General features: G+C 38.4%; 1 pseudogene; it reads right to left on the bottom strand.

Annotated features, from left to right (window-relative positions):
• Window positions 1-22,684: 22,684 nt before the first annotated feature.
• Window positions 22,685-70,727, bottom strand: LOC127491534 (hydroxyacylglutathione hydrolase, mitochondrial pseudogene; annotated as a pseudogene).
• Window positions 70,728-72,089: the final 1,362 nt, after the last annotated feature.

Below are 72,089 nucleotides of genomic sequence, written 5' to 3'. Positions count from 1 at the left end.
TTAGGAGATGATTAGACTCTGCCTCACATATGGGATTGCTCCCTCACTGTACTTGTAGCCTTCTGCCATGCACGGACACAGCATTTGTCCCTTCTGGGAGGCAGATGTGCTAAGTAGGCTCCGTCTTGGAAGTAGTCACCTGAGACAACCTTATGGCGTCTTGATCTTGGACTTTCAAGCCTCAAGAACAGTGAGAAACAAACTGTGCTTAGTCTCAGGTATTTTGCTATAGCAAAGAAAATGGACTAAGATAGGGTCTCTGTTTACTACAAATGTGTAGAGCTGATTATTCTTCTGCCAGATGAAGTAGTCACTGAAAAGTTTTGATTTAGATTTTGAATGAGAAATTTTAAATTGTCTGATTTAATTTTTAATTGTTTATAATTTTTGTGTCTCAGCTAGCTGAAATGCATGGAAAGTCAAATATCATTTAGCTGCCCCTCTTCTCTTGCCTGGTTATTCCTGTGACCTGTACAGACTCCTTTTTAGAGCATCCTTTTAACTTCTTAAAAACTTTTTAAAAAGATTTACTTATTTATTTGAAATACAGAGCTACAGAGAGGCAGAGGCAGGGGGAGAGAGAGAGAGAGAAAGTCTTCCATCTGCTGGTTCATTTCCCAGATGCCCAATGGCCGGAGCTGTGCTGATCTGAAGCCAGGAACCAGGAGTTTCTTCCGGGGCTCCCATGCAGGTGCAGGGGCCCAAGGACTTGGGCTATCTTTTACTGTTTTCCCAGGCCATAGCACAGAGCTTGATCAGAAGTGGAGCAGCGGGGTCTTGAACCAGTGACCATATGGAATGCCAGCAACTGAAGGCAGCGGCTTTACCCACTACGCCACAGTGCCAGCCCCTAGAGTATCCTTTTAATGTAGTTGTTTCCTTGTCATTTTTGGGTTGTGTCTTTTAACATTGGAGGGGGGAAAATAACCTGTAGCATTTGCTGTTCTTTTATTCCTTGTATATAATTTTAAAGAAGTTAAAATGTGAGGTCACTATGAATGCAGGGTATTAGAAAACTGGGGGAAAACTCACTCGAGTGTTTGCATTATCATTCCCTGAAATGCATCCTTGAGTATGAGATCATTAGTGAAAAATAATAGAAGCAGATCAATTTATAAGGAAATATTTATTGACAGAACCAACAAAGATAGTATTGCTTCTCTTGTGATGAACACATAAGTTCAGAAAAGTTTAAAGAAATTATGTTAGACCATTTGCAATTAGGTTAAAATCTGTAGTTCAAATCTAAAGCATGTTCATTTGTAGGACATTCTTGATAAGTTAAATTAAATCAAATGACTATTTACCAGACTTTTGAAAGAAAGCATCTGCTTTAAAATAAACAGTCTGAATGTCCATATGGAAACTGAAGACAAGATCATCAGGTAGTGTCATGGACACAGTGCCCGGTGTTGGCAGGTGTACATTTATTACTCAGCGCTAAATTTGTCTCAGGCATGGCATGCTGATCATGGACTGACGGTGCTGTGAATGCGGAACATGAACAAGAAGTTTTTTTTCATATTTCCCTGACCATCATGTAACCAGTGCTCTTGTATGAGAAGGGATTCTTGCTGTTTTAGTTAAATATATCAAGTCACATACAATGTTGGAAAAGCTAAGCTTGCAAGACTAGTGGGTCACAATTCCTTTTGGAATTCACAGGGATTCACTTCTGGGTTTGGGGTTGCTGCCCAAAATTTTATTTAAAACACAGAAAGTGTGGGGGGGGGCATTTGGCACACCAGTTGTTACTTCTACTTGGGACTGCTGCATCCCATTTCAGAGTGCTCACCTTTGAGTCTTTGTTCCTGAATCCAGCTTCCTACTAATGTGGCTCTTGGGAGGCGACAGGGCTTCCTTCCCCACCACCCACCTGGAAGCAGAGAAGATGCTGACTGAGCTCTGTATTCCTGGCTTTGGTTTGGCCCAGGCCCAACTGTTGCAGGCATTTGGACAGTCAACCAGAGATGGGAGATCTTTGTCTCTGTGTCTTTCTTCCTTTCAAATAAAATGAAAATAAACCAATGTAAAACAAGTGAAAAACAGAATGATGCCTTTACTTGGGTTGTAACTGAGGAAAGCAACTCTTCTACTGCCAATGTGACAGCATGAGAGAGAGAGATACAGAGAGAGATACAGAGAGAGAGAGAGAGAGTGAGAGAGAGATATCTGCCACTCACAGGGTCATTCTCCATGTGGCTGCAATGGCTAGGGCTGGACAGGCTGAAACCAGGAACCAGGAGTTTCTTCCAGGTTTCCCAGTTGGGTGGTAGGGGCGCAAACATTTGGGCTGTCTTCTGCTGCTTTTTCCAGGTCATTATCAGGGAGCAAGATTGGGAGTGTAGCAGTTGGGGAACAAAACCAGCTTCTATATGGGATGCCAGCATTGCAGGTGGAAGCTTTACCTGCTACATCACAACACTGGCCCATCTATTGCCAATGTTATTACCAGCTCTGGTAGAACTGTGTGTTCTAAACTAAGTGGAGAAATACTTTCAGATTTGTGATGAATGTGGCAGTTGACTTAAATGGGCTGGAAGGGAAGCTTTTGTCAGGTGTTAGTGAAATTCGAGGAGAGATTTCTTGGGAATTAGGCAGAACCTAATTCAGAACTATGGTTTCTGAGTACCAGTCAATAGATTTAAACTGATCTGTGGTGACATTTTCACTGGATCAAAGAGAAATGAGGTATTCAAAAATTTTTTAAAATATATTCATTTTATAGAATTATTTTTATGGATAGATTCTATGCTTTCTACTTTTTGGGTGTTTATAGATATAATGATAACAGTGGATTTCATTTTGTTACACTCCCCCTTTCAATGTCTGCCCTCGGCAAAATTAACAATTAATGGAAGCTTTGTTTTACTATCTGATGGTTTTGGGGATATTTTAGTGGTTTGCAAAATCTCAAATCTAGGTGGTCCAAGATTAAGAGAATGTTAGCTTGGTATCTAACAGGTACTTGGTTATTATTCTTGTTTAGATTTTACTGTGATCATCAAAATTGGTACGTCTGGAGTGATTTTATTTGAGATTAGAAAGCAGATACAGGGGATGTTTTCAAGGTATTTAACATTAACCAAAGCTTAAGAAGTTTTCGTTGCTGTTGTTGGTAGTGTAGAATTTGGCCAATACAATTATGGCCTAAATATTGTTAACAGAGGGCCACTGTCAGATTCTGGAAGTGTCTCATAAACAAATATTACATTTTATATTGGCACAGTTTATTTGTTTGTACATTATTTATGCTTGACTCTGACAAGTGATAGAAACAAAATAGATTCTGCACCTTTAGAGAACATGTTTCCCAGTTTACAAGAGAATTTTTGGTAGCTTATATGCCAGAGCTAATCTGGGTTTCCATACCTTGCATGCATATCTGCAAAGACTGAACCTTTCTTTATTTTAGTAGCTGTCCATCACACAGCAAGACTCAGCTTGTACTTTACTTGTAAAATAGACTTATTTATGAAAGTATTAAATATTTAAATGAGAAAGACTTTTGAGTTCCTCTAATCAGCACTACTCAAACTTACTTGTATTTCAGATTGATAACTATCTAAATTTGTACAATATACCCCAGACATAGGATGGAAGAGAAAAAAAGAGGATGTGGGTGGAAGAAAGTAAACGGAATAAAAATTTTCCATCATCTTTCTGGCCTAAGCTCCATCTGCTCACCAAGACCTTGTTATTTTTCTAGGAGGCTCATTTCATTATTAAGCATTCAAAAATCTACATTTTAATAAATGTATATTATAAAAAACTAAATTCTGGCCTTGAATTTTAATATTATAGTAAATTTTTGGCAATGATATTATTAAAAATAAAAATTGTTTAGAATAATTTCCTTTCATTAAGAAATGATAAGTGTGCAACAATAATTGTTGTCCGAATGTTTATTACACATAACTGTGGTTGCACCTTCCTATTGGCTGGGGAACTTTAAACCATACTGATGCCTGGGCCCACCCTCAGAGGTTCCAGCTTAATTGACCTGGTTTGGGCCTGAACCTGATAGTTTGCCTTTGATTTTAATAGCTTTAGAAAAAATATATGCTCTATCCTAAAGCAGGTTCAGGTTTTCTTATGGATTATTTATTTTTATAAAATTTAGTTCCAAAGAACAAATTTAAGGTCCATTTCTAATGAGTGAATTTTCAGTTAAAGAAAAACGGGCAAGAAGAGAACTTTGAAAGAAATCTCGGTACGTGGTTTCTTGCACATCTTTATAATTTCATCTCCATACATCATTTCTTTATTTCCTTCCTTCTGTTTCTCCTCATGCTCATTACCAACTCCTACCACTGTTAACCCTCACGCAAGAATGAGCTCATGCCTTTACCATTCTGCGTGGGCCTTAGCATCCTTGCATATGTTCAATGCTTAAAAACCTGTTGAAATAAAAGACCAGGCGACAGAGGAAAGATGCTAGGACAGAGTATGGTAAATGCAGGGGGATCATTCTCAACAAGGAAGTATCTCAGGGTCAGCCTATATACAAGAAGCCTTCAAAATGTTCATGGAAAATGGAATGAAAAGCTAAGTTTATTTTGGTACAGAAATTTTTAAATTTCTGTATGTAAGAGATCTTCAGAAAGTCCATGGAGATTCATATTGGAAAAAATTATGCATGGATTTAAAGGCATTTTGGCACCAAAACAAACATTTTTATTCCATTTTCTTTGAAACATCCTCAAATATTTATATTTACTTATTTACTTGTATATTACATATGTGTCTATGTATTTATGTGTATGGCATGTGTATGTACCATACATGTCATATTGTATTCCAGGAATATGGGAAAGTGTATTGTGATATATCTTTCTTTCATTGCACTGTGTGCTGTTTAAGATCGAGATATCGATTTGCTATGTTGTATCCTCATCCTTATACAATGACCAGCATATTGGTGCTTGGAAATGTTTGTCCACATTGAAAAGAAGGAAAGGGAAAAGCATGAAAAAAGGAAGAAAGGAGCTTGAGGAGATATTCAACACGACAAGTCAGAGAGTAAGCGGTTGAGGGACTCGCTGCTGTGCTGTTAAGTACCGCCTGCACAGGCAGGAAGCGTGCGAGAGCGCATCAGTGAGGTAGGGGAGGAGGCTCTTCCCCGGGATGGTCCTTGAGGCTGACTCAGGAAGACTGACTCTAGGCAAACCACGACTGAATCTCTCAGGCCTCCAAAGCAGCCTCATCCACCCACAGGGGAGAGGAGGGGGGCTGAGCAATGGAAGGGGACGAGGAATCTAGATCTGAAACAGCTTCGCTGGATTTGGAAACAGCTTTTAAGTATCTCTCATCCCCCTCCGACTAGGGAATGATACCGCTAGATGATATCTAGACTGTCGAGAAAGCAGGCTGGAAAATAGCGGTTTTAAGAACAAGTCTCTGTCTCATTAGTGGCCCAGAGAAAAAGTTAGATTTAGGAGATCCTTGGATTCCTGTTTCTAGGAATCAAGAAATTTCCGGGGGGAAGAAAACAGAAACAAACAAAAAGGATCATGCTTCAGTTTCTTTTTACTCTTGGTCGTCTATCTTTTCCTGTTGTACTTTCTCTTTTTCTCATCATGCTCTGACTGTTCTTATATGCTATGATATCTTAACTGGATAGATTATTTTTCCTAATTATGGAGAAAGTGAGACTACTTGCAGAGTTGTGAAATTGTTTTTTTTACATATTATAGCTTATTTATAATTCATATATGTTAATATTTTTTCATTTTATAATTTGACTTCTGTTTTTATTTTGGAAATAATTCAATATATGTATATACATATACACATACACATTTTTTAAAATACCAGAGTATGGGTTGGGTATTTGCCATAATGGTCGCGATACTGTTCGGGCCTGGGTATGGGTCTCAACTTCACTGCTGATTTCAGCTTCCTGCTAATAGGCACCCTCAAAGACACTAGATGATGCCTCAAGTACTTAGATCGCTGTCATCCATGTGAGAGCACAGGGTTGAGTTCCAGGCTCTTGGCTTAGACCTGGCCCAGCCTTGGCTGCTATGGGTGTTTGGAGACACGAACCAGTGAATGGACATCTATCTGTCTCTCAAATCAATCAGTAAAAATTTAAAATAAGTAGGACCAAAAGTAATCTTAAAAATACAGATAAAAATCTGAATGCTGTCAAATGTTCTTTCTGAAAAAGACACTGTTTTTCTCAATAAGGTCATTGACATTACGGGGCCAGAGCTGCATGCAGCAGGCTAAGCTGCTGCTTGCGGCACAGACATCCCATATCACAGTGCCAGTTTGAGCCCCAGCTGCTCCATTTCTGATCCAAGCTCCCTGTTAAGTAGCCTGGGAAGGCAGTGGAAAAAGGCCCACATGGGAGATTGGATGGGATTCCTGGGTCCTGGCTTCAGCCTAGCCCAGCCTCGGCTTTTGTGGACATTTGGGGAGTTAATCAGCAGATGGAGGACCTCTTTCTGACTCTCTCTTTCTTTTGTTCTGCCTTTTAAATAACTGAATCTTAAAAAAAAAAAAATCCTTGACTTTTTGTATGATATTAAGAAGTGTTAGAAATCACGTGTGTGGTTGTCTCATGATTGTTCCTCCAATCGCCTTTGTGTTCTGCAAACTGATGCTCAGGGCTGTGCTCTGACTTTTGATTGGTCTCCATCAAAGATTGACAAGAGGTGGAGCAGGAGTGGGTGGAGAGTGGAGTCAAGGTGTCTGTCTCCCAGCTCAGTCTCTGGTGAGTGGCTGTGAGAGGCCCTTTGTGCTCACCAGTCTCTGGAAGCAGGTGCCCCATACGCCCTTGACCCTTCAGGCCTCAGGTGCACCAGCTCTCTGCTACCACTTGCTCAGGGGCCTTCCATCTTTGCACGTTTTCTCTGCCCCTATCTTTGTACTGAATTTAGTTTCCAAGCTTGAGTGTGTCCTCTTCAGAGACTGTAATTCTGCCTGCTGCACCACCTCTAGGCATTCATCCCAGACCCGAAATCCATGGTCAAGTAACAGATGACTAAATGCCATTTTTCATCCTTGATATATATTGTATATCTCTTGCTTTTGGTCCTTTTACTCTTTGTTTTTCCACAGGGAGGATTTTACACGGTTAGTTCAAAATTCCCCAACAGAGAGTGCTGTCATTTAAATATCATGGGCACAGAAGAGTCAATAGATTTTATATATGGAGAAATAGATGCATTCTCAGAACATAGTATTCTGGTGTGTGCAACATGGAATTTTAGGAAGCATGAATTGAGATCTGAGGGTGCAAAGGTCTATTTTGAAAGCAAATGGATGTAAATTTATAAATCTGACAAGTAATTCTGCTGTGTATATTCTGAAATCATAAAGGTATCTGGAATTTGGAGAATAAACACTGATTTTATCACTTCATGGAAAATAGTGTCTTACTATTTATTAAATGTTGCCTCAAAATAAACATTTTACCATTTTCACCTCTCAAACTTGGTATGTCTATCACTTGTGTTTCATCTATTGCTTTGAATATGTTTGCATGCCTATATATCACCCTTGTAAAAAGTTTTATTTTATTATGTGATCAGCATTTAGATTGCCTTTATCAATATTTTTAAAAATGTACACTTAATAAATAAAACTATCTCTAAATTCTAATATATCTCTTTAGTGGAAATGAAATGTTTCACTCTTTGTATATTCTTTTTTGCAATACAAAATTATCTGCAGAGAAATCATAGGAATTAATGTTACTTTTTAATATATTATGAAAGATAAGTAACACATCAACAGATGAAAAAAAGTAGGTACTATTTTATAGACCTCCAATCATCACATATGTGACATGTTTGAGTCAATCAATTTAAGAGGTTACCGGTCCACTGATGAAACCATTTGAAGAAAATGTGCTGTTTGATGTCACAGAAGCTGAAAGCTGAATAAATGTGTCATCTGTTTTTCATTTTAATTCACTATTTCAGAAGTATTTACTGTGTATTAAAAAATCATTTTACCCTTTCAAATTTTTCGGACAACCTAGAAAAATTCAAAACAGTTTAACATATATCTATAAAAAGCACATTGTCAGCTGAGTTATCTTGTTCAGATGTGATGATATTAATAATACATATGAGCTTTGTAATCTGAAGAAGAAAATGTCATTTGGCTGCTTTTTAAATTAAGAAAAAAATTAACAGACACATGAAATCTGTAGGAGGGTATTTAGAGCAGTGATTGACAGCAGTGGGAGGCTCACTTACTGTCTTGGAATACCTGGGTTCAAATTCTGACTCCATTTTTCTTTCCATCGTTCTGACAATGAATACCGTGGAACACGGCAGGTGATGGCTCAAGTACTTGGGTACCTGCCATCCATGTGGGAGACTCAGACTGAGTTTTGGGCTTTTTGCTTTGGCCTGGCCTAAACACAGCTGCTGTGGACATTTTGGGGAGTGAACCAGCAGATGGAAAATTTCTTTCGGACTGTCTCTGTCTTCCTTCCTGTCTCTCTGCTTTTCACATAAAATGAAAATGAATAAAATTTCAAGATTGTTGGATACTGTGTGGTGTTTCAATACATTTAACATTTCATTTCACAACTTAAATAGCTGTTGATATTTAGATAGATTCTGCAATATATACACATATATGTATGTAAACAAATATATAGCGAAAATTTTTTATTTCAGAAGAAAAATTAGTTAAAGTAAGGGTTTTAAAAATAATGCAGTATAAATCTGACAAGTATTTCTTTGTTGGGACAAAAATATCTGGAGGTATGACACCTTTACAAAAACACAACCATTTTGAAAGGACAATCTCTCTGCTAAGAAACTAGATTATTTCATATTGTGGCCTTTGAGGAAATGTTGTTGGGCTGAGCAATTTTCCTAATTCAATTCTCCCTCCAACACATATACATTCCTTGCTATTAATAGCCAATTACTGTTTTTTTTTTTTTCTTTTTCTCACTTTTCCCCCCTCCCTTGTTCAGGGAGCTGCTTTTTAAAAAGACCCTTGTCTTCTCTCCATATGCTCTTGTCTCTTCTCCACTCCCTACTCTCTCATCCCTGGCCACTCCCTCCCGCCTGGATCCATCCTGCCCTAGTCTTGACAATGCTAATTTCCTCTTCTCAGTTTGGCTACTAAATCTTACACTATGCCATAAACAGGCTACTTGTGATGCCTCTGGGTATCCACAATGCATAGCTGAAAATACTCTAAATGCCACCATTCCTTAATTCACTGATTTCTAGCCAGAAGCAGGCAGGGAGGGGAATATCTGTGCCTTACTTTAAAGCCATTGCCTTCACTGGTTTTCATTAAAGGGACGGGAGAATTAAATGTAGAATGTAATAATCCTTCGGTTTCCTTGAGTTCACTTCTGGGACTAAGTGTTTGTATCTAGCCACGTCCAGGCAGCAGGGTTGAAAGTGGTGAAGAAAAGCGACAAGGCTGTTGAAAGTCCCCAACAGGATCCTGTAATTTCTGGAAAAGAAATAGTTCTGCAAACAGGAGACATGATTACATAGGCTTAATTAACAGTTCAAAGTATTGGGGAAGACTTATCATGGTGGGATGCATGTTTCTGGTTCTTTAATGAGTAAATGACCCATTTGAGTGCATGAGTGCATATCAGAAGCACATGGGTTGAAGAAGCTTGGTGGTGGTGGATCTGATCAAAGTTTTTCAAAACTGACTCCAAGTATTTGATGAAGAAGATGAACATGGAGACAATTTACCAAATAAATACAGCATAAAGAGCCAAGAGACCTTCTAAGGGACTTCAAGGCTCCAGCTTGCCCACATAAAGAATATCATTAAACAGAAAGAAAACAAAGACCAGAATAAATATCCCGTGTGGCTGAGACTGTGGAGTAACTGAGCTGCCGACTGATGATTTCTTTGCGCTATTTTTTAGTACCTACACCAGAAGATGTTTCCATTTCCAAATGCAAAACAAAGCGATGTGTTTGACCTGGGTTCTAACTGTGTAGCTCTCTTAAGTGTTCTAAAAGATTTCTGGACCAGAATTGGTTAATTAGCGCTTTGTGTTGCACTGTGTTACATATGACCTAACCAGAGATAAAAAGGTTTAAAGGTCTCTTGTAACCCTGCAATGCCATTTGTAACACAAAAATAACCCCCTTTCATTACTGGCATGCCACTGTAGCACGCAGGTTATTTTTTCCCTTCACTGCAATAAGGGCAGCTTTCGCATCAGAAGAATTCTTGGCAAATTAATGCGCTACCTCTTGGGCTAATTAAATTAGAAAGGATCAAAAATACAGAGCGGCTTTTGTGGTGGACACAATGTCGTGCTTCATGCATCTTGCTCAGAGAGGAATTTCTGCCATTTAGCCCCCTTTTGCCTCTAGCAGTGTTCTGGACTCTCTAACACAGTCAAGTTCCTAATTTGCCTCAATGAGAGAGAATTATTAACTGATAATAAGAAAAGGAGCATTCACAGCTTCAGGCTGGGCCGTGTGGAAAAGGGTGATCTACCCAGCACCTGAAGCGCATGCAATTTTTATTAATTCCTGCCTAAAACAATGCATTCAGGAGTAAAATTGCTGTGCAGATGACAAAAACAATTATGCCTTTGATTTGTTCATTCTAAAAATGTGAACTACTTTAGCTCAAATATAACCAGATTAAACAACTAAAGCAGTTGCTCACCTCTCTTTAAATCCAGTTTGGATTGCAGCGAGTGTGTTTTATGTCGAGAAGTTGCCACCGCCACTTAAACTGATTGTTCCTATTGAAATTGCTGAGTGCACAAGTGATTTTGACAATAATTAATATTGTTCTCTCTATACTATGGTCCTTTGTTTGGAAGATGACATTGATGATGGTGTTGCTATCTTTATGGGCATTAATCCCAGAAAGAGAGATGTAGGCTCCTGCAATCAATCCTTGCGTGACTATTTGCTTCTGTAGACTTTCCCTGATTTGCTGCTGTTTATAGAGTCTTTTGTTTGCAGGCCTGTCTCTTTGCTTTTTTGGGTATCATGGTAACTGATCCAAACAAGATACCTTCATTTCTACTTGTAGCACTGTCACTAATGGCCTATCTCTTCCCAGTTATTATTATTTCACAACAGTCAGAGCTCCTTCAGTTGATGCTTGCTAGTTTCTTCTGCTGTTTTTTGGGGGAATGGCTGTAGTTATTAGTGAATCAGCTTGCTATCTTGAGGTTACATATGTCCTCAGTTAATAAACCACAGGCTGAACTCTAGCTGTAACAACATTAAATTGACTGCATTTTTGAATAAAAATGATAAATATACATTTTTAACAAGATGAAAAAAGACACTGCAAATTGTCCCTGACCATACCTATTGTATAGATCATTGGCTTGATCATAATTTTTGTTGGTTATAAAAGTTTTTCAAAGTGGAAAACTGCCTCCCTTTGTCCTTGTCTTTATGTATGTTGTGGACATCTTTGAGTCTGCACCCAATGTGAACTAGTAGTTGCTTTTGGGATCTTTGGCTTTTTTTTTTTTTGAGATTTTCATCGTATATGCAAATACATGACCTTGAACTGTTTCAAGACTTCCATGGTGAACTGCTGCTGTCTTTGCACTATCACCAAACATCCCTTCCTTATGTGTAGGCTGGATTAGTCCCCAGTTCACTTGTGAAAAAAAAATCAAAGGCAATTGGAGATACATACAATGTGTCAAACCAGATGTATCTCTGAAAAATAGAAAACTGTCTAATGTCATTTTTTAAATTTTTCCTGTTTGAATCAAAAATATAATTGATAATCAATTAAATAATTACTTATTTGAAAGGCAGAGTAATAAAGAGAGAGAGAGAGAGAGAGATCTTCCATCTGCTGTTTTATTTCCCAGTGCCTACTGCAGTGAGGGATGTACCAGGTAAAAACCAGGAACTCCACCTGGATCTCCCATGTAGGTGGCAGTAACCCAGGTACTTCAGCTATCGTCTGCTGCCCCCCAGGCTGCATATGCAGAAAGCTGGATCAGAAGAGGAGACAGGACTCAATTCCAGGCACTCTAACATGGAATATGGGCATCTCAAGTGGTGGCTTAACCAGCTATACCACAACACCTGCTTTAGGACAGTCAATTTTTTTTTCTGTTTGAATATGTTACTTTTTAAAAAATATTATTTGGATGCTAGATAGTTGTTCTAATTCAGGATCATTTATTTTGACCTGATTGGTCATTTAATCTTGGACTTCCTTCAATCTGTTTAATCCATATCTCCTCTTTACTCAAATGCCACCTACATAAAGTTTGCTTAAGTTATTCCATATCACATATAATATTTTCCCTTCAACCCTTCTAGAATTTAATTCATGGAACACAAAAATTCACGATTGCTACATACTTAGAAATCTTGGTCTGGTCTCTGCATGATCTTTTGATTACCTAAGCATTGATATCATGTAGTATGCCTTCTTTTATTGCCCATAGCATCTAGCTTGGCATGACATAGACTCATTAAAGTCTTTTTGTTTTGCCAATTGTTTATTTTTTTAATGGATACCAGGGATCAGTTCTCTTGGCAAAGTTAAATGTTTGTGTAAAAAAAAATACAGATATATAGAGACTCATATAAGCTGGACAACTTTCTAAAGACAGGATATGAAGAGAAAATTGTATTACATAAAATTACCTTAAGAATCTTTCCTTGAGGCTGTGGCATAGTACTTAAAGCTGCTGCCTGCAATGCTGGCATCCCATAATGGCATTGGTACAAATCCTGGCTGCTCTGTATCCAATCATGCTCCTTGTTAATGTGCCTGGGAAAAGCAGCAGAAGATGTCCAAAGTTCTTGGGCCCCTCCTGCACCCATGTAGGAGACCCAGAAGAGGCTCTTGGTTCTTGGCTTTGGTCTGGCCCAGACTTAGCCACTGTGGCCATTTGGGAAGTGAACCAGTGGATGGATGATATCTTTTTCTCTCTGTTTCTCCTTCTCTTTCTCTATCTGTAACTGTGCCTTTCAAATAAATAAAAATAAATATATATAAAAAAAACTTCCCTGGTTGGCACTATAGTGTTGTAGGTTAAACCTCCACCTGCAGCAATGGCATTCCATATGGGCATTGGATTGTGTCCTGGCTGCTGCATTTCCTATCCGGCTCTCTACTAATGGCCTGGGAAAAGCAGCAGAAAATGATCCAAGTACTTGGGCCCCTGTACCCGGGTGGGAGACTCAGAAGAAGCTCCTGGCTCATGGCTCCAGGCTTCAGATCTGCCCAGCTCTGGCCATTGCAACCATCTGGGGAGTGAACCAGCAGATGAAAGACCTCTCTCTCTCTCTCTCTCTCTCTCTCCCTCTCCCTCTCTCGGTTTGTAATTCTGCCTTTCAATAAATAAAACAAATTTTCTAAAAAACAAGCAAACCAACAAAAAACTTTTCCTTAAGAAGCTACCACATTGGAGCATGTTGATTCTATTACCTTATGGAGTCCAAAACAACAAGATTTTCCTCCAATACTGAAACAGATGAGTTTTTTTTTGCTTTAATATAAATAAATAGTTGGATTGTTTTTGGGGTCATATTGGAGAAAAAATGGATTTTCTATCTCCAAATACTGGCATCACCGTCACTGCTAGAAGCTCTTTAGTATATGAGAACTGGGATGGTCTGAAGGAAGAGTGGCCTCAAGTCTTTTATTTCCTGCTCATTCTGTGGAAATAGTTGGCAGAATTGATTTTCTACATGCAGTCTTTTTGTTTATTTGTAGAACCTTTTTGGCCAAGTGATGTATGGTTGTGGTCACATACAAATGTACAGTATGATGTACTCCAGTGTGCATTTACTCTCTTGTTTCAGGAAAGTTCTGCTACATTTTTAAGAAGAGGTGTTTGGGGAAGGCACCATGGTTCACTTGGTTAATCCTCTGCCTGAGGCACCAGCATCCCATATGGGCTGGGTTCTAGTCCTGGTTGCTCCTCTTCTGGTCCAGCTCTCTGCTGTGGCCTGAGAGGGCAGTGGAGGATGGCCAAGTGCTTGGGCCCCTGCACCCGCAAGCGAGACCAGGAGGAAGCACCTGGTTCCTGGCTTTGGATCAGCACAGTGCCAGTGGTAGCGGGCATTTGGGGAGTGAACCAACAGAAGGAAGACCTTTCTCTCTCTCTCTCTCTCTCTCTCACTGTCTATAACTCTGTCAAATAGAAAAAAAAAAGAAGAGGTGTTCAATACATGGACTTAACTTGTAAATGCAGACATGGGGCCCTTCCTTTAACATGATACCTATTTAACACTCCTTTGTCTTCATTATGATGAGTGTCATGTGGTGATCAAGCCACATTGGACATACAATCCTTCATATGGAAGGGCTGTCACACCCTTAAATCACAAGCAGGTTATGAAAAGCAGTAATCAACTTTCTTGCTGTTCTCAAAGAGTCCTGTAGAATTTCCTTTATGTTCTGCAAAACAAGGGGAGAGAGAGAGAGAGAGAAAGAGAGAGAGGTGTTCAACCTCCCTGTTATATACTGCACTTTCCAATTTTGCTGTCATAAGTTATCTTAACTCTAGCAAGAAATCTGGCACCCTAAAAGTTTGGAAGACTTGAGATGGGAGGGGCAGTACAGGCTTAGCAGGAGGTTCCCCATCTTCAGAAAACAGGTTTTCAGATGTTGGGTTTATAGGATTTATGGAGGTCTTTACCTTGCAGATTGTTGCCAGTAACTTAGGGTTTGCTAAGATTTAAAATGACATTGATAAATAGATATTTTGCTGCCTAACAATTGTGTACTTCTTTTTTTAAAAATATAAAGGGTTTCAGAAAAAAATATGAAATGTTTTCATTTGGTTGATATTTGTCTACAAGCTCTCATTTTCATATAGTGATTGCAGGTTAAACACATACTTTTACATATGTACATTTTAAATCATGGAATGCGCATTCTGCCATAAACTTTTACTTCAGGAGTGTGGACTGCCTGAAAGATGTCAGTTATTTTCTAAATGAAAGTTCTGACACCTTAACTTAGTCCTACAATCTCTTCTTGGTCCTCATACTTTTAAGAACTTACTTCCCTCTGAACATATATTGGATTCAGAGAAACAGAACATGCCTGACTACTTTCTTTCTGGAATGAGAATGCTGTGTTTAAAAATATCATCTGTATGTGCTTTATTTTTATTTCAACCATACGTGCTTTTATAAGTATTTGAAAAGAAAATATTTTAAAGATTTGAAATAGAAGGAAGGGAATATATGTGAGTTACAGCAGCCTCAGGGTAACAGTATCTCACACACTAATGATTCATATGGAGTTTATGTGTCTATTTATGCTGTCATTTATTTAGGGGAGCGGTGGCTACAGAAAGAAAGCACTATATAGCATATTACCCAAATACCAGTGGTTTCTGAAGAGAAAAAAAAAAGAACACTCTGAACGTTATCCTTATTTAATTAGGAGCAATCATTACATAATTATTCACATTAATTCAGTTTCTTACAACAGTCTTACACTTACTGGCACTTCCTCTTTTTTCCTTCTTTGTTCTAAAAGAAGGGAGGAGTGTTCTTTATTATTTGAAAGGGAAGGGGAAAAAGGCTTCTTTTCTGATGAAATGTGCACACAGATATCCACAATTCAGATATTTGGGGTCATGTGGCGTTTAATTGTTATACATGATTCTGGATGATTCTGCAATTATTCTACTTACAAACAAGAAATTGCATCTTTAAGGAAACCAGAAAACATGAATTCCTATCTCTGTCATAAATGCAGGATTTATATAAACAGAGTCTAGTTTCTGATTGAAGCAATGAGTACAGCATCCACGAAATCTATAAGTATTGGCATAAAACTAAATTTGTGAGAGGAACATAGGTTCTAAAGCCAGAACTGCTATAAATGAGTGAAGGGTGGTATGAATGGATGAAATGTTAATAAGTCAGCACAGTAGTGAGATATGATGGTACTTTTAAAAGTTTTAGAAAAATGAAATTAGAAGTTAACTATTTTGGTGTAAAAACTTTTGAAATCTATGCATACAAGGAATCTTCAGAAAGTGCATGGAAAATGCGTATTATGAAAAAAACTATGCAAGTCTATCAAAATCTGAGAGCAAAAATAACCTTATTTTTTAATTCTAATTTTCTGTGAATCCTCTGAAATTCCCTTGTATTTTACTCAGGTTACTTACTTCTGTAGTCTATCTAGAATATTGGCTATAGGTATTATAGTACATAAAACTATTATCTTTATGTGTCTCAATACTGTCTAGAAAATGATCACACTAAACAAGCACTTTATTCATTTTTTGGTCATCAACCTAAGCCTAAAAGAAAAGGCAGACGAATCTGAAAAAAATTTCAGAAGTCATTTGTGTGTAAATGAGAGATACTTAAGGGAGCTGAAAGAGTAAAAGTTGGGGAAATTAATTGAAAAATTGTTAGTTCTTAAAATGCAGGGGCAAGAATAAATTAAAGCAGATGCACATTGGAAAGTTTCTTTCCGCTTTTACCCACACATCCATTTCTTTGCCTCTTGCGATTACATAGAAGAGAAGGAGAAAACTATTTCCAGGTGTCTTCACTCCGTCTCTCTGTTTCAGAAATGTCAATATATGACTTTACTACTGACAGGGGACAGAGGAAGAGAATCTCATCTCTGTGATCCTCTGTGCAAATATAGTTACAAAATGGTGTAAAATAGTTCTTTTGAGTTCCAGATTTGTGACTACAAAATATTGAGTATTTCTTTTTTTCCTCCCTTTGCTTGAAAATCAAGTCCACCCTGTCTCGACCACATAAATAGAACAATTTTCCTCTGTGAACTGCTTGATGAGGCTGTGGCCAGATTCATATAAATGTCATAAAAACAGAGTACAGAATGGATTATTTTATGATTAAGATCTGTATGGATCTTTGTATGAATGCAACGTGCTTTGGCAGGGTCCTTCTGCACGCACACTAGTTTTAGTGTGTGTGGTGGAAAAAATGGCCTGCCACACTGTCACTTTAATGTCTTTCTGAAAAGGAACAAAAATCACTGTGCTCCACCAAAGGTTACAGCTATCGTACAAAGGTTTGGTCTGCAAACCAGTACAGCGTGGGTTCTATTTCTCATTGTGATAATAAAGAGAGTAAAATTCAATAAAATGCCACAATATTTCTCAGCACTTTGTCTTTAAGTGACATCATGACATCTAATTGTAACCGCAAGGTGAAACTTCCCTGTTCTCTAATTTATATAACAGGATTCAACTTTTTTTCCATATTTTTGATGTATCAATGAGCCAAAATGTTTTTTCTCTGTATCATTCTCTTTCTTTAGTTCAGATCTGTTGGAGAAAAGAGAAGCTTAATTCAGATTTATTTTTTCAAAACATCAGACAAGCTGCTATCAGCGTGTTGATGCCAAGATAGCCCTTTAATAAAGATTTGTGGTTTAAGAATTTCAACCAAAGGATTAATGTATTAAAGTGAATAATAGTATCCAGGCAGTAATGATGATGATGATCAGAGTTGGTGAAAGGAAGATTATTGATCACCCAGCTCTATCAGCCACAAGCAGGGCAGAGGAAAACAAAAGAGAGGAAAAAAGAGCTTAAAGGAACAACATATAGTTTAGGAATGTCAGCTGATTCTGCTGCTAATTATACATCTTTGGCAAGAAGCCTTTGGTTATTCAGTAACTCTCCACTTCTCCAGTGGTCAGATTTCCAGCAATCTTCACCATTCAGAACCCAGCCGAGATCCTGGAATTGTACCTCTCAAAACATTGACTGTGTAGGAAACCCTTTCTTAGCTGGACATGTTCAGCTATCTCCTTGAAAGTTTATTGAATCAGTTTTGTGTACATTTAGGATGGCTTATTTATTTAATATATTTGATTACCTGGATTTTGAAGTCAACTTTAAATTCTCTCTGGGTTATAAAAGGAAGTGGAAACATGGAGAAGGTTAGGAAGGATGTGTAATTTAGCAGGTTACAAAAAATAAGCTTATTTGATAGCAATAAATACTCTAAGGGAGAAACTGCTAAATTGTCTTGCATTGTTAGAAGAGGGAAATACAGCTTTTAGCTGTGGAACCCTAGAAAGTTTTCATGGAGATGGGACATCAGCATTGAGTCTGGTGGAATATCTAGGAGTTGAAAAGTTCAGAACTGGGAGGTGGACATTCAGGAGGTCTTGAAGTAATGGAAGGGAGGTAACAATTGTGATGTGGGGAATTTGATTGAAGCATAAGATGACTGTCGGAGAGTTGCAGATGATGTGGTCTTAGCAGCAAGTAAATACTTGGCAATGGAGAGTTTTGAATGTCAAACTAAGGGGTTTTGAGTACTTGTAGTAGGCCACTGGATCTACTGGGAGTGATCAGGTTAGTTAGGATGTCGGAGTTGTGTTGTAGGATGTAGGGGGAGTTGAGCAAGGTACATTATTTTTGCACTTGTGTGACTTTTTAAATGTGGTATTGTTAAGACGGGGGAATGATAAAAGGGCAAGCATACTGGGAGACTATAAACAGTGGCATAGAGGATGCAGTGTTTGAGCTTCTGGGCACCCAGCTGATGACTAATGTGAGGTGTGGCTATTGTAGAGGTGGTCATTCAGAAATAGAATGTAAACATGAAAGAACAAGCATCAGGACTTATCCTGGGAATTTGTTTGAGTGACAGAACAATAGTGGAGGAGTCTGGGAGGTTCCAGAGAAAGGTTATGAGATAAGCAAGGAGGAGGCACACAGACTGCAGCACTGTAGAAGGGGGGAAGAGGAAGAGGAGGAAACAGAAAGAACACACACAGAATATCACCTCTGTAAGCAAATCTGGGTGAATACAATGCTGCTGAATCTTCTCAGGCATTGTTAGAGAGATACACTCTTTAAAAAAAAAAAATAGAAGAAATCATTCGTACATTTTCTTGGACTTTTGTAATATAAACCTATGAATAACTCTCAATTCTCCCTTTCTCCCTCCACAGATAATCAGTCACCTGTATACTTTTTGTTTGTTAGTTTGTTATAAAGATTTATCTATTTATTTGAAAGGTAGAGAGAGGCAGAAGCAGAGACACAGAGACAGAAAGAGTTCTTCCATCTGCTGGTTCACTCCCCAAGCAGCTACAATGGCCGGTGTTGGAAGCTTCTTCTGGAACTCCCACATAGGAGCAGGGGCCCAAGGACTTGGACCATCTTTCACTGCTTTACCAGGTGCATTATCAGGGAGCTGCACCAGAAGTGGATCAGCCAGGACTCAAACAGGTGCCCATATGAGGTGCTGGCACTGTAGGCAGCAGTTTTGCCGTTGACACCATAGAACCAGGCCCTAGAATTACACTCTTAATTTCACAAAAGAAGCTGATATTCAGAGGGATCAGGTGACATATCCATGATTATGCAGCCTGCAAGTAGCTGAGCTACAATTTATATTCAGTTCTATTGAACTCCAAAGCCCATGCTTTTTTGTTTTAAATGCTGCCAGTAGGTTGAAGATCTAAGACAAGAGAAGCGGCTGTTTGATAGGTGTCCTTTGGTAGAACTGTGAAAGCAGAGGCCATTTTCTAAAGGAATAAACAGAAGGCAAATAAATAGTTTACATAATTTGTAAAAAATATTTTTGTACAGTCATTACTTTTCTAATTTTAAAGGGTAAGTAATTTCAGCACAGTTCAATACTTTGATTAGAGGCTACTAAAGCTGTATCCAACCGAAGTGTTTGTCTTTCTCATCAGAGACTTCTTAGGAAAAGCAAATTTTGTGTTCTTGTGCTAGAACAATTTTGCTTAAGTAATATAGTTGTCATCTCATTGTTTAAAGGCTGTCGAAAACAATCAGAAGTCTTCTGTTCATAATGTTCCTGATACATTGTTCTCTTTCCTGAATTGTGTTGCATTTTTACCATTCATCTATGTATTTGCAGTTTTTCTTAGAGGATTCAGAATTAGTCTATGATCATGGAGTCCCTTCCCACTTACTGTCCCTATTTCTTTCATTTTGATTTTTAAAAAGATTTATTTATCTACCCAAAAGGCAGAGTTACAGAGAGTGAGAAGTGGGGTGGGGGCGGGCACAGAGAGAGATCTTCCATCTCTGGTTCACTCCCCACATGGCTGAAATGGCTGCAGCTGGGCTAGGCCAATGCCAGGAGTCAGAAACTTTTTCCAGGTCTCCCAAGGGGATGCAAAGGACCAACCCCTTGAACCATCCTCTGCTGCTTTCCCATGTGCATTAGCTAGAAGCTGGATTGGAAGTGGAGCAGCTGGGCCTCAAAATGGTGCCCATAAGGGATGCGTGCACTGCAGGCTGCGGCTAAACCCACTGTGGTACAGTGCCAGCCACATCTTTTTAAAAAAATTAAAAAAAAAAATTTGAGATGCAACACACACATACACACTCAGAAAGAGAGAGATGGACAATGGCCACCTGAGGCTGGACCAAGTGGAAACTGGGAGCTGGGAAGTCCATCCATGTCTCCTGTGTATGTGGCAGGGACCCCATCACTTGAGCCATCGTCATCTGCTGCCTTCAAGGGCTTGCAATAGCAAGAAGCTGGAACTAGGAGCAAAGCTGGGACTAAAACTTGAGTGTTCCAATATGTGATGTGTGCTTTCCAACCAATAGGAAAAAAGCCTATTTCTGTTTTTGTTTTTAATACATTGCCATTTCTTAGTATCACCTCCACTTTTAAAAACGAGATTCAATAATGTATTTTGCTACAGCAATAAAAGCTGTTGAATGATGACAAGAAACTCAATGATACCCCAGTATTAATTAAAAGGCACCTAAAGATAGTGATTTGTGTTTGTTAATTTCAGATAAAATAAGCAGTAAATAAATCATTTCTCCGTCTCATTGGTGTAAACTTTTTTAAATCATTTCTGTTCTAGTAATGGTGCAAATATGCTCTAACTTCATTTTTTGACCATACAATAATAGAAAATGTGATTTGCAATACTAATGATCAAAGGTTTGTCCATAGAAACAGAATTGACTTTATTTACAGTCATAATACAGGGAACAAGCTCTCAACTTGACAAGCCTAGTTTAGTTATTCAACTGGCATTGGCATAGCTGGCTAGGGCCCTGTGAAATTCACACACAGACTTGAGATGAAAAGTATCTGTAAATCAGGTGTCAAGAGAAAAACCTGCTATTTTGTAGAAAGTGTCACCATCTCTTTCTAAACTCAGTGTTTCATAAAGAGTAGAATGGTTGGTCATTAATGTCATCATGTTTCCTTACTGGCAATGGTGTGATAGCAATATCAACCGATGCTATATGCTTTTGCTTCTAGTCATAGGAAACAAAAAGAAATCAAGAAGCCACCACTGATTTTTAAAAGCAGTAATAATCTAATGAAAAATTTCAAAAGTCACAATGATATTTTGCTTTATTTTTTGGAAATGTGTGGTTTACAACCTTGGCTATTTCAATGTCTGATAAGGTTAGACCCCTTCACTTAGCCAAAAAATGTCCCACAGCCCACAAGTTATACCTAATGTTTTTAAACTTGCAAAATGATTTTGGCTTTTAGTCCAGTCACATTTCATCCTACTATTATAATGCCGTAAATCAATTCGACTGAGTGCTATAATAAACTACAATCTTACACCATATATGATCATTTTCTTCATTCCTTCCTTCTTGGTTTTGGTTTATCGAAACTGGAGCTTTTTCTCTGTCATTTTTTGTCCAGTTTTCTCAGGCTTTCTCTTCTTTAGTTTTTGCATTTACTAATCTTATCCATATTTACTCATATTATGTTCTTTAATGCAATTTTATTTTATAGCTCCCTAACCATCAAAATGCCACTAACTGGGGGCAATTCTCAAGGTATAGATTCAAGAGAATACTCATAACAAAACAATATGTCTACCATTGTATTGGCTGCTGGTACTAGTTTTCCCTTTTGTCATTATTTACAAGTATCTGTTGCTAGGAGAGCACGCATTTCTGAAAATAAAGTATTTCTTTTCAGAGAAGACTAGGCCTCTAAGAAATATTCCAAGACCACAGTAAAAGGCTCTAACTGTTGACTATGATGGGTGGATGTATCAAATTGAAGCCGGAGGGCATGGCCACATCATTATGACAATAACGTACGTTGTTAAGAAGCTCGAGGACCAATAAGTGAGAAAGTAATTCTCCATCAAGACTGCCAGCTGTTTGTAAGTGTTTGGAGACTGAGAGGAAGACCACAAGAATCAACAGCAGATTGTCAAAGCAATGGTGCAGAAGCTGACCATTACCATTAGGAGCCACAAGAGGCACAACTGTGTTTCCTGTGAATGATGAAGTCCTAGTTGAGCTCATTGAAAGTTTGCATAGAATTTGTGAAAATTTCTAGAATTCTAAACATTTTAAAGGACATTATTTTCTGACTATACGGTTAATGAAATGATCTTTATATTTGTGAAAGGAAACTGTGATAGAAAATCATTTATGAATCTCTTACTGGCTCAAATACTCGTAACTAGATTTGTAGGCTGTAATATGGAAAAGGGAAAAGGGGCGTACTGTGAAAAAGAAATATAGAAGGCAGAAACTTTTACTCCAAAAGCTGTATGTTGGAGGTGGATGCAGATATGTGCTTTTCTGCTGGCAGAATAAAACAGGGCAAAAACATCTGTCAGAATTTCTTTTAAAAAATAGAATAAATACTTTTTAATGTTTTATGAATATACATTAGAGTAGGTATAATGCAAAGGGCTCTGAAATTAATTTAAAATCAAACTGAGACTAAGTTTCCTGTGTGATTAGCAGGGAAGTTGATTACCTAAAACCCCACTAACTCCTGCCATCCCTGGCAGCAGGGGCGGGGTCCTTGAACTGCTCCTTCTCCCTGGGGATGGCTCCCATGGTGGTCACAGGGTCTGGCTTGCCTGCGTGCTGCTGCACTGTCTTCTTCCTCACTTTCATGAATGGGATGTATGTGAACTCCTTGGTGATGGTGAATGGCACTGTGGGCTCCCTGCTACATACTCCTCCTTGGCCCAGGCCAATTTCTCTCGAATGGCATTATTGCTGGGCTCCACATGGTGTGCAAACTTGAGGTTACTGGTGGTGTATTTGTGGCCACAGAAGTGTTGCGTGTCGGGAGGAAGCTGGTCCACAGCCTAGCGCAGAGCTCTGTACATCTCGTTTGCATGTCCTGGTAGAACTTCCTGAAGCCCACCACCAACAGGGAATGCAGCACAGGGCTCTGAATCACAAGGCCAGCTCACCAATGAACAGGTGTGTCCTGAGGTGTGTGTGGAGTCAACAGGCATTTGATGTTGTTTTTAAAAGATGTGTTTATTATTTTGAAAGAATTACAGAAAGAGAGGGAGAGGCAGACAGAAAGAGATCTTCCATCCACTGGTTCATTCCCCAGATGGCTGCAATGACAAAGGCTGGGCCAGGCCAAAGCCAGGAGCCAGGAGATTCTTCCTGCTCGCCCAGCCCTTGGACCCTCTTTCACTGCTTTCATTAGGAGGGAACTGGATTAGAAGCAGAGCAGCCCAGACTCAAAGTGGTGCTCAGCAGGCAGTGGCTTTACCCGCTACGCCACCTCTCTGCCCCAGGCATTTGATGTTGAGAGATGCCACCTGCAACATGGACAAGTGTGTGAGCTTGTGTGTCAGGGCTGGATCAGATCATTGCCCCTGTACACCGGCAGTCCCAGCTCTTGCTTGACCAGCTTCTATTTCCCACCAGGGTGGTCCCAGGAATGGTGGGTGGTGAGCACTGTGGTCAGCTTCACCCTGTGCTTTCTGTGTCTAGAACCTTCTAGGGCTGCACTGAGTCTGCAATGGTGTCCTCCTTGGCATCATCATCCATTACCAGGTACGTGTAGCTGTCCATCAGGGCAAGCAATAACACCCTTCATGGCTCCCTGTTTCACTGTCAACCTCTTCCTTAAATACATGTGATGGAGGAGGAATCCCAGCAGGGCTGGCCCAGGTGTAGTCTTGCAGCCAGCCTCCGACTTCAGGTCTCTCAAAGCCTGACTCACTCCCGTGCCCCTGCGCTTGCTCCTGAGGTCCTGAGAACAGCGTGGACTCAGGTACTCAGGTTGCGGCAAGGGACCAGCGGCCAAAGAGCCCACTGCCAAGAACGAGATGGGCTGGACGGACAGCAGCTGTCAGAATTCTTAAAGGAGTATTTAAATCTACCTCCATTCAAGGAGGTACAAAAGATTATGACAATAATTTGAGACTTCATTCTTGGGTAAATCTATGTTTAGAATAATTATACTAAATCTGCAAAAGAGCTGTTATCAGTTTTATTCATCTTCCTTTCAGTATCTTTCAGTAAATTAGTCCTTTTTAATTAAATAATAAAATTCGTACATAAAGAAATGACAGAATCCTGGCTGTCTCAGCTCTACTAGAGGACTCAGCAGATGGTTCCACCAGGAAGGTATTGTGTAAGGCATATTTTGGAGTATAGGTGGCTTGGGAGTTGGACAGAAATAGGCTCAAATAAAAGACTTTAGAAAAAAGTATATAGCCAATTTTCTGTGCAAAATATGAGTAGCATCTAATACCTAGGATTGCTTAGAGGATTACATGTGATAATGCCTACAAATTTCTTAACACACTACCTGACATTTAGCAAGGATTCAAAAAATAGCTGTTACAATTAGACTTGTTGTCTTGTGTTATGCTGGCTCCCCATAGCTCACATGAAGTCCTACTTTTTTTTTTTTTCTTGAACACAAATTTACATTAAGGAAAGGAATTGAGATACTTCTATTTGAAGGGGTTGACTGAATTGATCATGAATTGACATGAATTAAGAAGGTTACAATTGTTTAATATTCCATAAATATCCATTAATTCATATTATATAATTATGCTCTTTAGAAAAGCTGTGTGCAGTCAGCATATACTATATTTTGGTGATTAGAATCTACTGTATTTGGGGAAGCATTTTATACAGTAGAACTGTAAACTGGTCTAAGCATAAGATGGAAGAGTATTGGAGCACTGGGTGCTTTCAGGATTATCTTGCATATAATAACTTAGGGGATGATGGAATATTTCTTATTTACTAGATGATATAACTGAGATTCAGAGGAGTAAACTGATTCAGTGTAACGACTAGAGCTGTAACTGGAATCTAAAGCTCTTTGTCTTCTGATCCTGTGGCACACTGTTTCTCTTTAGATTTCTTATTTACTTGTGTTTATGACACATCTATTTAAATGTTCCCAATATAAAATTTTCTTATGTTCAGAGTTGTTTTTAAAAAGACAAATTCTATGGACACTAGTCTTATTTCAGGCACTCTGGATAATGTTCACAGTTACTAGAAACAAGTGCTAGACTCTATAAATTCATCTCAAAGTGAAGTTTAATGCTTACTGATGAAGCCTCTTTTTCATAGTCCTGATTTTGCTATCCGGATTATTCATGACTTATCTATTTTATTTCAGCTCACGTGTTAAATCATTCTTGGTTACATGTAGTAGAGGATGCCACATATCTTGAGGATGCCACTCAAGTATGGTCCCTTCAGTGTATTTTTTTTCTAAAAAAGATTTATTTATTTAATTGAAAGTCAAAGTTACACAGAGAGAGAAGGAGAGACAGAGAGGGAGAGACAGAGTTAGGTCTTCCATCCACTGGTTCAATCCTCAACTGTTGGCCACAATGGCCGGAGCTGTGCCGATCTGAAGCCAGGAACCAGGAGCTTCCTTCAGGTCTCCCATGCGAGTGCAGGGGCCCAAGGACTTGGCCCATTTTCTACTGCTGTCCCAGGCCATAGCAGAGAGATGGATTGGAAGTGGAGCAGCCTGGAATCAAACTGGCGCCTATGTAGAATGCCGACACTTCAGGCCAGGGCTTTAACCTGCTATGCCACAGTGCTGGCCCCTACCTTTAGTGTATTTGGAGGTGACCCCCAACCCTAGCACACTGTGAAACTTGCCATGACATCATTGGCCAGGCTTTGTCTGCCTACGATTAATAAAATATTTCAGTTTCTATTGCTTTCTGTTTAGTGTCTAAAATAAATTAGCATTATAATTTTTTTCATTTCTAGAGTTAAAAAGTCATAGAGAAATTGCTGAAACCAAGAGGTCTATACTTACAACAGCTACAAATGTCTGAGATGTTACTTGAGGTTATGCAACCAATTTTCGCTGCAATTGTGTAAATTTGCTCTCATATTGACATGATATCAAAAAGACTGGGTAGAGTAAGCAGAAAATATAAATCGGGGTACCTGGCTATTTACACTGTGAGAATAGAACTGTTATTAATGTGCTGATTGTTATGTAAAATGAAACTATTGAAATTGCAGAGATGATTTAAATCAGGTTAATATATTGAAGCTGTATTTTTTAGTCACATTTTGTGGGCATGAATTATTTTGTCCATCTTAATGATCTACAAGGAACTGTGGTGATGTAATGGGAAAATTTCTCAGTGAAGATTGTATACAATGAGATAAATTATTTTAGTCCTCTTGAATTTATGTCAATAACCTACTGTATTGTATGCAGTAGGTTTGCATTACTCCATATTAGTTTCATTATTTGGGGTGTATTTTTGGTGCCATGTAGGTTTCATGTGACACATTATTTCCTATAATAATGTATCTTTCCATTTCAAGACCAAGAAATACCCAAAAAAGGCCCATGAAACTGTACATAGTAGCTTTGGTATTATTCATAATGCTAAGTATTATTTTTGAGACTTGTTAAGACTTTTTCTCTTTTAGAGAAAGGTAATGTCTTTGTTGCAAACACTTCAAATATTAATTCATCTAATGTAACCCTCATAATAATCTCAGAAGTTAAATAGTATCCCATTTTATAAAAAAGAAATTGAGATGTGCAAAAGTTAAATGAATTGCACAAGATCACACGCTTTTAAGTGATGTGATCAGTAATCAAAGTAGGCCATTCTGATGCCCAGTCTTGTTCTTAATCATGCACTATATTGTCTATTACAGATGCACTTTTTGTATCTATTTTTAATTTGTATGTGACTCATAAATACAACATTAAGTACACAGTAATTCTTCCCTCTGTGTAAGAAACCTAAGAGAAGTGTTCCTCAACTGTCTATACAAGGGCTGATCTACGTTACTGCTTCTCAAAGGTGATTTCACTGCTCCCTTCCCCCTTTTCCCTCCCTTCCTCCCCCTTCTTTCATTTTAGAAACTTAATTGTCTTTAAGAAAAACCTAAACACGTTACTTCTTTTGTGAGCTCTTAGATATAATTGTAACTTATGAGACATACTAATATCTTCCTTTTAATATTCTAAAAGGAAGTGATTCTTGAGAGAGAACAAGTTTTACTATTAAGTTTCATGGCACAACTCTTTGGGGACAGAGGTCCTGAATGGAAAGTTAATGCACAGTGACTCTTATTTATTTAACAAATACCACTCTTATGTATGACGTCAGTACCCCCACCCCAAGGCTCTTGACATGATCTGTCTCAGCTATGGAAGCCTTTTGGATCCACTAGGTTGACAGAGCCATAAGCAAAGTGGAGGTTCTCTCCTCCCCTTCAGAGAAAAGTCCATCCTTCTTCGATGGCCTCTTCTTTCCTCTGGAGTCTTGCCATAGAGGGTTCTTTGCCAGAGTGTCTTGGCTTTTCATGCCTGGTATGCTCTCCCTGTCTTTTTAGGCTGACTGAGGTCGGAATGCTACCTAAATAAATTATCCTTCTATGAGTCTGCTGTGTGGACTGCTTCCCATGTTGGGGTCTTCTCTCCATTTTAATTCTGTTTGTTATTATTTCTGGACACTTAGTCTTATTAATATGATCACTTGTTCACTTGATCCTATCTATTTGGTCTTTATAACACTTAAGCTGCTATTTTTTATCAGCCAGCTTCAAGGATTTTGGGGTCCTATGGCATTTTGTTTAGCTGTATCCTTAGAAGTGAGTCCTTTGGAGAATATGTAGGATAATGGTGCTTTGCATTTATGCCCTGTATGCTTTTCAAAATTATAGCCCCTTTCTTATTCTCAATCTTATTCTTTACTAAGATCTATTTTCAATTAACTTTGTACATATATGATTTACTCTATTAAGCATAGTGTTCAATGATTCTTATGAAAGAGAGAAAGATAAGGAAAATACTCTAGAGTAAAAGAAAAGAAAAGATAACCAAAAATATAGAATAAAAGGCCATTCCTCAATAGTCAAGAGAGAAACTGTTCAGAATCATTGTTTCTCACAGTGTCAATTTCATTTCTACATGTTGCCTTTTAGGTGTTTATTAGTTCTCACAGATCAGGGAGAACATACAGAATTTGTCTCTTTGAGACTGGCTTATTTTGTTAAGTATGCTGTTTTTTGGTTTCATCCATCAATTTTGTTGCAAATGCCTGAACATTTTTAACTTCTGTATAGTATTCCATAGTGTATATATCCCATAATTTTTTATTCAGTATTTTTTTTTTTAAAAGATAGATTTTATTTATTTGAAAGACAGAGTTACAGGGAGAGGTAGAGACAGAGAGAGATCTTCCATCTGCTGGTTTACTCCCTAGATGGCCACAATGGCCAGAGCTGCACCAATCCGAAGCCAGGAGCCAGGAGTTTCCTCTAGGTCTTCCACGTGGTTGCAGGGCCCCAAGGACTTGGGCCATCTTCTACTGCTATCCCAGGCCATAGTAGAGAACTGGATTGGAAGAAGAGCAGCCAGGACTAGAACCAGTGCCCATACGGGATGCTGGCACTTCAGGCCAGGGCTTTAACCTACTATGCCACAGCGCCAACCCCCTTTTTATCCAGTCTTTAGATGAAGGGCATTTGGGTTGATTCCATGTCTTTGTTATTGTGAATCCAGCTGTAATAAACATGGAGGTAAAGATAGCTCTTTCATATGCTGATTTCATTTCCCTTGGGTAGATTCCAAGGAGCAAAATGGCTGGGCTGTATGTTAAGTCTATATTAAGACCCCTGAAGTATCTCCACACTGTGTTCCATAGTGGCTTTACCAGTTTACATTCCCACCAACAGTGGACTAGGGTATCTTCAATGGCCCACTCTCTATTCAGAAGCATGTTGTTCAGTCTTCATGTGTTTGCATATGTTCTGGGACTCCTGAGTTGTTGATTACCAATGTCACTCCATTGTGGACAGAGAATATGCATGGTATGATTTCAATTTGTTTGAATTTGCTGAGACTTGCTTGTGGTGTAGCATGTGGTCAATACTAGATAAAATTCCATGCTCTGGTGAGAAGAATGTGTAATCTGTGGCTGTAGGGTGGAAAGCTCTACAGATGTATGTCAGGTTCATTTGGTCTATAGTGTCAATTAACCCTGTTGTTTCCTTGTTGATTTTCTGTCTGATTGATTTGTCCATCGCTGAAGAGGGGTATTGAAGTACCCCATTATATTGTATTTGAGTCTATATTTCCTCTTAAATCCATTAACATTTATTTTAAAGAGCCAGATGCCCTGTAATTAGGTTCATATATGTATAAAATAGTCACATTTTTCTGTTGAATTGATCATTTAATCGTTACATAGTAGCCTTCTTTGGTTCCTTTAATGGTTTTTGTGTTAAAGTCTATTTTGTCTGATATTAGGATGGCTATACCAGATTTTTTTTTGTTAGCATGGCTTATCTTTTTCCATCCTTTCACTTTCAATTTGCATGCATTTTTGTTGATGAAATATGATTCTTATATGAAGCAAATAGATGGGTTTTCTTTTTTAACCCAGCCAGCCAGTCTGTATATATATTTTTTTTAACTTTTATTTAATGAATATAAATTTCCAAAGTATGGCTTATGGATTACAATGGCTTCCCCCCCATAACGTCCCTCCCACCTGCAACCCTCCCCTCTCCCACTCCCTCCCCCCCTCCATTCACATCAAGATTCATTTTCGATTCTCTTAATATACAGAAGATCAGTTTAGTATACATTAAGTAAACATTTCAACAGTTTGCTCCCACACAGAAACATAAAGTGAAAAATAATAGATGATTTTTTAAATGATGATGAAATCAGATCAGACCTATTGTCATGTTTAATCCCAGTGAGAGTCAAGTTGGGAATTGATAATTTCTTTTTTCTTTTTCTTTCTTTTCTTTTTTTAACAGAAGATCAGTTTAGTATACATTAAGTAAAGATTTCAACAGTTTGCACCCCCATAGAAACACAAAGTTAAATATACTGTTTGAGTACTCGTTATAGCATTCAATCTCAATGTACAGCACATTAAGGACAGAGATCCTACATGAGGAGTAAGTGCACAGTGACTCCTGTTGTTGACTTTACAAATTGACACTCCTGTTTATGGCATCAGTAATCTCCCTATGCACCAGTCATGAGTTTCCAAGGCTATGGAAGCCCTCTGAGTTCTCCGACTCTTATCTTGTTTAGACCAGGTCATAGTCAAAGTGGAGGTTCTCTCCTCCCTTCATAGAAAGGTACCTCCTTCTTTGAAGACCTGTTCTTTCCACTGGGATCTCACTCACAGAGATCTTTCATTTAAGTTTTTTTTTTTTTTGCCACCTATTCCTCGTATTTACCCCCTCCTTCTTTTTCCTGTGTGGAACTTCAAAAGCAGTCTGCCAAGCTCTCCCTCCTGCCACTATGCAAAGCTCCGTGGACTCGCAGGTTCCTGTCTCATCTGGACCGCTGTGAGCCAGCACCGACCTCCTGGATATGAGCCTTCACTGTTTCCCTTTCACACTTCTCTCAGCATGGACCTGGCTGGTCTCTGATATTCTCTTGGGTTTTCTGCTGTGAATTTCCCACAGCCCTGTCTCAGGGATGTATCGTCTCTCCTCCTTAATTATTAATTTTGCCCAGAGTGATTTGCATCATCTATTCTGTCGTCTTGGTTCCCCCATATAGATGCATTCACAGATCTCATTGGCCACTTGTGTTCTCATTTCTAATGAGAGTTGAAAGTTAATATCCATTCTTCACTTAGCTTTCTTGAATTAGCAGGCTGATTTCTTACCTTTGAGATGTGTTCTGAACTGGTTGCCCTCAGGAGACCCATGCATCTTGGGTGGAGGTACCTTGTACTGGTGGAGTATTCTGGGTTGATTGGATGTGGGAGGGATATTGATCACTTTTCTGATCTATTTACACTTGGTAAGCCATCATGAAGAAGTAGCAAGAGCATAGTTTTAGAATAAGAACAAGCAGGTCCAAACCCTGGATTGTGCTTGCAGTGTTATTACATGAGGAAACTTTCAGAATTTCGCTGAGCTTCCTTTCCCAGATTATAGAATTTCTATAAATATTTAGTGAAGGGATATGTAACGAAATCAGGAAAGTTAGTTTCTTTTCTCCCTAATTGATTTCAAGTAAGGATATCATCTCTTATCACCGAAAAATATCACCTTCTTTAGTACATAACATTAGCTATTATTTGGATATAGATGCATAATTTATGTTGTGGTGTGTGTGAACCAGGGAATTTGCTAATTTACCAGAATGTCCAAAGTATGAGTACCACTAGAATCATGCCCTTTTTAGTGGAGAGGTTTTCTGCAGAGACAATTCTAATTCTCTCCCGCATTTCCTACTACTATGCAAGCTTGGCGGTGCAATAGACTGCTCTGGCATGTGGACTGAAAGGGGAAGAAGTATGAGTTTCATCCAGTTAAAAATCATTCTGGAACTGTTTCAGCTCTCTTTTTCCATAATTTGGGACCTGGAAGTTGGATGTTCTTGTTAACATAGTAACAAGGTAGAGGTGTCCTGAAATTTGTTGGAAACTGCCAAATCCACAGAGGTCATTGGATGAAGAATTTCTAAACCTGTATGAGTTATGCTGTAATTTTACCCTAACCTGACTAATGAAAGAGTCTCGATGTTATAAGGTAAGGATACAAGTAGCTAGAAAATACTACTAAGAGCTGCAGCAGATTACCTAAAGAGCTGCCTAGTTATAAAAGTCTTTGTTACTAATAACTAGTCTTGTGTTTCTATAGAGAAAATTCTAAATGTCTAATGTTTTCAAAGCAAATATTTGTCATATTTAATACTTTCCTGCAGGATTAGAGGTTTATTCAAACCAGCTAAAGCTCAAAATAAGACTCTTCCATATAAACAACAAACAATACCATTAATTCGCATAGTACACCACATTAAGGACAGAGATCCTACATGGGGAGTAAGTGCACCGTGACTCCTGTTGTTGATTTAACAATTGACACTCTTATTTATGACATCAGAAATCACCAAGGCTCTTGTCATGAGCTGCCAAGGCTATGGAAGCCTCTTTCAGGTTCACAAACTCCGACCTTATTTAGACAAGGCCAGAATCAAAGTGGAAGTTCTCTCCTCCCTTCAGAGAAAAGTACCTGATAAGGAGAGTTTTTATTGCATCTTCTGTTTGATTTGATTTTGAATTCATGATTGATGAACATATGACACTTAAAATACATATGGACTAATTATTTATTAAGAAGATGAAGTTTTTGTTTTAATAGGAAAAGCCCCAAATGAAATTTTCTTTATTCTTTCATCATGTATTTTGATGCCCAGACCTGTAATAAAGTTGGTTTGTTAGTCATGCAGTGAAAAGTGAGCAGGACAATGGCAGGCATGGGGTAGAGTAGAACACTGCTGGGCTTGAAATCAGGAGTTCTGTGACTTACTCCTAGCTTTATTACCATACATTTGTTACCTACGTGGCCCTAGGCTGGTCACAGCACTGCTTTGGACATTGCTGTCCTCACCTATAGAGTGAATTATTAAAATTCTGCATGCTTAAACTCACAGGGTTGATGTAAAGATCAGATTAGGTAAAGCATGTGAAAATGGCTTAATAAACATAAAAGTAATATTTATATAAACTTGTAGATGGCTATCCAAGTAAATGATCATTTATCTGCCAAACCGAATCTCTTGATTCCTTGTCTTCAGATCTGGAACACTAAAACTGCTCTTCAGTATTTTCTTTGAGACATTTCCTGACCTTTCACCTCATGCCAAAATCTTGGCCAAATGCACCTTATCTTTGTTCCAGAGAACCCTCTGTATAACTGCATTATAGCACTTACCGCATTACACTGCCAGGATATGTCTCTGTCTGTCTCTTCCACTAGACAGTTTGCTCCTTGAGAGCAGTAGCAATCCTATTTTTATTTTTGTGTCTTCCATTCCAAGCATAATGTTTGGCACTTTCTAGATGCTCCTAAATGTTTACCAAATGGATCATAAAGCTTGGAGATTCTATGATGACTACTGTATTTTTAAACAAATATTCTCATCTAAAAATGTTACTCCAGTTGGCTCGTTGACAATTTACAATAAATATGACTTTGCAATTTTGAACTGGAAATGTTTTAATTTCTTAATTAGCTTCATACAATTTATGGTACATCTAGGAGAAAGCAATAGGAGAATAATTATTTTTTTCTGCTTTTAATATTACTAGGAATATTTTTTACAAAACATGAAAATTCTTTGCAACTTTTTCCTTTTAAAGTTCTACTGAGCAGTTTATGGAATGGCAACCTGCCAAATGGTGATCCATTTTCTCAAAAACATCGTTTGAGACTATGCCAGCCAGGCACACTGAGCTTATCTACTGCATCATAGTACAGTCACATAATTCGTGCAAAATTATGTTTGACATTAAATTATAAACCCTTAGCGTAATAATAAAAAAATAAATAACCCTAAAAGCAAATTAAAAATATGTTTTCACTGGAGCAGGTTATTAGCGCACTGGAAACTTGATCCGTGGTAGGCAATCCATGGGCATGCTTCCATTTCTGGAGGGGTTTGAAATTTCTCTCTGTGCAGAGAAAAATCCCTAATTCATGAAAGGAAAATTAGCTAATAAAATAATTTTTTCCTCCTGAACTGCTCTGTTGATGAAAACATGTCCACTGCAATCATAGAAATGAGTGACTTTTCAAATAAAGTAGTTTGTGTTGCCATAAACAGAAGGATGGTAAGGCCATTGCTGTTCTTTGCCAAAGGAAAGAGTAGCCAGCTGTGTCCGGCTTTTTTTTTTTTTTTCTACTGCAATATTCATATAAATAGTCTTTTCTTGGGACTGCAGTAGCCCACATCACAGTCCATGAAAAAGAATTTGAGCTCCCTTTGAGTTTGTGCTTTGTGAAGCCTAGATAATTAGTGAAAGCAAAAACAGAAAGCCAGCAAACTTAAAGAGATGAGAAATGCTGCTACTTGCTTACACCTAGTAATTCTTTTTTAGAGTTTTATTTATTTGAAAGGCAGAGTGACAGAGAAAGTAATCTTCTACACTCTGGTTCACTCCCCAAATGTCCACAGCAACTCGGACTGAGTCAGGCTGAAACCAGCAGCCAGAACTTCCTCGGGGTCTCCCAAATACTTGGGCAGGGACCCAGGTGTTTGAGCCATCATCAGCTGCCTCCCAGGTTGTGCTTTAGCTGGAACATGGATGAGAAAGAAGCCTAGAGAAAGATGTCTCTCCCAGGCACTCTGACTTGGGATGTGGGTGTCCCAAGCAGTGGCTTAACCTGCTAAATCACAATATGCCAAGTTTTTGTTTGTTTGTTTCAGTTGTTGACAAATTTGCAAGTTATAGATTTGAATTTTGATGGTATCTAATTGGCCTTCTTAGGTTCTGAAACACAAATCCAGGAACTCCTAAATTATCTGCGACTTATTTGTAAGCTTTAATTTCTGCTGATTTTCATATAAGCATAATGCTTGTTCTTGCTTATTTGCAGTTAAAAAGCAGCATTTTTCCTGTAGTTGAAATATACTTTCGCATCCGTATAAATGTTTATGAAAGATCACTTGTCTTCTTTTATAAAAACATCAAAAATGGGTATGTTGTCTTTCATGTAATGAGAAATAAAGTCCAGGAATTAAACAGACTGATCTGTGGGGAAGATACAAGAGTACATTTTACCCAAGATAACATTTCAAAATGATTGCCAGGTAACCTGCAAAATTGTAATGTGTTCTGCTGCCAATTTCATTTTAGCATTGGGAATTAACTTTCCAACGTGTTTTTGGATGTAAGAGGTGAATTAATTATTGCAGGCAGTATGATATCTTTGGAAGCTTGAAGTTAGACAGCGATTCAGATGAACATGGAACCAGTAATATAATTGGACTTAGTTCCTTTATCTTTCAAGGGCTCTTTTACATGACAACACAATACGCACACTGCTCCAAGGGATACCTTTGGCACTTCTACAATTCTAATTTCTTTCCACACTCTCATTCATTGTTGATTCTTGGAACCTAAGCAGGACAGAGTGGGGATGGAGCAGAGCTTAGCATCCCTCTGCTTTGCTCAAGCAAAACCAAGGTCTCTCGTGAGGTCAAGGAGCATTTGCCAAAGGTTTCCAGAGACAGCAGTTGCTTTTCTCAGCTCCAGTGCGAAGCTTCGCTATGAGTTTAGACAGGGACTTGTGACATGGAGGACGGGTGACACCCCCCCCCCCCCCCCCCCCGCGCGCGCGCCACCACCACCATGGCGTGCTAGAATCCATCTTGCAGTCTCACTCAGGAGCTGCACGCCTGGACCTCCCACAAGCTTACAGCAGGCGCAAGAACAGAATCAGGTGGTTTGAATCTTTTCTAACAGACAAGTTTGGAAGGCTGTCAAATTTGTCCTTGATATCAGAGATCCAAAAGGCAGTTGCAGGAGTGAAAATATGTCCTGGCCCCATAGAAAAGAACGAAGTGACAGTAACTTGTAAAAGCGCCTCATTTGTCTCCTCCGGCAGTTATTTTTCCTCCACCATCCCCTCCTTCCCTCTGCTTTCTGATATGTATTTGTGTTTGGCTTTTTTCTTTCTGTTTTTCATTTGTGTAGTTTTTCAGAACAGAACTAGATCAGTAAGCATATGGTATTAGAGTTCATTTGATAATATTTGTAAAGAGATTCACATTCTGTCCGAAGTTTTCTCTCCCTTCTTTTTTCCATACTAATGGATGTTAAAGGAACTTCAGCTGGTAAAGCAGAGATCATTAAAAAAAAAGAAACGAAGTAGTAGCTTAAATAGTGCAGATGGTTTTTCTGGGACAGCAGGCTTCCTCAGCTGCGAGTCTGCTCGGTCAAAGGCTCAGTAGCTGCAAGTTAGCTGTGCTTGTATTTTGGCCTTGGAGTTCCAGATTGAACATCTCTCCTCTGGCCGATTTTTATGACCATGTAATAAAATAAAATCCAAGGTACTTAAACTCTTTTTAATGAGGACTACCAAAATATTTTTAAAGTTATTCTGTGGCTCTCCCTTTGTCCTCTCCATATTTTAATGAGTTTCGAGAAAAAAAAGAAAAGCCCATTTCAACCATGTCTACATGATATTGACATAATGAGGGGAAGAAAAAAAATCAAATAAGTGGTCATCTTGTTTTCCTGTATGTAAGAAAGAAAATAACCAGAGGGTTTTTTTTTTTTCATTTTTTTCCTGCCAAATTAATTAAATTAACTAGGTGTTAGCCTTAAGATTAAGGCAGTCACAGCAGGTCTGAGAAAGAACAAAGTGACTTACTCATCATTCCTCTCAGTTACCCATTTACTTTCTTCTACCTTGATCATTTGTTTATTTTATCCTTGCACTTGGACACCAACATCCCCTTAAAGAAAACAAAAAACAAGAAATGGTCAAATCTATCTTTTGAAGATAGATCTTAAGCTGGGGAATTGACATTTGCAAGTATGAGGTTAAATTTATATCTAGAATACAAGGCATTACAGAGAGACTAAGCTATTTAGGGTACAAGGTACAGAGGACTGTATGTGTTCATGTAAAGGGGACTCTAAGCAACACATCTTTAAAAAATACTACATTGGCTACATGATTACATGTCATTCTCTTGTTGGCTTCCTGTCCACTATAAAAGTAAAATAGACAGCTAGAGCAAGACCATGGCTAAATCTGGGTAAAATAACTTTAACTGTGTTATTGAAGTGAGATGAAATTTTTTCTTAATGACTCGCGCTTGACTTTTTCAATGAGAAACAATATGGTGTCCTCTTTGGGCATTCTGCGTGCAGTTATTTGAAGTTGTGCTAATTTTATATCAGATAAAGAAACTTACACATATCTTCCCAAACCAACACACACAGCAGAGCACACTGGCTATGTCTCTTGCTAGCATATGGTATTCATCATTAGCAGTAGCGGCAGCAGCCACCTCTTTTAGTTGACTGGTGGAAAATAGAGCTCCGACTCAAATCTCTGTCTGCTCGCCATAGCTTTTTCCAGCTAAATTGGTACCACAATCTGTATGGTTTCATCACTCCATTGGCAGTTTAATATAAACATCTGTTTCCAGTCTTTTATATCCTATCTCAGATTTATTCAGTCCCACTGAGTTATCTATCCATTTCTCCTTACCCATGTAGTTCCCTCAACTTTGAAATGATGATATATTTTCCAATATTTCCTTGATCTTTCACTCAGATGGGTGCATCATTAAATGCATTTAATTTTTTTTTTCCTCCTGGAGCCTAAACTGTTTGTTTACAATCTCTTCCATCCTTCTGCGCTATTAAGCTCTTTACTCTTGTAGTTCAGTTTTACTTGGAAATAAAGTAACATGACTCCAGATTTCAATGATGGAGGTGATTATTTCATTGTGATTGGCATCAACATCAAACTGTGAAGAATCTTATTCAAGTTAGATAATTTTGTCTGTGTTCCACCCATATTTTACATTTACCACTGTAAAATGCAAGGATTTGAAGGCTCTGCTGCCTGGGATTCATATTATTATGCTTTCTCTTCCACTACATTTGTACTATTGGAGAGTAAGGGTATTTCTTGTGAGTTAATAACCTATGGTAGAAGCAGAAATCCTGAATCAAATCAGTAGAATCTTTTAATTCAACTATTGGTTAAATGTCAGGAAATGTCCAGCCCAGAGGTCATTATTATTAAACCAAATAGAAAGCTTTTATTTTTTCTATCTTCTTTTTATTTTAGGAACTGGTCAAAAAAGATTGATGCTGTGGAAGTCACTAACTATAGGGAAATGGTGGAATTCTGTAAACAATTGGCAAGCAGAACTTTGTTCTTACTGTCCCATTAAGCTTAACATGAGGTGTTAAATTTAATGAAATGTGATGAGTGAAGTGTTATTTTCCCATTGGTTACTGTAACAGTCATTAATGAGTAGGATGCTCCCACTACTGAAAATAGAATACTGTATCCATGACAACACAGAGTTCAGCTTTTTCCATTTTCAGCAAATGGGACAGCAATTACTTAATATTTTCTTGACTTATTATTGTTTATAAGTGAGAGTAACAAGAGTACTCTTGAACTGGGCATTTAATAATCCAAATGAACTAAAATTTTTAGCCACATCATTTATGTAATCAGTTTGTCATTCCTACATTCCTTTAAGTATTTGTTGAGATTCTACTATATGGTTGACGTGAACAGAAATGGGTGAGACAGAATTTCTGCATGTAGTTCATGGGCTAATTAATGCTAGGGTTCTCACAACAAGTAGCATTAGTATCACTAGGAACATGGGAGAAATGCAGATTTTCTGAGTTCGTCCCAGACCTACTCAACCAGATACATTGATCCACCCAGCTATGTGTTTTCTTTCTTTCTTTCTTTCTTTCTTTCTTTCTTTCTTTCTTTCTTTCTTTCTTTCTTTCTTTCTTTCTTTCTTTCTTTCTTTGACAGGCAGAGTGGACAGTGAGAGAGAGACAGAGAGACAGGTCTTCCTTTTGCCGTTGGTTCACCCTCCAATGGCCGCCATGGCCGGCGCGCTGTGGCCAGCGCACCATGCTGATCCGAAGGCAGGAGCCAGGTGCTTCTCCTGGTCTCCCATGCAGGTGCAGGGCCAAGCACTTGGGCCATCCTCCACTGCACTCCCGGGCCATAGCAGAGAGCTGGACTGGAAGAGGGGCAACGGGGACAGAATCTGGCACCCCGACCGGGACTAGAACCCAGGGTTCTGGCGCCGCAGGTGGAAGATTAGCCTATTGAGCCGTGGCGCCAGCCCCAGCCCCAGCTATGTTTTAATCCACATGATTCTGGTATTACCCCAAGTTTAAGAACCACCAGTTGAATGGAGAACTTAAGCACTTTTCAATCAATGATATCTTGCCTTTTATTTAAAATGATTGTAAAATGAGATATTTTCATTTAAGAGAGTTTACATCACACAGAACTTCAAAGATTCCATAAATATTTACTCTTTTGGTTTATAGTCAGGAAATGTAGGCCATGGATTAACTATACAAGATTTATGAAAAACTTAATGGAAATAAAAAAATCCGTAATGAGAATATTGCAAATTATATAGATTTCATTACATCTCCCCAGTGAATCCATTGTTTCATGAATCTTAAAGGACCATCCTGATCTCTCTCTCAGCCTCTCCTATCTCTCTGTAATTCTTCCATCAAATAAATAATAAATATTTTAAAAATAAATAAAAATAAAAGGTCTGGCATTGTGGCACAGTGGGTTAAGACACAGCCTGCAGTGTCAGCATCCCATATTGGCACTGGTTTGAGCCCAGGCTGCTCCACTTCCGATCCAGCTCCCTGATAATGCACCTGGGGAAGCAGTTGAGGATGGCCCAAGTGCTAGGGACCCTACGCCCATGTGGGAAATCTGGAAGAAGCTCCTGGCTCCTGGCTTCGGCCTGGCCCAGCCCTGGTCATTGTGACCATTTAGGGAGTAAACCAGTGGATGGAAAATCTCTCTCTATCTCCCCCACTCCTTCCCTGTCAACTCCACTTTCAAGTACATAAATAAATAAATAAATGTTTTTTAAAAAGAAAGAAAATGGAATATCCTTAAAATGGGATTATATATTTTAGTTGTTTGAAGGAAGCATCAACTATCACATTTATTTTAAATTCCTGAGTCTTATTACAATGCTAGACAGATAAATGTTTGATAAATATCTAGCTCACTCATAAATTTAAACTTTGAAAAAAATAAATTTGAACTTTGAAAAAAGTCACTTAGCTTTTCTACATATTTCTTATTTTACAAAATGAGATGGAATAGGGATTCTAGAATGGGATGCTGTCTCAGATCTTTTCCAATATGAATATTTTTGCTATTCTATCTTTGGAAGCTTATGTTTGTTAATAAATGTCTCTCTTTTTCCTTCCCTCTTCCTCTCTCTTGCTCCTTTGTCTTTTCTTCTGAGTACATGTTTACATAACCAATTTTATTTCATGTACTTGTTTGTTTTTCTCTATTGCTTATTAACCTTGATTCCTAGTATAAGTACATCTCAGTTTTTCAGCACAATCATGGTTTTGAATCTTCGCCCACTCAGAACTGCATGTGTGTTCTTCCAAGCCATCTCTACCCGGAACTGCCTTTTCTTGAACACACCACAGGATACCTCACCCTTTCACTCTTAGGAGCCCATCTGTTCTGTAAAGTGTTCCAATGACAATAACCACCTACCACTGTGTGCTGTGCTATACTTATTGCCCCACCTCCCATCCTGTTGATCTTGAGAGTATTACTTAAGATGAGCACTTTTGTTCTTTCTTTGCTTTTGAATTATGACTGCTGGCATGCTGCATAAGCTCACAAGAAATTATACTTCTTAAACGAATATCCAATGAATTAGGCAGAATCATTCATGACAAAATGACACTGATATGAAAGTGAGGTGCTTTGCAGGCAGAGCAATAGATTAACCAATGGTTTAGTATAATGGAAAGCTATTTTTGGCTCAGGTGTGAACCCTGTGGAATCTGTTCTCTTATTATCTGCTAGAGTTAAACACTGTAGCTCTACAACAGTCGGTCTTTTTAAGGTGAAGATGGTATCACAGACAGCATGGCAGAGACAGAATGAGATAAGGAATGATCAGCCCATTCAAACCTGGATTCAAACTCTGTCAACACCTTTCACTCTCTATATAATCCTACATTCCAGGGGTGGGGAAACTTTTTCTGTTAATGGCCATTTGGATGTTTATAACGTCATTCACAGGCCATTCAAAATCATCAACTTAAAAATCAGCCTGTTATAGATTTGGTACCTGCACTCAGGTGTGGTGGGTAAAGCCGCTGCCTGCCTTGCTGGCATCCCAAATGGCAGTTCAAGTCCCGGCTGCTCTACTTCCCATCCAGCTTCCTGCTAATATGTCTTAGAGAGCAGTGGAAGATGGCCCAAGTCCTTGGGCCTCTGTGCTCATGTGGGAGACATAGAGAAGGCTCCTGCCTCTGGCTTCATTTTGGCCCAGCCCTGGCTGTTGTAGCCATTTGGGGAGTAAACCAGCAGATGGAAGGTTGCTCTCACTCTGACTCTTCCGCTCTCCTTTCTCTTTCTCCCTCTGTCTCTAACTGTGCCTTTCAAATAAATAAAAATAAATCTTAAAAATTTATATACAAAATTAGCTTGCTGGGCCGGCGCCGCGGCTCACTAGGCTAATCCTCCGCCTTGCGGCGCCAGCACACCGGGTTCTAGTCCCAGTCGGGGCGCCGGATTCTGTCCCGGTTGCCCCTCTTCCAGGCCAGCTCTCTGCTGTGGCCAGGGAGTGCAGTGGAGGATGGCCCAGGTGCTTGGGTCCTGCACCCCATGGGAGACCAGGAGAAGCACCTGGCTCCTGCCATCGGATCAGCGCGGTGCGCCGGCCACAGCGCGCCAGCCGCGGCGGCCATTGGAGGGTGAACCAACGGCAAAGGAAGACCTTTCTCTCTGTCTCTCTCTCTCACTGTCCACTCTGCCTGTCAAAAAAAAAAAATTAGCTTGCTATAGATTTACTGAATTATATTTACTGCCTGATATCTACCTTGGCAGTGCTAGACCAAATGATTCCATGGGTCTTATATGGGCTGTGAGCCAGATGTTCCCTGGCCCTATAAGAAATCCAGTGACACAAATCTACTTTTTCTTTTAATTTTTTCTGATTTGTTATATTTATTTAAAAGACAGAGTTACAGAGAGAGAGAGAGAGAGAGAGAGAGAGAGGTCTTGAGTCCACTAGTGTACTCCTAATTGGCCGCAACAGCTGGAGCTGAGCCGATCCAGGAGCTGAGCTCCTTCCAGGTCTCTCATGTGGGTGCAGGGGCCTAAGGGTGTGGGCCATCTTCTGCTGCTTTCCCAGGCACATTAGCAGGGAGCTGGATCGGAAGTGGAGCAGCCCACATAGCATGCTGGCACTATAGGCCAGGGCTTCAACCCATTGCACTACAGCGCCTGCTGGCTGAATCTACTTTCTCAAATGCAAACTTGTTAAAATAGTTCTGAAATTTTAGAATTGCCATGAAAGTTAAGTAAAGCAGTGGAATATTTGGAATAATCTACCAGAAGGGCCAGACATAGCAGTTCAACATATTTTTATAACTGCAATTTAAACTGCTACCAAGAAATTAGAAAAAAACCTTTCATATCTTCATGTGAATTTTATCTGGGTCCTCAGAATCAATGTGCTGAACAATGAGTACATGTTCCCCTCAGCCTGTCTGTCCTGTAATCTATTATCAGGGCAACAGTACTTCTGTTGCTCAGATGTTGTCCCTGGTCAGAAACTCCTCTTTCTCTCACTCCACATTGCCAACCAAGCACCTAGTGGTTTTCACCTCTCATATTTATACCTTAATTAAACTTAATTCTTTGCTTGGATCACTGTATAGTCTCTAAATCAGCCTCTCTATTCCCACTCTAGGCTGCAGCAATTCACCCTCCTTACACTGCTACCATGGGAATTTTTTAAAATAAAAATCTTCCTCATGCTAGCTTTCTGTTTCAAAGCATCCAATGGTTCCCTGTAACATTTTTGGATAAAATTCAAACTTTGTAGCATAATACACAAAGCTCTCTCTAGTTTGAACAACAGCTACCTTTCCCCATACCCACCGACCTCTCATCACTACCACACATTTCTCTATAGGCCCCTTAAATGAATTACTTTTCGTCTTAATTTGCATTGTACTAAAAGCAGAGCCAGAAAGGAGGACTTGACATGGGCCATATTTGGGTGAATGCATATAGGAGCAGAAAGACAGACAGATAGTGTGTTTTTGTTAGGTCATGTTATTGAAATCCCTATAATTGGCACTAGAGAGTTATTTCCTGAAACTTCTGAGAAGTCTCTAATAGTTCCAGAATTGTCAGAAGGGCTGAGATTGAGTGACTCATCTGCCATCTCCTGTACGCCCCACTAACTGAAGGGTGCTTTTGGGTGTGACATCCCCACACTTTCAGATTGCATTTATAGGGACAAAATGGGCTTCCAGAACTTCAGAGAAGTCCCTGAAATGGGAAAGAGTTGAGAGGGAGGCTAGTCCTGGGTTTACACAGCACTGTGGATCACAATTGCAGCAGATATCACAGGCAGGCCAAAGGGACATGTCGTTGACCTTATAGAGATTGTTCCCCTCTCCTGTGCTGCTGTGCCTTTCCATAATTTATTACCATGTGCCTAAGTTCTCATTGCTTCTTTCCAGGTTCACACAGTTAACTCACACCCGTCTCTCTACAGGGATTTTTTTCCCAAAGCATGAGAATTTTTGTAGGTCTTTCTGTTCTACATCTACAATATTCAGGAAGATGTCATAAGGCACTTACTATCTTACTTCCATTCCTAGGGAAAAAAGCACTTGGAGAATGGGAACCACTTGTCCTTGTATAGATTTTTAGAACAATTCTTGAATATTCTAGGACCAGAACCATTGTTTGTTGAATAAATGAGAGCATGAATGAATAAAAGAAACTAATCCATACTATTCCATACTAATCATTTTAAAAGATAATTTCTTATGTCATTTCTCTTATGAAAAATCATCACTAACTCTGCTGAAATATGGCTAAATTCTTTCATTTGGCTTTCCAAGGTGTCTATAATGTTAACACACACACAACTTTTTAACCTGTTGCCTGTCCTCCATGTTGAATCTTTCACTCCAGCCACACCCCTTCCTCTCCTTTAATAGGCTTCTTATCTCCATCAGCACGCCTTTGCCCACATTACTATGTGTTTTTTAAAAACATGTATCCAGTTCTTGACATATATTTTGAGGCCTAATCGAAATCCCTTTTTCCTAAAAAGAAAACAAGCAAGAATTTCTCTGACCGCTTATTGTAATCATTTTCTTTTCCTTGAATTCACACATTTTTTTGTTGCCCAACCATTCTTATTGACAGTGCCATGAATAGATCGACTGTATACATTGAATCTCTTCAGTTAGATTGTGGGTCCTTGAGGTCAAATTCCCTGTCTTGTGCACATGAAGGGATGAGATTATAATTTTTGGAATGTAATCTAGTTCTTAGAATGGATGCTTTCATATATGGAAAACTCATTATTGTTTCTTTATAAACACATATTTTAACATTTGCTTACATATTAGTCATTTAAACCACACTTATGACTTTGCATGGTCTGAGTAGAATTGTATATTATAAAGAGCCACAGCAGTGACCTGATTTATAAGGGACAAAGCAGGCAGACATTTGCTTAAAACTTTAGCAATGGAAAGAAAGAATCATTTAGAAGTCTTAAAAAAGAAGTGAATTTGTAAGAAGGGTGTATCTAATAAAGCAATTCAAGAGCATCTCCCAAACAATCAAACTTTGATAAATATAAAAATAAGCAGAGAACATAATTCATTTGTGAAAAATCTAAAACTGAATTGGTAATCCTATTCTGAAAATTTATTTACTTAAAATATTCACTTGGGATTATATATTTTTAAAATATTTATTTGAAAGGTGGAGAGAGAGAGAGAGAGAGAGAGAGATCTTCCATCTGCTGATTCCTTCCCCTAATGGCTCCAAAAGCCAGGGATGGGATAAGCTGAAGTCAGGAGTCTGGAACTCCATTCAGGCTTCCTTTGTGAGTAGCAGGGACCCAAGTACTTGGGTCATCTTCTACTGCTTTCCAAGATGCATTAGTAGGGAGCTGGATCAGAAGTGGAGCAGCTAAGATTTGAACTGGTGCTGATTTGGGATGTCAGTGTTGCAGGTAGTGGCTTAACCTCCTGGACCAAAATGCCAAACCCTATAATATTTTTAGAAGATTTACTTTTAGTTATCATAAAGACAAAACAATAGAGAGGAGGAGGAGGAAAATTAGGAGGAGGAAGAGGGGAGAGAGAGAGAGAGAGACAGAGAGAGACAGAGAAAGAGAGAGAAATCTTCCTTCTGCTGGTTCATTCTCCAAGTGGCTGCAGTAACCAGCCCAGAGCCAAGCCAAAACCAGGAGCTAAGAACTTCATCTTGGTCTCCTACAAGGGTAGCAGGGGCCCAAGCATTTGGCTATCTTCTGCTGCTTCCCCAGGTGAATTAGTAGGAAGTTGGATTGGAAGCAGAGCAGCCAGGACTTGAACTGGTACTCTAATATTGGAAGCCAGTGTTGCAAATGGTAGCTTGACCCATTGCACCACATTGTGGCAGCCCCATGATTTTATAATATTTTAATGAAGGAAAGTGAGATGTAGTTAAATGACTTAAAATATATTCAGCTTTTAAATAGACTATTACATTATAAAAATAACTGATATTTACAAGATACGGCCTTTTCTTTAGGAAGAATTAAAAATTGGAAAAGGGATTAAAAACTTATTTATTTCTTGATTTATTTGAAAAGCAGACACCCCCCCCCCCACTCCCCTCCGCTGGACACAGATCTTTCATTCATCGAATACTCCTCAAACACCTGAAACAGATGAGGCTGGGCCAGGCTGAATCCAAGACCCCAGAACTTGATCTCAGCTTCCCAGATGTGTGGCAGGGACCCAAGTACTTGAACCATCACCACTGCCTCCCCAGGTCTGCATTAACAGGAAGCTGGTACTGGATTGGAGACAGGACTTGAGCCTAGTAACTATGACATGGGATGCTGGTCTCCCAAGTGGTGTCCTAAGTGTGATGCCAAATACTTGCTCCAAGGAATTTTAACTTTTCGTATTTTTTTTGAGAGTAGGAGGCTGGCGGTTAGAAATGAGTGCAGATTTTCACTGTGATACTTCTTTTTCTAAACCGCTTCTGGGATTTGTTTAATTAAAAATACTTAAATATTGAGATGTATCTTCCTTGATTTTTCAAAAATTCTGAAATACTATGATGTATCTTCCTTGATTTTTATTCTTTCAAAAAGTGAAGCACAAGTATGGAGCATTGTAATACTGACATCTTAACGTTTTGCTTTCTGTGACTGTCATTTAATGTTGGACCAGTTATAAAACATGAACATTATACATGTTTAAATAGACATTGGTTAAATCAGTTAATAGAGATGGACTAAGAGACTACATTGAAAAATAGGAAAATTATTTGTTAATGTTTAATTAATTGAGCAAACTTTTGTTTAAATGATATTTATAAGCTTTAATTTTACCACAATGCAATTTTCAGATGTGTATTTATGCTCAAAAACTATGATCAACTTAAGCAAGAGATTCGCTTATTTTAAGTCAGAAAAAGAAAGAAGAAAGGATAAAAAATGTCTCTCCCTCCCCCTACTTGGCTACCTTCCCTTAATTCTTCCAACATTAATACAATGTTGCTGACTATGTTATGTTGTTACTAGGTTGTGTCAAATCAAGAGAATAATTGGACATTAAGATTCATCTCTGAATACATTAATTAGATGATTTCTTTATTTCTGTCTTAAGTTACTAATGATTTCCTCTCCATAACTAGGGGAACTCTGTAAGAACTCATTATCCTTTCGGGATTCTATAGTTACTTTAGGATGATTTTTGGTGGCTGTGGTTGTTCTGGTAATGGTAGACTCTATATTAAGTTCCAAAAATTAAAATAGCAAAAAAAGAAAGGACATTATTTAGATTTAAAATGTGTGCCTTTCAGGGGGTTATTTCTTTTCAGATGAAATATGTTCCACAACAATGGTACCTATGGAGAGACATGAGGGCCCCATGAATACTAACATGCTCATCAGGATGATTGTGGAGAGTCACATTTTCTCTAAACGCTGAGATTCTACAAATCTCCCCTCTGCATGCAGAAGACGTGGCCACGCTCCGGAGCTCAGAGGTTATGTTGCTTGCTGCACTGGGAACTCACGGCGAGTTGCTTCACGGCTGCACACATCCTTGTGTTTCTTGTGCCTTGTCCCGTGCAGATTATAGGAAGCACTCAATAAATGTCTCCTACTAGCCAATTAACGAAATCACTTAACATGTGTGAGTCTAAGGAGTTATGCCAGGAATTAGCGGCATCTTCTTGTTGACAGTGGAAACTTTTCCAAGAATTTATTTCTTCACGATACTTCAAACTACTGTCACTTGAGGACACGTCCTATTAAAAAAAAAAAACTTTTTAAATAAAATGAAAAGTTAAGCAAATGCTTTGTATCCTTTATTACTTCAGCATATAACAAATAAACCTATATCACATCTTAATCCAGAAAACAAGAGTGAGTGATGTGCTCAGAAGGTACTATGTGGAGTTCAGAGCTGATGAACTGATGGAGAGGCACTTCAAAAACAAAATCAGCCTCATGCACCGTGTGGCCTGGGTCCTGCCACCTTTGCCTCACATGCTTTGGTGCCAACCTCTACTTGACACCATAGATGTTATTCCAAAAATCTTCAGTATAAATTGAGTTATTTGTACATGGGGTCACAGCATTCAATAAACAGTACACTTACCATGTTCCATTCTATTGAATCCAATGAGAGAAGCATACAAGCAAATGGATAATGTGAACACGGGACAGTGTAGTACCAAGAGGTAAAAATGCATTCCTTCCAGGAGTAGCATAGAATGGTGCAATGAAAAGGACCCTTCTGGATGCCCTGGGTTTCAACACGCAAAGGAAGCAGGGTATGAATACCCTTCAAGCTTCTTTTGTTTTCAAATAATATATCCAGAAATTTATCTATAATAAGTTTGAGTTTTCAGTGTGTATGGATTGTGTTAATAAGCTAAAAATCAAGGGATCCTTTTAAGAAATCTGTAAAGGAGTGGATTCTTTCACTACTTACATTTTGTCACTGCTGCCCATGTAGAAGGCATGTGCTCTTGAAGTCTGCCAAATGTATTTTCAATCCTTATATATCCACTATAGGTAATGGAAAGATTATAGATTCTTTCCTTGAGTTGATAAGCAGGCTCACTCTAGCAAGGAGATAGAGTTGTTGCTTTGCCGTTTAGTATTGCTACAATCTTATAGGTAGTATAGTGGTTTGTTAGCAAGCAGAAACAATTCTAATAATTTAACTCAAATTTTTCTTCACCAGGTTGTTTTACTTGGCTAGTTTGAATAATGAAAATGACATGCTAAGTAACTCAAGGCAAGTTACAATTCAGCTACTGGATGAATTGTTTTGACAAAATTATAGATCACATATTATTTTTTGAGCAATATATAAGGCCCTGGAAATAGAGATAAGGACCAATGTAAACTCAGTTTCTGGGGCTTGAGATCTGTTAGGGAAGACATACATTGATTGAATAGTAACTCAGTAGATGGATAATGACATATTTATATAATTGTATTAACAGCCTAGAGCCATGTAATGTGATCGAATGGCTTTATATGTGTATGTGCATGTGTATGTATGTGTGTATTGTCATGTAATCATATTTACATTTATGGAGAATTATGCCTACAATGTAGTTGGTATTGCTGACTGTGGATGGGAGAAAATCAGTTAGAAATTTGAGAGAAGACAGCAGTGCTAGTTTAGACTAATGGAATGGCAGTGATGATGAGAGAAGTAGACAGATGACCCAATTATTACTTCAATAAAGGATTTAAAAGAATTTAAGCATTAATATTTATCAAGTGCTTATAATGTGTCAAATGCTCTTTTAGGTGCTAGGGATACAAAAATTAATATATTTTTAAAAGTGCCCTCACTCAAGTAGCTCCCAGACGGTGGTGACATTTCCAAGCATGGTCAACCAGGCCTTTATATAAGAGAAGAAAAGAGAAGAGAAAGCACCTTATTTCAAGTGACTCGTGTTCACTCAGTCACTTGGTGTATAGCATAGGACTTTTTACTGTTGATGACCACGTAAGAATCAGCAGAAACAATGCATTTATTTTTTTTAAAAAAAGATTTATTTATTTTTAACTAAGATTAATTTATTTATTTGAAAGTCAGGGCTGGCGCCGCGGCTCACTAGGCTAATCCTCCGCCTTGTGGCGCCAGCACACTGGGTTCTAGTCCGGGTTGGGGCGCCGGATTCTGTCCCAGTTGCCCCTCTTCCAGGTCAGCTCTCTGCTGTGGCCAGGGAAGGCAGTGGAGGATGGCCCAAGTGCTTGGGCCCTGCACCCCATGGGAGACCAGGAGAAGCACCTGGCTCCTGCCATCGGATCAGCGTGGTGCGCCGGCTGCAGTGCGCTGGCTGCGGCGGCCATTGGAGGGTGAACCAAGGGCAAAAGGAAGACCTTTCTCTCTGTCTCTCTCTCTCACTGTCCACTCTGACTGTCAAAAAAAAAAAAAAAAAAAAAAAAAAGAAAGAAAAAGAAAAAAAAAGAAAGTCAGAGTTACACAGAGATAGAAGGAGAGGCAGAAAGAGAGAGAGAGAGAGAGAGAGAGGGGTCTTCCATCCACTGGTTCACTCCCTAGTTGATCGCAATGGCTGGAGCTGCATCGATCTGAAGCCAGGAGCCAGGAGCTTCCTACATTTCTTCCACCTGGGTGTGGGGCCCAAGGACTTGGGCCATCTTCTATTGCTTTCCCAGGCCATAGCAGAGAGCTGGATCAGAAGTGGAGCAGCCGGGTCTCGAACCGGTACCTTTATGGGATGCCGGCCCTGTAGGCAGCAGCTTAACCTGCTACGCCACAGCGCTGGCCTCAGAAACAGTGCATTTCAGAACATTTTCAAAATATAAATACAAATTAAAGTTGATGTTAATGTTCCTCTCCACAGCTTCCTAATTAGATTTGGTATAGACTGATATTTAAATAGATTTTGTTTTTATTTCTTGAATTCACAGAAACTGGAGAGTACTCCAGAGTGTGCCAACAAGTGATAAAATAACTTACCTAAGATTTTTCTTCTGGTAACATAAAGTTGAGAAGCTTTTTGATAATTTAGTAGTTTGTAGTGATAGCACCACTGTGGCACCTACACTACTTCTAGTCCCTCCTCTTACAAATAGAATTAAACTTAAATTATCTTATTAAATGATTAAGTCAACTAAATTAGGAACAAATTAAATTGATGTTGTTTTATGAATTTGAATGTAGGATTTTTCAAGCCATGAAAATTTTCTTTTTTAACTTTTTTATTATAGAAAATTTCAAACATAAATATAGAGAGAATAGTAATAATAATGATTTCCCTATACCCTTCACCACCTTCAACAGTGATCAAGATTCTAAAAATCTGATTTCATCTATTCCTCAGTTAACTAGTTTTTTATTTTGTTGGAATATTTTAAAATAATTCCAGATAAGATATTATTATTTCATTCAAGAATTCTTTGACATGTGGCTCACCTGATATGGCTTTTAAAAATTTTACACAAAATAATTTTTACATAACTACTTCCATTTTGCTGTTATCACACCTAGCAACATTATTCAAATTTTTAAAAATATCACTGTTTATATTCAAATCCCTCCACTTATTTCCAAGATATTTTTTTATTATTGTTTAACTCAATTGGGATTCAAACAAGATGCACATATTGCCACTTGGATGTTATATTTTGGTCTTATCTGTATTCTACGGAAGGCTTCCTCCCTCACTCCCTCTCTCCCAGGCTTTCTTTCCCCTTCTATTCCTTCTTTCCTTCTCATGCAACCAATTTATTGGAAATAACAGCCATTTGTCCTGGGAAAGTTGCTCATTTCTTAAGCTGCTAGTTAGCTGTGTATTTCCTGGAAATGCAAGATTTAAACTAGATCTCATTAAAAACTTAGAGCTTTTCCGAAAGTGGGACTCCTAACAGAGGTTCCAGTGCTGGTACCGGTGGTTTATTGGGTGGTGGCTCTATGTGACAGGAGTGAGGGAGAGTGAAACAGGGAAAGTCCATCTGAAGATGCTTTATTGATGTGTCCGCTGTACATAGCAGAGACCTTTGAGAAGCTCAGAGAACACTTCCCAAGTTTATCCATGTGTTCTCAGTTCCAGTTGGTTGAAGTTTTTCCTGGAAGCTCATGCTTGTTTGCAGTGTGTTATAAAGTCCCTAGAGGTGCGATCAGAGGTAGGCAAAGGGTTCAGATGCAAGCAGCTAGAGGCATCCACTGGATTCATTTTAGGTGCTCATTTTTTTTTCCGGGATGGAATATCAGATGATTTGGTGTTTGCCTTTTGTGACACATAATGACTTGATTTTGTATGGTTCTGAGCTTGAACAGTGGTGTCAACCTCTTAATGTTCCAATGACTTTTTTTTCTTTAATAAAGCTAGGGACAGTTTTTTTTTTCTTTTATCCAGAAACCTTTTATTTAAGGTATACAAACTTCATATATTTAATACATACAAATTTAGGAACATAGTGATTCTTCCCACCTTACCCACCCTCCCACCAGCCCTCCCACTCTTCCTCCTCCTTCTCTTATTCCCATTCTTATTTTTTATTAAGATGGATTTTTTTTAGAAATGAGTAATCACTTTATTTATTTATTTATTTATTTGACAGGCAGAGTGGACAGTGAGAGAGAGAGAGAGACAGAGACAAAGGTCTTCCTTTACTGTTGGTTCACCCTCCAATGGCCACGGTGGCTGCCGCACCACACTGATCCAAAGACAGGAGCCAGGTGCTTCTCCTGGTCTCCCATGTAGGTGCAGGGCCCAAGCACTTGGGCCATCCTCCACTGCACTCCCGGGCCACAGCAGAGAGCTGGCCTGGAAGAGGAGCAACCAGGACAGAATCTGGCGCCCTGACCCGGACTAGAACCCTGGGTGCCCCGGCGCCGCATTGAGCCATGGTGCCAGCCATTCAGATGGATTTTCAATTAACTTTATGCACATAAGATTAACTCTATACTAAGTAAATTGTTCAACAAATAGTATAAAAAACCCTATTGATTCTACATTTACTGATGATCATGCCTGTATCCATCATTTCTTTCAGAATTGCAAAAAAGGTTATTTTTCTATCATTTTTCTGTATGTACTAGTTGAAATTCTTCTAAAAGCAAAATTTTATTTCATTATTTAGTTACCTGTAAAATGTACTTTTCATGGGAAGGAATGGATAATTCTTGATATTTTCCTTCCTCTCTCTTTTTAAAATTCAATTTTCAGACTAATGGGATGGGGGCCTGACAACCTCAATCCATTGAGTTTCATTTCTTTCCCTGAGTAGTAGGTCAACATTCTCATACTATTAAAAACAGTGGTGGGCTGAGGATTATTTTGCTGTCATTTCACATTATTAACAAATTATCAGGTACTCATGCTTAACAAAGAGGAACATAGGTATGAAAGGGTAAATGGATAATTCAGTAGGAGATGGGAGAGGCAAAGCCAGCTTTTTATGGTGGCACAAGGTAAGCCAACAACATAATGCTGGCAGTAGTTTCATACTGACAAGATAATTAAGAGTTGCCTGTATAAATTAAGAAGTTTTAAATCTCAACATTATGTCACATAGGTGCATTTGGAGCTCTTGAGTCTACAAATGGAAACCCACATCCTTTTCAATCCTCTTTCCCCAAAATGTTAAATCCTGAGTGTTGTGATTCCAAATTAAATTGCAACCTATCTCACCTCACAACTGAGTGACCATCTCACCTTGGTTTGACTGGTACTTTCCTAATTTTAGCTCTCGAAGTCTTGAATTCTGGATACCCCTCTTAAATCTGAGCAAACCTTAATGGTTGGTGACCTTAGATAAAAGAAATCTTTTTACTTAAAAGATACATAAATAGCCAATGTTACGTTTAATACCTGAGTAATTCAAATGCAATTTTCTTCATTTGGTGGCCCATTCGATAATTTCTCTTCTTACTCTCCTTGGGCTGGATTCAATTATTCAAGTATATGAAGATATTTCAGCAAGTTTATTGCAAATGGAATTAAAAGATAAGGTTCTTTGGTGCAAAGTTTTTCAATTTTTGAATGTTGTTTTTAAGACTCTTTGTATGGATCTCGTTTTTAAAATTTTATTAATATAAAGAGAACAGATTTCATATATTTAATATGTGCAAGTCTAAGAAAATAATCATGCTTCCCTCCCTCCTACTCTCCCTCCATCATCTCCCTTCTTTCTTCCTTTTTTTTTGTTTTTTTTCAACTTTTGCAAAAACATAATTTCAATCCACTCCATGTCTTTTGTGCTAAATAAGCTTATCTTTTATTCTATTTCCATGAACTTTTTGAGGTTCTCTCATATTCTATCCATTATCCATAATCATATCTTGAGATCAAGCAAAATCCTGAATGGGATGAAGAGGATTCAGCTTCTCCTCAGAATGCCTCCCTCACTAGCAAGAACTTCCAACTGTGGCTGCAACTAAGACAACTTTAACAAAAGCCATGTGGGGACTCTGCAGGAAATTGCTAACGCCCAATATACAGACAGTAGGAATACAAGGTGCAATCAAAAAAAAAAAAGATAAATAATAGTCACATGAGTAACTTGGGTTCCTATTTTACAGATACCTTAGAGAATGTATGAAAATGGAGCCTGTGTCAGAAACAATTGAGATTTTTGAACACCGCCTAACAAGTATGTCTGTAATCTGTCCCAAAAAAAAAACAAAAACAAAAACAACAACAACAACAAAAAAAAACAAAAGGCTTTGTTGCTTTCTCTTCAATTTTCACATTCATATGTGTTTGCTATTTGATGGTATGCATAAAAACAATGGCTCTTTAAAAGTTGTTTCATCTTTTGACTAAGATGTTTATAAATTCTCAGGTTAGAGTCATGGCACACTAACACACCACTCTGAATGTGAATTCCTTCATCTTGAACTGGGTTCTAGTGATGACTGTTCAGTCTACCTTGTGGGTCTTCTATGAGAATCAAATGAGATAATGTAAGACAAAAGAAATTAAAAACACAATCATCTGTCTGCATCCTTGGGGGACTGGTTCCAGGATCCCTCCATTGGTACTAAAGTCTGCAAATGCTCAGGTCCGAATGCTCAGTGTTTGCATGTAACCTATCTGTATCCTCTTGTGTACTTTAAATCATCTACAGATTACTTATAATAATTAACGCAATGTAAATGCTTTGTAAATAGTTATTTTGTATTGTCTAGAGAATAATGACAAGAAGAAAAATTATACATTAAGTAAGGCAATTTTTCTCGTACAGTAATTTCAGTCTGTGGTTGGCTGAATCCATGGAACAATGGATATTCTGGGGTGACTGTAATAACACTAACTAAATGTTGATTATGGTTATACAGCTATTACTTTCTAGGGCTGGGGGGTTATTTCTTTTAAAAAAAAAACATTTAATTATTTGAAAGGGAGAGAGAGAGAGAGAAAGAGTGAGAGATCTTCCATCTGCTAGTTCACTCCTTAAATGCCTGGAACTGCTGGGGGCTGGGCCCTCCTTAAGCCAGAAGCCCAGAATTCCATCTGGGTCCGATGTAGCTGGCAGGAATCCAAGCACTTGGGCCATGTTCTGCTGCTTTCCCAGGCTCATGAACAGGGATTTGGATGAAAAGCAGAGAAGCCAGGACTGGAACGGGATGCTCCAATATGGGTTGTTGCTGGCATAAGCAGCAGCCAACAGCTTAACCCGCTGAGCCACAATGCCATCTCTTTGAGGGCCACTTTCTATTTGTTGATATGCTTCTCATAAAATATTCCAGATTTTTGACAGTACTCAATAGCACTTTATATTTTAGTTGGTACACAGTAGACATTCAGAAATATATTCTTTTTTAGTTTATGGGCTCAGACATCCTTATGTGTATTTCTTTCTAGGAAGAAAATAATTGAAGATTGTGTGAAATAGAGTTTTCAAATGCTCTGTCTATAGATATTTGCTTCCTTTGTACTGACCTGTTTTAGGAGAGGAAACAGACCTTGTTTATTCCTAATAATACAAATTTTACTGCACAAAATGTAGCCTAGTTACTGCCTTCGCTGTTTGAAACATTTTTCCAAGGAAAAATTCTCATTCTGGATTAAACTGGATGTCTAAATGGATTGATTCTCACCCTGAAGTCACTAAAATAATACTTTAATGCCACTTTTAAAAATATTAATTTTGATGTGGTTTTGAAAGGTGAAATGAATAACATTTTTGAAGCTAAAAATAAATGAAAGTCTATGATAATCATTTTACCACTTAAACTACAGATACTAGCACTCCATTTGCTCTTTTCTAATTTTAATAATGTAATGGCTATTCAGAGACATTGACAATATATTTTTGTCAGGTTTATTATGCACAGATGCCAATTATCAGATTATTTTGGAATGGCTATTTTGGGCCCTCTGATATATCTCTTTAAATTTGCTGAAGTGTTTTTAGTCATATTTACTCTCTTTAATTTTACAGGATCTGAGGGAAACAGACCACTTACTCTTGTGACAAAAAAAGAACCCAGGAAAGGGGCAGTGTCTCTCCCCTCACAGGTGATGGGGCTTGTGTAAAGAATGCAGTGGATAATGGCAGGCTTGTCCTCTGAACAGATGGTGATGGTCTTGTTGCTAGGATAAGGCCTCAAGAATGTAGTTTTTAATTCCACATTATTTGCCTCAGTGCCATGAATATCCCTAGGTTTCCTGAGGCAAAGATACACAGAAGAGTCACACACACACACACACACACAGAGAGAGAGAGAGAGAGAGAGAGAGAGGCCAGGACAGTGAGACAGCAAGAGATAAGATGTAGCAAAGGCTCGAGCCAGGGCAAGGAGGCCATGGGGATAATGCCTGCTCAACTGTCTGCAATCACCTGGGTTTAAAAGGCAGGCAGGAAGGAAGATTGGTTTGGCAGAAGAACTGGGTCTTTGATGCCTTCCGTACCACAGAGAAAAGTGCCCATTTCTTCCCATTAGAAGTCTGTTGACTTTCCTAATTAAGATAAACACGTTTCTGAAGGAGTTAGTTCTTACAGCATGACATTTATAAAAACAACTATATATACCCAGCAGAATGTTTGCCAAGAATTTGGGCTGATGGTGATCATATGAAACGTTTTATAGAAATATTTTAAAATAGTTGCCTTTTAAAAAAGTGAGCGACTTTCATTCCCTCTAGTCAATTAAATATCTAATTTCAACTCTAGGAGATAATAACTCAAGTGTGTTTTAAATAAATGAATGAACAGTTAGAAAAAATGTTAAACACATAGCCCCAAAGCATGAAAAAATATTTAACTACTGTATTCTTTTATTGTTAATTTTCTTCAGAGAATTTCCAATCATGCGATTTTCAAAAAGATGCTTATTTTGAACTCTCGGTTATTGGCTATCAGAGCAATATATGTGATTATATGCAACAGTCCTAGAGGCTTGGAGATTCTGAACACTGTGTTGAGTGAGGGTGTGGCTGGGTCAAGACACGATTCTTGCTGGGATTGTCAGAGCACCTGTGTGAATTGGTCCCTTCTATCAAATCATCACCTATACTGCATGCACCCACCCCCATGCACTTCATCAAACACACCCACACTGTAACTGACATTAATCCTTGTGTGAGAATTATTTGGATGCATCTTTAGTCATTCCATAATGGATGATCTGGTTTTAATGGATAATGTGACTGATGGCAGTGTATGCAAGTCTTCCACCTAGGCTTGGATGTGACTGCAAAATGTTCACGTGTGTATGTTGAGTTCCTACGCTTTGGTTCAGAATAAGATTGCTTGCTAGAGCTACAAAATTTGTACCCCACTCAGAAATGTCATTCGTAATACAGAGAGGAGAGCTGTCATAGAAGCCTGTATTATTTAAGCTAGAAGTATAAATCATACACTGTTCTGTGTTTCAAAAGCTGTCAATCACACTCAAGTTTTCCATTTGTAGATTTGGAAGGAAATAACACCATAGGTTTTCTCCCCTCCACATCTCTTCTAATGCCTGGGAATTATGACTCCCCACAATTTTTTTTCCTCCCCTCATTAAATCACCCAAGATTTTAAGGGCCCTTTTTATAAAAACATTTGTGTTTCTTAAATTCTTACCCTCATCAAAATTACCTGTTCGGTGTTAAGTTCCTTCAGGGTTTTCAAGTAAACTATTTGTATGGTCTGTTTGATTTAATTCAAGGTAAGGCGTTAATGACTTATTAATGACTTCTTAGATGATATGTTTGCTTTCTAGAAAAGATTTTTAATGATGCGAAAAAATAATGACTAGTGATTAGAATTCTCAATGGTACAGGAGAAATGGTAATAATAAAATGGCGAGAGAAACAGATAATATTGGCAGGAATGCTTTCCAGTCTTTCTCAGTCCACGCCGTGTAGATTGTTTGTGTCTGGAAATGTGACAGATATCATAATCTGGCTCTTTATTTCCACTAAGACATACTATAAAGCAACATTACAAAAAAGTAGACTTCATTTAAATAAGCAATTGTTTAAAAAATGGCTAATTACTAAACTATTCCTGTGATCAGTTTTCTCTAAAAGTCATTTCCAGGGTGCTGGCGTTATGGTATAGTGGTGAAACTATTGCCTGCAGTGCCGACATCCCAGATGGATGCTGGTTCACGTCCCAGCTGCTCCATTTCCAATTCAGCTCCCTGCTAATGGATTGGGGAAAGCAGTGGAAGATGGTCCAACTGCTTGTTCCCCTGCCACTCATGTGGGAGACCCAGAGTTCCTGGCTCCTGGATTTGGCCAGCCCCAGCGCCTGCTGTTGTGGGCATCTGGGGAGTGAACCATCAGATGCAAGACCTGTCTCTCCTGTCTCCCCCCTCCCCCACTCTCTGTAACTCTTTCAAATAAAGAAATAATTATTAAAAATTATTTCCAAATTTATTTGCATGGAAATGAAGTCATGTTTGATCTTAAACTAATTGACTTTAAACTTTGTATCACAAACATTGGATCTTCACAGAATACATGTTCTCAAAGATTTTACATTCATCAAAGAAATGTATCAACAAATATAACTTTATTGAGTAAATTACAAGTGATTTTATATATATATCAAATGTTATTTCTGAATTTAGTAGATAGAGACTAGATGAAAAATGTGAATGTTTCCACATAAAATTTTGTATTTAAGTGTCTTGTTAAATTTAAATGTCTTGTATTTCAGGATACTTTACCCTGACAGTATCAGTTTAAATTTTTTATTTCTAACATTCAAAAGTATATGTGTATATCTGTGTATGGTCAGATTAGGACAGCCAGATGACAAAAAAGACCATCTTATTTCAAGTTACCAGATCCCTAGAAAGTTGGATTTAACAACTGTGGTGCCCTGTTGAGTGTGGTCTTAAATTTCCTCTTCCCCTTTTACATATAGTGAATTCATGCCAGTTGCAGACTTTAAAATGCAGTTATGTGACTGGCATTTTTGCAGGATGACTAAGTTAGCTCTGAAATCAAAGAGTGAAAGTGAAAGGCCATGGCTGGAGCTATGGACGTCATATTGGATTTTGTGGGACCACTCTCTCTCGATTGAGACCTTACCACTGGCCATGCTCATTAATAAACATTGAGTGGAAGATTCGAAACGTGATCTGTGGGGGGAGAGGAAAACAAATGAAAGAGTCAGAAAATGCTATCTTTTTCAAAATTTGTTTTCTCAGTGAAAACCCTCTTTGTGTCTCAATTTTAATGTAGTGTACATAGTTTCTGACAAACCACAAACATTATGTGATACGGAGAGAAATGACACCATATTATCCAATGATTTCCTCTGAGAACACCTCGGGGGGTCTGGGCATTTACAATAAAATTCAGTAATTGTTCTTTCTTCCTTGGTGGATAAGTCCTGCAGAAGGGAGCAAACTGTGAAAGTGATGCCTGCTATTTTCTTGGTGAGGATGTTATCAATCTGTTTAAGTAAACTTTGTATTACCCAGAAGATTAGTCTCTGATTATTATTTTGCTTATGTTGTGTTCAAATTGTGTGACTATTCTCTTAAATGAACTCCACTGCATGTCGATTTTGCAGGGACCTCTAAACAGTGGGTAGTTTAATTATGTACCACAGCTATAGATATTTGCACACAGCTTTTGTGTTAAAGATAAAAGTTTTTAAAGCATATTTATTTCACCATAGACCATTCCAATTTAATAACAGGAGTATAAGTTTCTAGAAAATGCTTGGAGGAAAAGTAAGGACATTACTTGGTATTGTATGGTTTTATATTTGAGTATAAGAATCACCCTGGGGTTTATCGCTTGGGCACACCTAAAAAGCTTCACCTTGTATGCTATACAGAGTGGACACAATATTTTCCACATAAAGTAAACAACTGATGATATGAAGGAAAGTAATGGGCTAAATCTAATGACAGCCCAACTCTGTGTTTCAAGTGCAAAAAATAAAGGGAACAGATATAAAAAAGCTGTCTAGGTGAGAATTGTGGGTGAGATCAAAACCAGGAAGTCTAGTTAAGAAAGTTAGTAGTTTATCCAAAATCAAAACTCGTGATTTGTGCGAGTTGGACTAGTTGAAACGAAACTATGACAAAAAAAAAAAAAAAAAAAGAAAGAAAGAAAGAAAGAAAAAAAGACAAGTCATTGACTTATAAAGGATTTGAGAGTAATTTGAGGAGGAATTTGCACTTGACCAAAAGTTCTGAAATTATGAGTTAGTAGACTGAATTCTGCATTTGAAGCTACTCCCTGAAGCTGTGAAAAGAAAGGAACAGTTCTTCCTAGAGTGTTTAAACAAACTGGTAATTGCTTTGAAACATGCACACTCTGCTTCAATTCAATTCTGATAACAGACTAATCTGAACCACTTGTCCCCTACTATTTTCAGTACTATTTTTGAAGGCCACAGAGATTAATTCACCTTGTGTCATATTATTTTTACTTTACTCTGGAGAAAGGAGATATAATCATATATTATTCACCAAATATGTTGGCATGTTTTGCATGCAAAAATATGATTCATGATGTATTTTTTTTTTTTTTTACAGGCAGAGTGGACAATGAGAGAGAGAGACAGAGAGAAAGGTCTTCCTTTTTTTGCCATTGGTTCACCCTCCAGTGGCCGCCGCGGCTGGTGCGCTGTGGCCCGCGCACCACGCTGATCCAATGGCAGGAGCCAGGTGCTTCTCCTGGTCTCCCATGGGGTGCAGGGCCCAAGCACTTGGGCCATCCACCACTGCACTCCCTGGCCACAGCAGAGAGCTGGCCTGGAAGAGGGGCAACCGGGACAGAAACTGGCGCCCCGACCGGGACTAGAACCTGGTGTGCCGGCACTGCAAGGCGGAGGATTAGCCTAGTGAGCTGTGGCGCCGGCCGATTCATGATGTATTAAGAGGATGGATGATTTCTATGTCAGAACCTGCAGATAGTTCCCTGTGATATTACCTTTTTATTCTGTATAGGCAAATGATGTTGCTTTTTACCTTGAATTCCATGCCATGGAGTTAAATGTTGAGAGAATTTGCAAAATAGAGAATAAGTAATACATACCTTACAGAAAAATGCACTTAGATTATAGAAGTTTCATCCATGATACTATAACTGCTGGTTTACTTAAACAGCCCTATATGAAAGTAGAACTGAGAAACCACTGTCTATCGCCCAAATTTTTATCTCCTATAAATTTTTGAAATAAAAGGACTTCAGGAAATGAATCTCCCTTTTAATATCAGCATGTTGTATAAATGACCCTCTCAACATACCTGCAAATCTTCTTAAAAAATACCTTTCAATGGATTTGAAAGGCAGAGTTACAGAGAGGCAGAGACAGAGAGAGATAGAGAGGCAGAGAGAGAAGGAGAGGCCTTTCATCTGCTGGTTTACTCTCCAAATGGCCGCAACAGCCCAAGATGGGCCAATCTGAATCCAGGAGAGAGGAACTTCTTCCAGGCCTTTCATGTGGGTGCATCTTCTACTGCTTTCCCAGGACATAGTAGAGAGCTGGATTGGAAGTGGAGCAGCCGGGACTTGAACCGTCACCCATATGGGGTGCTGGCACTGCAGGTGGCAGCTTCACCCGCTATGTCACAGCACTGGCTCCCTCGGGCCATCTTCTGCTGCTTTCCCCAGACCATTAGCAGGGAGCTGGATCAGAAGTGGAGCAGTGGGAACTTGAACAGGAGTTCGTATGGGATGTTGGTGTTTCAGGCAGCAGCTTTACCTACTTATCCAAAATGCTGGCCTCAGAAATGGTTTTAACTATTTGTCTTACCTTATTACAATAAAAAGTAATGCCTTGAAGTATATGGCTGTCATATAGAAAACTTAGAATATTGGGCATTTTTCTACCTTGGATATGGTCTGAGTGTGTATTTCAAGAGTTCATGTCCCAGTAGATTGGTGCCCAATGGGGTGATGGCAAGTGATGGAACCTTAACTGGAGTTTAGAGGAAGGGATTAATCTTAGAAGAGATTAAGTCTAGTCTCATGGAGTGGATTAGCTCCTCCAAGAATGGGTACTAAAAGGGAGCCTGGAGCCTCCCCTGTATTCTTCTCCATTGTGTGCCATTACTGCTTTAACACACACTTCTACCATTTGTGATGCCATCCACTATGAGACACTCCTCAGAGCTGAGCAGATCAGGTGCTATGCTCTTTAACCTCCATAACTGTGAGCTAAATAAACCCTTTTACTTTATAAAGTACCCAGCCTCAGATATTTTGTTATAACAACACAGACCAAACCAAGTCAGATATTTGGCAGCAGAAAGCATGGAAACAAAGATTGGGGAATGAAAAGATTTTGAAGATCTATATTATATAATAACAAACATTTCATAACACTACTGTCTACAGCAACTGGGAAAGTAGATGTATTGACCCTTCTAGTCCAAACCTGGCTGTGAGAAAGAACCAGAATGTGCACGTGTTGCACTTCGCAAGGTACTACTAGAATGAAATGATCTCAGGAAAGAATAGACTTATTTATAAGTACAAATTGCTTCATATGAAGGTAAAGTCTACTGTTTTTGTAACCGATGTTTGTACCAAAAAAAGCTGAAAAGAACTTTGACTGTCAAATTTCTAATAACATTTCTCAACTAAATAAACTGACAAAATCATAGAAAAGATAAAATTGGAAGGTTAGGAGTTCCACATTTTGCATGAGTGTTTCAGGAGTTCTACAGTCATCTATTAATTAAATTGGCTAAAAAAAAGAGTGTCTGTGAAAATGACCCTATAGGTATCCAGAAAATAAAGAAACATTCATTCAAGAAGAAAAAAAAAAGAATGAGAGTGTTTGTGATATGTGATAAAAAAACACAGCCTCCTTCCTTCTCTCAGCTCAGTGCAACAGGAACTCTACTGCAGACTGGTATCCACCAGAATTCAGGGCTTCTTTTCCCTCCCATTGTTGAGCTATCTTTCTGATAAGGGAAAGATATCAATATTTGCCCTTCTATTCCAGATTTACCATTGAGATTACATCCTGGCTGATTATGGTAATAGAGTCTGCTGCCATCTTATATGTATAAGAAGCCACCTTGGATGTGCCACTGCTGAGAACACCATGGATCTGGTCATATTTTAGGGAATGTGGAGGTTGGGTTTCTACACTGGGAAAGGTAAGCTGAAGGGACCTGGGGTTGATGCTTTCCCTACTAAGTGCTTAGCTCCTAAGGAATGTCACTCAGAGAGAGACAGGCCATCCTCTTGGCTTCCTTTAAACCATGGTTCAGAGAACTTTTTTTCAGATGTGGAAACAGGAAATGAGAAGCAGGTCATAGAACAGATATTTCCAACTTTATCCTAAAAGTAACTGAATTTATTTGTAATGGAGTGTCAAGAAATTCAAGGCTATAGGAATTCTCAGAGAGAGTAGCAGATGTAGTAAAAGGAGAATGATAGAATTATTGGTAATGTAGACTGAAGTGTAAGCCAACTGATTTTCTGGAATGGTGGAAAGGAGAAGTGGGAAGAGAGAATCAGAAAAACAACAACAACAACAAACCCCTCAAACACTGTCCTATGAATTATCCCTTGAAAGGAATATGACATTCATTGGGTTGTTCTTTGAAGCAACTATATCTCATGACATGGTTGAAAACAACACAGCAACAGAAATTAATGGAGCTTAACATCTGGGTGTGGATAGAGAAAAGACAATCAAAGACAACCCAGCCAAAGTCAGTGTCATCCTGGGGATATACACAATACCGCACCTCATAGAAAACAACACCAAAGGAAAGAGAGATTGAGAGAAGGATTGAGAAGGAGAGGCAGAGAGATAGAGACACACACAGAGAGAAGTAGAAAAACATTAAAAGAAATAATGGTTGAAATTTTCCAAAATTTATTGATAAATAATAACTTACACATTCAGGAAGTTGAAAGAATTTCAGTTAACACAAACATGAAAATATCTATAAGAGGACAAGTCATAGTAGAAGGGCTAAAAGGAAAAAGCAAGAAAAATATCTTGGAAGCCACAGAAAAAAATATTCACCATTCACAGGAAATTCCAGTAAGATCTACAGATTACTTCTTATTAGGAATAATGAAGGTCAAAAGGCAGTGGAAAAAAGTTCTCAGAGCAAAACAAACAAACAAAGCAAAAATACTAACACTACTAACACAGAATCCTGTATCCAGCAAAGTTTTCTTATAAAAATGAAGGCAAGATAAAGATATTTCCAATAAATAAAAATTGAGAATATTTGTTCCTGGAAGATATGATTCATAAGAAATATTAAGGTATCTCTTCAAGCTAAAAGTAACAACAGAGAACAATTCAAATTCAAACAAAAGAAAAATAAGTACTGACACAAGAAATTATGTAATTAAAATCCAACAGTAAAATATATATTTATTATCTTCACTGATTCTGAAAAAGTTATATAAAGTACTATTCTGTAATGTATTATTATGCTTATAACATGTAGACATGTAATATATTTACCAAAAATAGCACAAAGTGGGAGCAAAACAGAATTGATCAAAAAATTGACTGCAGATTGTAACTTTAATCTACAAGAACAAATAAAGAGAACCAACAATAAAAAAAAAGAAAGGTAATATCAAGAGGTAAATGTATGATTGTTATCTTTTAAAATTCTTGAAAGGACATAAATTGTAAAAAATACAATATATCATTGGATTTTTAATATCTATAGATATAATATATATGACAATAATATCTCCAAAAGATGGAAAAGAACTACTTTAACATATCAATGTCTCATTGGAATTTAGTGAGTATAAATATGAAGCTATTTCTTTAAATTAAGAGTATATAGTAAGTCTTGTAACAACCATGAAGGAAATAATTCAGAAAACATACTAAAAAGTCATGGAATAAATTTAAATGCTATCTAAGAAAATATTCAGTGAATGCAAAAGAAATCAGTAGCCAGCGCCACGGCTCACTAAGCTAATCCTCCACTGGTGGCGCTGGCACCCCGGGTTCTAGTTCCCGTTGGGGCGCCAGATTCTGTCCAGGTTGCTCCTCTTCCAGTCCAGCTCTCTGCTGTGGCCCGGAAGTGCAGTGGAGGGTGGCCCAGGTCCTCGGGCCCTGCACCCGCATGGGAGACCAGGAGGAAGCACCTGGCTCCTGGCTTTGGATCGGGGCAACGCGCCGGCCATAGCGGCCACTTGGGGGTGAACCAATGGAAAAAGGAAGACCTTTCTCTCTCTCTCTCTCTCTCTCTCTCTCTCTCTCTCTCTCTCTCTCACTGCCTAACTCTGCCTGTCAAAAAAAAATCAGTAAACGATAAATAGAAGAGGAAAAATATTACAGTATTATAGATAAAAAGCAATGTGGAAGACATAACTCAGGTCATATTACAGGAGAAGGCATTTAATAGAGTGATTAGGTCTGCACTTGAAATACTTACATTCCATGTCAGGGTTCTACAGTTCAAGTGCCAGTTCCAGCTCTTAATTCCAGCTTCCTACTATTATACACCCACAGAGGCAGCAGGGGATGGAAAAAGTGTTTTGGTACTTCCACCCATATGGTAGACTCCACTTGAGTTTCTGGTTCCTAGTTTCAGCATGGCCCAGCCCAGCCTGCTCTAGGCATTTGGATTGCAATTGGGAGATTTCTCTTTTGCTCACTCTCTGTCAGTCTTAAATAGTAATCAGAAAAATGAAAAGAGAGGACATTACTACTGACTTTAGAGAAATAAAAAGAATTATAAATGAATATTATTATGAACAATTTTATACCAACAAACTATTCAATTTTGACGAAATGGGTATATTCCAATATAAACACAAACTGCTAATCTGACTCAAGAAAAAAGACTGTGTGAATAGACCTATAACAAATAGAGAGGTTGAGTAAGTAATCAAAAATTGGCCCATAAAGAAAGTCTCAGGACCAGATAACTTCACTGGCAGATTCTATCAAATGTTTTCGTGACAGTTAATACCAAATTTTCACAAATTCTTTAAAAAAAAATGAGGAAACACTTCCCAACCCATTCTTTGAGGCCAATATTGCTGATACTAAAATTAGAGAAAGATTCCAAGGGGAAATCTGTAAACTAATATATATGATGAATATGGATAGAAAAATCATCAACAAATATTAGTAAATTAAATTCAAAAATGTATAAAAGAATTATATCATGACAAAGTGAGACTTAACCCAGGTATATAAGGTTAGGCCAACATCTGAAAACCAATAGAGCAGAAAACAAAAAAATTCCACATAAGCATCCCACTGTTCACCAAAACCATTGGATAAGTTCAATACTTTTTCAAGATGAAGCACTCAATATATTTGGAATACAGTGAAACTTCCTTGAACTGATGAAAGGCTTCTAGGAAAAATTCATTGGGATGATTTTTAATGATGAAGACAAGGATGCAAACTCTCATTATTTTTATTCAATAGGTGCTGGTCAGGACAGTTGGTCAAGAAATAAAAGATATCCAAACTGGAAAGAAAGAAGGAAAACTGAACCTATTCACAGACTATATAATCTCATATGTAGAATATCTTGAGGAATTCACAAGAAAACTATTAGAACTAAGAAATGTGTTCAGGGGCCGTTGCTGTGGCATAGTGGGTAAAGCTGCTGCCTGCAGTGCTGGCATTCCATATGGGTGCCAGTTCAAGTCCTGGCTCCTCCACTTCCAATCCAGCTCTCTGCTATGGCCTGAGAAAGCAGTGGAAGAAGGCCTAAGTCCTTGGGCCTCTGAGCCCTTGTGGGAGACTTGGAAAAACTCCTGGCTTTGGATCAACCCAGCTCTGGCCATTGCAGCTATTTGGGGAGTGAACCAGCGGTTGGAAGACCTCTTTCCCTCTCTCTCTTTTTCTCTCTGCCTCTGCCTCTCTATAATTCTGTCCTTCAAATAAATGAATAAATCTTTTTTTTTTGAAAAAGAAATGTGTTCAACAACTTTGAAAGACACAGAATCAATTAAGAAAAATCAATTGTGTTTCTATATACTTCCATAAACTGTATAAAATGAAATGAGGTAAACAATTAAATTTACAGTAACATTGAAAGAAATAAAATGTTTAGGAATAAACTTATAAAGGTTGTGTAAAAATTTTACTCTTAAGCTTAGAAAATGTTGCTTAAAGAAATTAAAGAAAAACTCACAGAAATAGAAAAACACCCATGTTATTGCATTAGAAAATTTAACATCATTATCAGTATGCTCCTAATCAATCTATAGCTTCAAAACAATTCCTATCTGAATACCAGTTGACTTCTTTGTAGATACTGAGAAGCTGATCATAAAATTCACATTGAATTTTAAAGATTCAAATTAAATACAAACCATCTGGTAAAGGGATGTCAAAGGTGGGAGTCTCACACTTCTTAATTCTGAAACATTCTATAAAGCAAGAGTAACCAAGACAGTGTAGTATTGGCATTGGGACAGATGCATAGATATAAAGAGTAGCATTAAGAGTCTAGAAATAAACACATTTTGACAAGTTTGGCAAGACAATTCAAATTGGGAAAGAATAGTTTTTCAACAAATGGTGCTGTGACAACTGGATAACCATATGCAAAACAATGAAACTGGGCATTCACTTCACACTCTATCTAAAAACTAACTGCAAGTTGATCAAGCATCTTAAGTGTTAAAACTATTAGAAGCACAGTAGTAAATGATCATTATTTTGTATTTGACTTTAAATTTTGAATGTGTCAACAAAGCATGAGCAACGAAAAAAGTAATATATAAATTTGACTCCATCAAAATTTACTTTCAAGGAAGTGAAATGATAAGCCACAGAAAGGAAAAAAAATTAGAAATAATGTATCTGATAAGGGATTTGTAGCTAGAATATGTAAAGAACCCACAAAATACAATAAAAAGACAAAGTTGAAAAATGATAAAAGAAACTGAATAGACATTTCTTTCTTTTTTTTTTTTTTTTTGCTTTCAAACTTTTATTTAATGAATATAAATTTCCAAAGTACAGCTTATGGATCACAATGGCTTCCCCCCCATAACGTCCCTCCCACCCGCAACCCTCCCCTTTCCCACTCCCTCTCCCCTTCCATTCACATCAAGATTCATTTTTGATTCTCTTTATATACAGAAGATAAGTTTAGCATACACTAAGTAAAGATTTCAACAGTTTGCTCCCACACAGAAACATAAAGTGAAAAATACTGTTTGAGTACTAGTTATAGCATTAAATCTCAATGTACAGCACACTAAGGACAAAGATCCTACATGAGGAGTATTCTTTAAAGATGATATACACAAATGGGCAATAAGCACATGAACATTGCTTGCTGTCTTCAGTCATTGGAGAAGTGAAAATCAAAACCCACAGTGAGCACCACTGTCACATCCACTAGGATGGTTATAATCAAAAAGATAGCAACAGTTGTTGGTGAGGATGTGCAGAAATTAGAATTATCATACACTGCTGGTGGGAATGTAAATTAGTGCAACCACTATGGGAAACAGTCCGATGATTCCTAATGAATAAGCAAAGAAGAGTATTTCTACTTTTAGGTATGTATCCAGAATAAATGAAAAATTTTACATGAATGTTTATAGTGGCATTATTCATAACAGTTAAAAGGTAGAAACAACTCAAATTTTATCAACTAATGAGTGAATAAAAAATGTGACATATCTATGCAATAGAATGCTATTGAGTAACAACAAAGGGAATGCTAATACACGCTTTAACAAGAATGAGCCTCAAAAACAAAATTCAAATAAAAGAAATCAATAATTAAAGACCACATATTGTATGATTTCATTTTTATGAAATGTACAGATTAGGAAAATCTATAGAGACAGAAAGCAGTAGGTGTTATAGAGTCAGGAGGATTGAAGTAGTTATGTCATAACTAATGGATGTGAGATTTCTTTGTGATGTGATAAAAATATTTTAAAATGGGGTATAATCAATACACACTCAATCTTAGCCATTTAAAAATTAACAGAAAAGTGATCTCTGTTAAACATAGGAGTAGGAATAAGAGAGGGAGGAGATATATAGCTCGGCACAGGCTCACTCGGACTTACCTCCAATGGTGGAACTAGAAATGTGCCAGGGGACTTCAACTCAGTCTTATCAAGGAGACATGTACCAATGTCAGCGCACTTGGTAAAGTGATAAGTATAAGTACACAACCGATCAAAAAAGATAGGGTAAGTGTCGAAGAGATTTTACAAACAAGACCAGTGTAAGCAAATAATGAAGGATAGAATTAAAAGGGAGAGAATGATCCTGCGGGGGAGGCAGGACATACAGCAGACTCATAGAATGGCAAACACCCAAAACAGTACTCTGGCCTCAGAATCAACCCTTGGGGCATTCGGATCTGGCTAAAAGGCCCATGAGAGTCTCACAGGCATGGAAATCCATGACATGGTGGCAAAAACAATCTAAATGAAAGATCCTGGTGAACAAGACCTCAGCAGAAGGAACAGGCCATCAAGGAGGGAGGCGCCTTTCTCCGAAGGGAGGAAGGAACCTCCACTGTGATATGGCCTTGACTAAACAAGTTCAGAGTTGGTGAACTCAAGGGGCTTCCATAGCCTAGACAGCTCATGGCAAGAGCCTCGGGTGATTGCTGACGCCATAAATAAGAGTGCCAATTGTTAAATCTACAACGGGAGTCACTGGGTACAGGCTCCCCACGTAGGATCTCTGTCCTTAATGTGTTTTACTATGAAACTTAAAAACAACACTCCTAGTCGAACAATGCCCTATACCTTGTGCGGTTGTGTGAGGGCAGCCTGTTGAAATCCTTGCTTAGTATATACTAAGTTGATCTTCTGTATATGAAGGTAATTGCAAATGAAACTCAATGAAGGGAGGGATGGGAGAGGGAGTGGGAGAGGGGAGGGCCGCGGGAGGGAGGGAGGTGGGGGGGGAAGCCACAACAATATATAAGTTGCACTTTGTAAATTCACATTTATTAAATAATAAAAAATTGACCATACTGATGTTTGCAAAAATATACTAAATATATTGAAAACTATTAAATTTGTACATGTTAATTGGGTGAATCTTATGATATATGAATTATATCTTGATAAATTTATACTGGAACAGGAAATGGATTATCTTCCCACTCAAGTCTGTTGCTTTACATGACCCAAGGTAGATGCCATCAGGTTCTAAGAAAGGCCTGAGCGCTAGAAAGCAAAACGAGATGATAAACATTTAAGAAATTGGACAAATTAATGCAAGAGACCTCAATATTAAATAGGGTAAAAGAAATTTGTGGACAACTACTAGCTCAAGGCGTTGCCTATAAAACAGTTCTAGTCTTAGAACTAACTGTGTGATTATAAAACAACCCTGTGTGATTATTAGACAAGTCCTCCAAACTTACATTAGCAGAACACAGTGAGAATTTCAATCTCTGAAAGGGGGTACAATTTTCAGTGTTCACTTCACATAAGGCCACGGAAGACAACAAACAGGGAAGAGAAATGTCCTGGAGAGTGTAGTCATGGGTAGTATATGCTGCACGTGGTAGCTTCTTGTGCAGAGTTGAATCAAGGGTTTTGGAATTTAACCAACTGTCATGATTTGGAGTTTCAGTAAGTCTTCCAGTAGAGTTTCATCATTCGTATGCACTTGTAATTGCTATGTTTCTACCATTTTCCTACTTTTACAGTTGGAGTCTTTATTGGAATTACTAAGTTTCTCCTCCATTATTGTAATTTTATATAGAAGGGAGACAAAGAACTTGTCTTCTTGTTCACAGGTGATGGGACTACAAGAATCATCTTGAGTTTGAATAGAGAGAAATACAATAACTGAGTGATCTATGGACTTCAACTCAAATGCAATAATTGGGTTGTCTCTTTTTGGATTATTATTGAATATGTTCCATGTATGGGAAAATAGATGGATATGACTCTTGTGACCAGAGGTCAGATAGAAGCAGAGACTTCAGGCTGTTCAAAAAGAAAATGCCTGATCTCCTGTTCTTCATTCTCACCCAACTGCGTTTCCCCCAGCCTCTCACACATTTTGTTGGGGTCAGGTGACAAGGCCTAACCATTACAATGTGAATGGAAGAGAGGTGCATCATATTCAGTTCTTGCCATTAAAAAGCTCGGCAAATGCTTCTCAATGTTTTCTCCCTTGACTACCAGCTGGGAGGAAGGCAGTCTCCGTGATGATGATGGGTTGAATATGGCAAGGCCGACTTCAGCCTAGGTCTTCGAGTGACTGTGTGGAGGAGTGTGCTGTAAACATGTTTATCCACTTAGTACAATTATTAAATAATACAACTTTCTTGAATTTGCTTTATTACTCATTTTCAGTATTTTTTAAAAAAGAAAAGCAATTAGCCTTCTCTAACGTAACACTAATCATCACAGTCTTTCTTGCCCTGCTGAATTTTATAAATTGTTCTCCCTGGGTATTTAATATTTTTCATTGATTTGTGTACACTCCAGGTGGTGGCTTCAGTGACTTCTCAGATACTTACTTTCTATTCAAGGTGGTTTTCCTCTTCTTGAGATCTATTTCTTTTTCCTTGTACTTCATCTTATCGGTAGCTTTATCTGGGTAAATTTTACTTGTATTCATGTTACGTTAGTAATTTTTTTTTTGACAGGCAGAGTGGACAGTGAGAGAGAGAGACAGAGAGAAAGGTCTTCCTTTTGCTGTTGGTTCACCCTCCAATGGCCGCTGCGGCCGGTGCACCGCGCTGATCCGATGGCAGGAGCCAGGTACTTCTCCTGGTCTCCCATGGGGTGCAGGGGCCAAGCACTTGGGCCATCCTCCACTGCACTCCCTGGCCACAGCAGAGAGCTGGCCTGGAAGAGGGGCAACCGGGACAGAATCCGGTGCCCCTACCAGGACTAGAACCCGGTGTGCCGGCGCCACAGGCGGAGGATTAGCCTAGTGAGCCACGGCGCCGGCCAGTAATATGGTTTAAAATAAAATGATAAACAGGAACATGCCCTCTGGGAAGTTATAACATGATAGATATAACTAGACAAAAATGTGTTGTGAATACTCCTCTTGCCTTTTGAATGGTGATTCATACACTAGAAATTAAGAATTAAAATTTTTCTTCATTGGAGGTGAAATAACTTTGTGTGTGTGGAGGGTGTGTGTCTATATAAAATCTATTCAGTTCTAATAGCAAATCTGTGTATTTAGATCTTCTTAACAGCTAATTGGGATTACCATCCAGTAAACTCTATAATGGCAGAACCAACTGATACAAAGACCTGACAGTTTGAATTGACTCTGATCGTGAGGCCTACACACAGCTTTTATTGGTCCTTGTATCATCTCAGTCATGTATTGCAATATTTTTTCATGCCTTTCAACTTGCAATGTTGAGAGAAACTTCTGTGGAGTAGCATATTAAAAAATCCAGAGTGTTACTCATTTAAATAATTTATTTTTCAATCAGGGACATCAGTTTGATGATTAATACACTGCATTCATTTTCTCCTTTTAAGAAACCTAGAACAAACAGGCTGCATAGTGTATATATAATTCATCTAGGTGTTGAAGTCTGAGCCTACATTTGTAAGAGAAAATTTCAAATGAGCTATAATTAATATGTCACTTTAGGTGGAGCAGTGGGATGAGGGGGTGGAAGTAAATGGATCTACCTGATGTTGGTACAGCGTATGTGTGGAAAGGAGAAATTAAAGTTAATGCACAAAGGAAAGACCAGCTTTGCAAACTTATTTCTTTGATTTCATGCCAAAGCCAATAGGTATATGATTATCTCCTTCAGGAGGTGTGGAAAGCATAGGTTAAGTGTGATGGAGTACGGTACATTTCAAGAAAGGAAGTTTGAAGAGTGCATTAATCTGGAAGGGCAACTTTGTTTTTGTCAGCTTCATTCCCATTTATTGGCTGAAATGTAAAGCTAGCATTTCTAGTTCTTAGTTTTTCTACTGAAAAAAGAGAACCAGCAGCCATCTG

This window comes from Oryctolagus cuniculus, chromosome 3, assembly GCF_051225735.1.
Source record: "Oryctolagus cuniculus isolate XC-2025 breed Fujian yellow rabbit chromosome 3, ASM5122573v1, whole genome shotgun sequence".
Lineage (NCBI taxonomy): Eukaryota > Metazoa > Chordata > Mammalia > Lagomorpha > Leporidae > Oryctolagus > Oryctolagus cuniculus.
Note: the sequence above shows the minus strand (reverse complement) of the source record. Positions and strands in the feature narration are given on the sequence as shown.